This window comes from Dryobates pubescens, chromosome 16 (assembly GCF_014839835.1).
Source record: "Dryobates pubescens isolate bDryPub1 chromosome 16, bDryPub1.pri, whole genome shotgun sequence".
Taxonomy (NCBI): domain Eukaryota; kingdom Metazoa; phylum Chordata; class Aves; order Piciformes; family Picidae; genus Dryobates; species Dryobates pubescens.
In genome coordinates, this window is record NC_071627.1 from 24,952,232 (window position 1) to 25,002,868 (window position 50,637).

The window sequence follows — 50,637 nt, forward strand, 5'->3', positions numbered from 1 at the left end:
TGTTCAGGGGCTTTGAAAGCACAAGGAAGAGAAAGCAGGTGCTGGAGAGCAAGCTGAGCAGTCTGGCTTGCAGCCTCTGGCAGGTGGGAGTTGCCCAGCTGCCCCAGGGGCCCTGGAGAACTGCAGAGAGAGGAAAACACCAAGCTGGAATCCTGCTGGAGTAGAGGGGAAATCCATCCCATTCCCCAGAGAACAATGAGTGGCAGCCATTCCATGGAGCATGCACTTCACCAGTACTCCCAAACTGCTTTCCATGTGCAACAGAGGAAAACTAAGTTAGCAGCTTACTGTTCAGATGTGCACTGCTCCAACTCCTTTCCTCCCCTCTCCTGCTGCTTGAGCGGAAGGGGAACAATTAAGTCAGTGTAGCAGCACTCTCAGGTCGTTACAGCATGAGGAACGCCCCTCTGTATTCAGCTCCCCGTGCAGGCTGTTCCCCTGGCTCCCAGGGACCAGCCTTGCCTGTAACAAGCCACACGCAGCTCAGGCTGGAGTCCAGAAAGCAAAGCACACTAAAAGGGAGTCCTTATTTGATTTCAGGATCACGCAAGGCAGCAACCTCCCAGCTCTCACAATCCCCCCTGCATTGTGAAGTCTGCACAGGCAGGCACACGCTCGGGCTACTGCAGAGGGATTCAGTTACAGCTCGGGGAGGCAGGGGCCAAACACAGCGAGCTGATGGCTCGTCAGTGACATCTGTACCAAAGCACTGCAGACCCGACTCAGGCAGCAAACCGCATTTCCACTGCCCAGAGAGGAGGGCTCAGGCTGTTGCTCTGGGGACGCTGTCAGTGGGCATCTGAAGCCAGCATGCAAAGGATATTAGGCAGAGGAAAAATGCTCAGGTTTTAAAGTAGTAACTTTATTAATAAATATACATCCATATGATGATGTAGATACAGATCATGAACACTACTCCATTCCCATACACATAATTGCACACGAGTAGCTCAAGTTCATGGACATAGAAACATACACAGTATCTAATCAGGCTTTGTACAGCAGAGGACGGGGTGCTGATACTAAGTTAGTTAACAGATTACTGCTTCCCCCAAAGCAAACCTGTGGAAAACAAATGCTGAAAGATTAAATTATCAGAAAGTGGTTCAAATTTTGGAATAGAGATTTTGATATTTGGGGGGGGGGGATCACAAGGAGAAAGATCTAGCCTCTACTAAAGTCATAAATATATTTAAGCAGTGTTAAAATATATGCATTAAAATAGAGAAGAATAAACTTCTTTTGTGGTCAGAAATGAAGTCTGCAGTTCAAAGTGTTGACGATTGCTATCAACTGCTTAACTGTCGACTCTAAGGATAGTGTGAAACATTATCATACACGTAACAAAGACCAGCAGAGTCACAGCACAGGAAACCATCGGGCAAATGGCTTCGCGTTGCTCTGCCTTTTAAAGCTCTTCGAACGCGGGGGAGGGAGTTAAGCTCTCGTCTGAGTCACTCTGGGTGTCGCAGTTCAGACACAGCACTTGTCAGGGACAAGGCTCGGCTTTGTCCTGGCTGAGCTCTAGCATCTTTCAGACCAAATGAAAAGAGATTCACCCAGAAGAGAGATTTTTAATGGCTCTCGAGACATGGTTAGTTTGATCAGGTTAAATCCCAGCTCTAAGAACAGTGGGTTAGAGACACAGCTAACCACTGAGCTCAGAAATGCTCTTCTGTATCAAAGTCAGCCACCTCTGATGCTACCTGATTTTGCTTCTCTCCAAACACGGTGCTAGCATCTTGAGTATGTCCAGTGCAAGACTTGGTAGTAGCAAAATTATTTGGTTTTAAAGTTAAAGTAAATGTAATCAGAAACTGAATAGCAGTTGCCATAGGTGTCTCAAACAGTGCCCTCGTACAGCGTCCTGGAGGAGTCACAGCAAGCTACTACGGTTATGCATAAAGGAGGTGTTAGGAACTCCGTAATTAAAAGAAATTGCTAAAACCCAAACCTGACATGTAGCTCTTCCCAACAGTGTTAACACACAACAGTGATCCTAGCTTATGAGTAGCTGAAGGGTGGGACAGAATATAAAAGAAGCCATTTACCTTACAAGTCATGCTCCCACACTGGGGCAAGGCCAGTTTTCCCGCCGGTACTAATCAAGCTGAGCCACTGCCATGCCGCTCAGGGCTTCTCTCGGGAAGAGAAGTGCTGGAAAACAGCACAATGCACTCTGCAGGTCACACACAGGAGAAGCAGAATTCCATTTCTAGTTCACTTTGAATCTCCTTAGCTTCTTTTCCCTTCCCCTGGCTGCGGGGCACCAGTCAGCTCTCGACTGAAGCAGGCCTGGGGAGCGCCCAGCAGCCAGCACGGCCGGCAGCGCTACGCGGCGTCGACTGGGGCTGCGTTCCCTCTGAGGGACCCAACAAACACTGCAATGGACAGCAATTGCCTAGGCGAGGTCATGATTTCATCAGCATACTTGAATACAGAATTCATTACACGAGCAGAACAGCGACACATCTGCACCAGCTCCTGGCACACGGCACAGCACCACCGGGGAGACGCACAGCTGAGCAACGGGACAGGAGTGGCCGGGAGCAGCAGCAGGAGGTAAGAGGTGGAGGTTCTCCAGGGTACAGCGGTGACATGCAACACGCTCCTTGCGGCGCGGGGTGACCCTCCTGCGGGTACACATTCGGCCAAAGGGGACTGCTGTGCCAGCTGAGCTCGAAGAACTGGGAGCAGTCCGTCGTGGGAAAACCATCTGATTGAGAGCAGCCAACACAACGCAGGTGCCGAGGGTGCAGCGGCTCTCGTCGGCCTCCCGCGCGTGCCGAAGCGACACCGTCGTGAGGGCTGCCCAAGGTCCGGCTGCGGGTTCGCCGAGGAACGGAACGGGCTGGACTTCACGGCTTCAGCACGAAGGAGCTGGTTGTTAGTAGCAGTTTAGCTGCCATTAGCTCATCTAGGGACTAAGGAGCCGTCCAGTACAGCTGAGGTTCACTGTCCTAGTTGCCAGTGCATACAGAGTTCCCCCAAAACAATGCAACACACCTAGTGTAAAGTACAGCACAAAGTCCAGCGCAATATGTGTTAGGCATCACTGGAACACCTGAAGGCTTGCTGCTTTTTTCCTGATAAAAAAGGTATGAGACATGACATCTGTGTCTTAAGTTGTCATCACTGCAAGCAAGAGTTCTCATCAAAACGACAGCAGGCCAGAACAGCATTTATGGTAACAAAGCCTGGCAGCACCACGACTCATTCAGCACCGGCTCAGTTAACCCCCATTTTTATGCTCCCCCCAATCTGCACCGCTCTCTGCTCCCTCCCTTCTCCCCAGATAGCTCAGGCTCCAGATTTATCAGAATGTCACATTATAGGTGAAACAGCTTAAAAATGCAAACTTTCTTCCAGGTGGAAAGAAACCCAAAAGCAAAGCTTTAGTTCCAGCAAAATAAATTCAGCACAAACAGTAGGGCAACACTGAGCACTGCTCCTCCTGAAGCCTAGGTGGAAGTGTTTTACACACACACTCACATGCTCTCTCACACTTAAAGAAACATATTAAACACACCCAGCTGAAAAATGGAACACTTCTTTTGGAAGGAGGGAAGGGTTTAGTTTGAGGCAAGAAAGGTACTTCCAGTCAACCAACAACATTTCTTCCTTCCAGCTTGCATGCATAGATGAACTGCTTTCTAGCTGGGGTCTAGCAGTGGGGTGAACTGCACCCTGTGTGCACCAGCTACACAGTTTGCTTCCATAAATCAAAAAGGTGTCCTTTGGTAGATATCTCAGCTTCCACAACTTAAGTGTCAGACAATGAAATAACTGTGTTCCCGGCAATACCTGCCAAAACCAAGCCTGAAAACTTGGCAACAGTGTCTGTGTAAAAAGCTTAATTTGTAAACATTACAGACTAATACTCTAAAAGCTATTAAACTGTTGCCACCAAAGCACAGATGTGAGAGGCAAAGCCCAGGGTAAATAGCTATTTACAGACTCAAGGACACACAGGTTAGTATCAACCGAGTGTGTGACTAGAGCGAACGGTACTGAACGTCTTAGGAAACCTCTGCAAGGATGAGCTGTGGTTTGGGGTATGTCCTGTGAGGCATTTCAGACTGACCCAGCAGAACTGAAAGCACAGCTCTCACCCGAAGGCGAAGCAGCTCCCGGCAGTAAGGCGCTGGGCAAGCCCTCAGTTTGCTTCCCTGGCTTCAAAAGTGGGTTGGGAGCAGTCCTTGCAATCTGCTCAATTCTACTGCTCCAGAAACAAAAACCAGCACTTCAAAAAAAAAGACTGGGTTGGTCTGTTAAGTTTTTCAGTATCTATTTGAGGTCTGTAGAAGCTCCTGCAGGGGTGGACACTGTAGCTTGCTGCTTGCTTTATTGATTTTCTTTTCAGGTAAGAACTCTTAAGACTAAGCTCCTTATTGTGGGGCAGGCCACATCATAAACCAGCAGCCAGCTTATTCTGTCCTCCTTGATTATTCACTGCATGATCACACAACTGGATTTACCAGACACTGAATGCAAAACTAGGAACATGGACATTACTTAAGTGTCAGCACCAAGGCAAATGCATCACTTCAAACTTTGTTATAGATGGTGATTTAACCCCCCCAAAGCCCTCCTTCGCCAGTGCCTTCCCAACGCTGCTGTAAGTTACTGAGCTGCACCTGCAGGCTATGGCATTATTCAAATAAAACCAAAATCTGGGAACTCAGACTTAGGCAAACACTACAAGAGAATGCAAGAAGCATGCCACAGTTTGGAGAAGAGTGGATTACTGAGGAGTTAATAATTGCCTGCTGTTACTCGTTAGGCTGTTTGATTGTGCTGCTGCTCTCACCAGCAGCGTGTATTCCTCTGTTATGCACCATGGGATAGGGAAAAGCTGCATTGCCACAAGTATAACTTAGATTTGCAAGCCGTGATAGAGCTTTAATGCTACCTGGAGGTCTGCCTGGGCTGACTTTGTATCCTGCTGCTTTAGTTGTACCCAAGGGTCTGCCTGGACTTGTCTTAAATCCAGCTGCTTTGGTGGTCCCCAGGGGTCGGCCTGTGCTGGTGCGGTACCCTGCTGATTTTGTGGTCCCTGACGGCCTTCCACGTTTACCGGAGCGGTTGAGGTTTTTCTTTTTCTTCAGTTCATCTTTTGTCTCTATACTCCTGCCGCTCGTGGCCTGCAGGTGGGGCTCGTTGAGGGCGTCCTGCCGCTGGCAGGCGATGGGTTTGTGGCCGACGGCGTGGCCGTACTTGCTCTGCTGCGCGGCGTACAGGTCGAACTGCTCGGCGGCCCTCACGCTGTCCTCGTTGAGGCAGGAGCTCTTGCCGGTCCCACAGAAAGCTGCATTGCTGCTGGCAACAGGGTGCATCATTTTCTGACAAAAGCAAGAGAGACAGCTGTGCATCAGCACACCGTGATGCTGCAGCGTTCCAGAAGCCAGAGCCTTCCCAACGCTGCACCCCCACCGCTCTGCCCGCTCTTGGCGAGTGCTACCGAGGGCAGCGAGCTGCTCTGTAAAGCAGTTTCATGAGGCTTTCACTCCAGGGTTGGCACAGGAACCTCCACACACAGATAGAAATGGTGATCTAAGCCAGAGGTTAAAATGTCCATTTACATGAATTTTACTATTCAGATAGGTATAATCAGGGAAGAAGTCTGTGAAAGAACTGAAGAGCACCTCAGCAACCACGGCCTGCACCATCCACTCCCCCCACACCACTGCAGAACCTCCCTGGCAGAAGCTCATCTCGGTTCTGGCTGTTCCAGTCGCAGGGCTGATACCGTCACCTGTCAGCCAAGGAAAGAGGCTCACAGAGTCTTTTCAGTTGGAAAAGACCTTTAATATCACTGAGTCCAGCCATTACCTGAGTCTGCCAAGGCTGGGGCTAAACCACAGCGCTGTATCTCTGCCTCTTCTGAACGCCTCCAGGGACAGGAATTCAACCGCCTCCCTGCTGAGTCTTTTGAGAACCTTTCTTCCAACGTCCCATCTAAATATGGTGTCCCTCTCTTGATTGGGCTCCTGAAGACATTTTCTGTTGTTTAACTGCAGCAAACAAAACCCTAACCACTTTTGTAGTTTCTTGTCACAATTAATGTGAAAGCAAGAAGCAAACAGGTAAGGCATTGGGCAAAGACACCGTTGGCAAGGCAGAGGCATCAAATGAATCTACTGCAAGATGCTAGCCTGCAGCAATTCCACCACTGCCCTGGTGAGAAGCAGAGAGACCAATTGCTGGTACTGACAACTCCCAGGGAACAGCTATGGGAAAAGCAACCCCACTGTGCTCCCCCCCTGCAGGTTATCACACATCTACAAATGCTCTGGAGAACAAATGTGGCCCATTGAAGTCAGCAGCTGTTCCATACAACCTGCTCTTTTTGTCAGGCAACCCCAGCCTGAGCTGTGCTGTTCACACAGCCCTGCCTGTTCAAACAAGAGCCAAAGCCCTGCCTTGAGGACACAGAAGGGTGGCTCTCACCTGCATGTCGCTACAGCCTGACCCTGCTTCCAACAGCCAAACAGCTGTCCAGTGCTACACACCACCTCTGGTCACAACACGATTACAAACCACTGCTTCTAACCACATCAGTTGTGCTTATACCCATCACATCCACTGCCTGCAGCAGCTGGGGCAGAATCACAATCCACAAGGCTACTGCTAGTCTAAAACTTCATGACTGCTAATGTTCCTGAACACTAACACAGAGCCTGCCTCTGATTTCTTAAGTGGTGATCCTGTAAGAAACCAGCCAGCCACTCGAGCATCACCACGACATTTTTCACCCATCCAACCACACTGGTCCTACAACTTCAATGAGCTGAAAGTCCTCAGTTTAAGATAATATTTAGCCATGCTGAAGCCAAGATTAAGCCAATCAATACCTGGCATGACAGTTATTTCTGTGCCCTACAGTTGTGCTTAGGACACCAAATATTTCTTCCTGTGGTAGATTTCTCTAGCAGATAAGGTCTGGAGGATTCATTGTATGCTCCCTGCAGTAGCACTGGAGTATCACCTACAGCAACCCAATCTAAACTCCACCACTGATTACTGAGTTTACTTGGCAGCTATGTGTCTCCTCCCAGCCAGAGAGAAGGGATAGAGCAGGGACAGTCTGTTTACTCGGAGTAAAGCCCCATGCCCTGTTCTTCTGATTAGAGCAGATCCCTTCCCTGCTGGGACACCCAATTTACCTTGGCTTGTCAAATGCGCGTTCCAGTGCATTACTCTCGTGCAAACACACCAATGTGGCTTTATGCCAAACAGTCAAATGATGATAGGAATCCAGTTTAAATGTTAGATGGCTCTGGCAGAGATTAGCCAAGTGCCACAGTTCTGGTGTGCTGAACGGGGTGTAGTGGAACAAAGGCGACACCACCCTTACTGCAGGTGCTGACTAGCAAACAGAACAACACGGCACAGAGGCAGTAAGGTGCAGGTCAAGAGCCCAGGCATTCTCCTCTGGGGAGCAATAGAAAGGAGACTCAAGCTTCTCTACAAACAGCAGTTACTGCCTGCAACCCCAGGGGATCAGTGGCAGCACCTGAGACTGTGCACGACACACGAGTGCAGGTGTAAGGCTCTGCTGCCAAGCGAGCGAGCACAGGGGCTGCATCTGGAGACACTGGAGGGCACCTGGGGAGGCTAACAGCATTCTTGTCTCTGTGCTCACTTTAAGCACAGGAGGACTGGCTCTGGCCACAAAAAGCTGCTCCCAGCTCAACTGCCACAAAGAAGGATCAGTTCAGCCGCCCAGTACCTGAGGAACGCTGCAGGGCAGGGAGAAGGCACTGCATAAAGCAGGGCCCCTGGTACGTCTCAACCACTGCTCAGCCTTGTTCCTGTGTTATGATTTCATTCTCTGCTCTTTCCCCTCCTTACGCTCTGGGACATTTTTCCTACAGGCACCACCCATCTTTCCTGGGGAGAACCATGGCAGGTCCTCCTAGACAAGGACTGTATGCTGCTGCAGCTGCCAAAGGCTGCAGCTCCATCCCCATCTGCATGTGGTTTGTGTCTATTTTAATATCCCTGCTCGCTCTCGACACACACCACCTCCAGCACAGACCCCGGCCGGTGCCGGGTTACCTTCCATCTGGCAGCAGCCACTGTCACCCTAATTGAGGAGAGAAGAAAACGCTCAGAGCAGGAACTGGTTAACATTTCTTGCAGGAGGAAGCCTGAAAAAACTCCACCATCTTGGTGGAAGAGTGCCAGGGGGATTTTTCTTTACTGCCTTCTCCCCAGCCCCCCGCTCCCTGCACCGTTTTTCATCAACCCATGAAAATGTCAGGAGGTAGCCAAGGTCTCAATTCTGTGCTTTTGATTCAGGGCTTTTGCTGAGGAGTTTTCAAAAGGAAATCTGTAATCAAGCTTAATTACCCTGAGATGGGCATCTCCAGCATAATTTCCCTGCGTTCACATTACAGCAGGGAATAGAAGAACGCAGTGAGTCTGTCTGTGGCGTGCAGGCAGGTTTCTTGGCAGGGGCTTAGACAGCAGGAATGAAAACTGGTACAAAACACTAATTGAAAAATCCCATTCTAGCTTAATTGTAGGGCCAAACACATCCAACTTTGTATGCAAGCACTCTCAGACAAAGCTGGCCAGAAAAGCTTCCAGCAGTTGCTTTAAACCTGCAGAGAGAGATGCAAAAGATCTCTGCAACTCTAACTGGTTTCTCAACTGACTGGTTGCATTTCTCTGTAAACAGTGAGTTAAGCTGAGGCATTTCAGCAAAACTCACTCCTATTTCAAGAAGACTGTTACTGGAAAGTGTCTGCAGAGGATTTTCTGCACAGAGCCTTCCCTGCATGGCAATTTATTTCCACATAAATGCTGGGGAAGGGAGGAGACAACTGGCTCAGCTCTCCCTGGGAAAAGAGCAGCATTGCAGCTTGCCGTGCAGGGAGGCACAGGAGCTCTGTCGCTGCTGGAAATAGAGAGGAACAGGACCAGGACCATCCACCTGGGACCCACCAAGCTTTGCTGCAGGGAGACTTCTGAGCTCAGGAACAACCCCTCCTTGTCAAGTACAGCTGCACACTGCTGCAAAGTCAACCTGCCTGAGCACCACAGAGGCGAGCCTGAGGGTTTGCTCTGCTCAGACACTGCACAGCTCAGGCTTGCAGCTCCTAAGGCTCCTGTAACTGGCAGGGTCTCTCTCTCTGTAGGCTTGGAACTACACAGAAAATCCCCCATTCCTCTCTTGTTCACTGCACAAAGTGTTAAGGCCAAAGCTACTCAAACCACAATACATAGAAACACTCTCTTGGGCACTGACATGATGCCGTCTTTAGCCTTCAAACATCACCGTGGTCAGCATTCAGTGCAGACAAGAGGAAAACTTTCAGAGCAGAGAAAGTAGGCAGCCCCCAGCCCCTGCCCCAGAACAGACACTTGCTCATGAAGTATTTTATACTGAGTACTTGTGACCCATTACCTGCATTAAGCAGAATGATCAGTTCCAACAGCAGCAGCAGGGAACTGCTCTGGTCTCCCCCAGCCCAGCCTGTTCTCTGTAACTCCAGCCTGCTTAGCACCAGATCAGACCTGACTCTGCAAGTGCTTCTGACTCGTGGTACAGCACGCCTGAAGAGGAGCAAGACTGAGCCAAGCTCTCCAAGGGACAACCACCAGGAGGGGTACAGTCCTATGGCCACCAGGGACCATTCTGCTTTCACTAAAGGTCAGGGAAGCTCTGCTCAGCACGGAGCTGGCAACACTTTCAGCAGTATGGATGGAGCTGCAGGCGGCGGCAGAGCGTTTCCATCCTCACCCGACACACACAGAGGATACAACACACGACTTAAAAGCACAGGCAGCTACCAGCATTATTTCAGTGCTCTCCAAACACTGCTTCTACCAACTGGAACCCTTGGAGTGGAGCACAGGAGCAGCCCTGTTCAAGAGCTGCGCATAAAGGACGCTCTATGCCACGTACCACAGTGCAGGGGCTGAGCCCTGGGGGATACCAACAGGCTCATTTTCCTCTCAGGGAGGGAGCTGCAGCAGCAGCAGAAGTATTTCCCCTTTCAGCACTGCAGCTGAGATACCATTTTGGTTCTGCTCTCTCCTCTCTTAGTGGGTGGGAGCAATACTCTCACCACTGGGTTGAAAGAATGGATTCTATCAGTTCAAATGTTTTAAGTGTCCCTTTTACTGTCAGCTCCTTTTCTACACATTAACTCCTGGTGAAGCAGGGCCTTACCCAGTTTTAGCAGCCAGAAATCACTTGCTTTGATCCCTCTGCACCTCACCTTGAGCATCCCTGTGTGTTTAAGCATTCTAACAACACTGAGGATGAAGCCCTCTCGATGGCACAACACACCTCCTAGGGCCTGAACCCAGATGTGAAACCCAACCTACCTCTGCAGTTAGACAGCCAGTTTCTCCCAAACGTGCTCACCCAGCGCTCCCCACAGCTGCCTGCATGACGTGATTGCTCTCATCATTTGACACCAGGCAAATCCTATTAAACCCAAACGATAAGAAACAAATGTCTTGACAGCAGAGACTTGCTAGAGCTACTACAAGAGACTGCACACTGCAGAGAGAATTCTGAGAACAGTGCTCTCAGTCATCCTCAGTGAACACAGGCTAAGAAATCAGGAGCTCCCCAAGCAGCACAAGAACTTACAAGTACAGCTCTTCCCCTGCTGACCCAGGGTCGTCTGTGCACTTCACAGACCTTAGGGGAGGAGCTGCCTGGAGCCGGGATATCCACCCCCTCCAGATTCCTCTTCCCTAGAGTGCCAGCTGGAGGGGAACCTTCCCTCCCGAAGGGGCTGCCACTCCTGCTCCTCACCAGAGCTGCAAGCTGGGTGTCTCTGTGCCTGCAGGAGTTCAAGTGTTTTGATTCAGACGCCCCTGCAGAAGGCTCTCCAAAGCCTATGCACCAGCTTCACATTACACAGACACCAGCTCTGCTCTGGCACTTAGATCCTGTCCAGCTAGGCTGTGTCAAGTAGACCGGGAGTCCTTAGGGATGGCTCATGATGTGACCACACAACAGGCACACAAGGAATTGTTAGCCTTCTGACCTTGGAGAGCAAGCCTGTCGTACCGAAGGGCCCTTCACTGCGTGCTAACATCAGCGAGCACACAGCTGGCTTCTCCCGACCCCAAAACTAAGATGATGGAACCACGTGATGAGGATCAGGACTCGTGAAAGGGTGAGGAGCCTGCACAGAAAGGAAGGAAGATCATGACTGAATTCACTGTGCACCTCCAGCTAGACTGACACAACTGACAGGTTGGTTTCATAACCTACAGAACCCACTCTGAGTGTTCTCTAAATGGGACAACCTTCCCTGTTCCTCCTTGTGCCAACACCAACTGCTGTGCAAGAGCAGAACAAACCAACACCAAGCACCAGCAGAAAGCAAAAGCTGCAGCTGGCTGGGGTGGGGGCAGGAGAGGATCAGAAACACAGAGTTCCATTAGAAGCACAGGCAGGCTGAAGACTGCCCAAGACACATTAGCCACTGGCTGCCACTGACCCCACTCCCTGCTGGTCCTAGTTATTCAGGAACTAACCAGACCTCAGAGAGGTGGCTTGGGTAACCTGAGGGGCTGGGACTTGGAAGAAGGGTATGACAGTTCCCAAGCACAGCACAGGGAATGCAGGTTGGGGAATGTGGCAGCACAGACAGGAGGCAGCCAGCAGGCCAGCCAGACTGGCTTAGCAGAGCGGGGTTGTGAAACTGCACCCTGACTGTTCTGCGGTTGGGTAACTGCCACACTTCAAGGCAATTCAGACGTGCACATGAATGACAGAGCAGGCAGAGGTAGATCTTTACAAAGCAAGGATTAGTAGTGCTTGTGAAATTGCCCATCCACCTCAAGGAGTTACTCCCAGGTAAGCAGGAGCAGACTTTGCCATAGCCTAGAACAACAGCTTTGAGGAGCTGGAGATGTTTATTCATCTCCGTGGGTGTTCTCACCCACCCCTCCTCTCCCCAGGGAACAGACCTCACCGTAGTCTAGAACAATAGCTCAGAGAGGTGAGAGATGATCCTTCATCTCCGTGGGTGTTCCTCCCTACCCTCTCCTCTTTCCCCAGCCTCCTCCCAACGAAGGATTTTGAAGCTTAGGAGAGGGATCTCCTTCCTGACACGCACTCAGGTGGTGTTTCTCTGCCACAGGACTAAGGTGAGAAGCTCTGAGCACCTGTCAGCACACCCAAACACAGCCACAAAACGCAGCGTGCTCCTGCTGGGCTGAAGAAAGACGAGGCCCACTTGTTGAATCTGTTCAACGATGGACAAACACTGGAGACTGCTCTGGTGTGCTGAATGGGGTGCAGTGGAACAAAGGTGACACCACTGTTACTGCAGGTGCTGACTAGCAGGCTCTAAGCCCTGAAGGATACAGATACACACTGAAAGCTGTACAAGACACTGCCGCGTGTGAAGACTGAAACAGAAACAAATCAATTTCAGAAAGATTAACCAAGTGTTCCTCCTACTCTAAATGTTACAAAAATAAACCCCACGCGGCTGAACGGAACTGCTCTGCCTTCAGACAGACAGCCGGGAAGCAGCTCATGCAACTGTTCCCTGGTTAATCAGCCCGGGAGGGTAAGCACAAACCAGGACGTCCTGAACCGTCTGGAACTGCCCACAACAGGATGCCCCTCACAGACCTTGCGGCAGGACACAAAGACCACAGAAGGGACATGCCAGAGGCCACCCTGAGACGCAGATGAAGGCAGGCTGGCACTGCTCAGCTATGCCAGGGCAATGTCCATGGCCTCTCTGCAGGAGGACCCCACACGCTAACAGAAGTACGTCCCCAGGCACAGGCACCTCACGTCTGCGGTCCCCACGCAGGGGAGCTCTGGGTGCTGAAGGGAATCAACTACTGCTGAGCGGAGCGGCGCGGCCAGGCCGGGACGCAGCAGAAGGCCTCAGCTGCACCTGGAGCAGCCAAGGGCCAGCTGAGGGGACAAAGGGGTAGCGCAGCTCCCCTGCCACGGCCTGCCCCGAGGTCACTCGCGGGGGCTCGCCGCGCCTGTCACCTGTCTGGCGCGGCCGGCAAGAAACAGGGCCCGGCCTAACCCCCGGTGGGCGCAGGGTGCGGCCTCCTCCCGGCGGCCCGAGGCCGGCCCGGCTGCCTGCCGCCCGGGCGGCGCGGACAGCGGGACGGGGCGGCCCCGGCGGGGCAGGGCTCCCGCCGCTGCAGCGGCGCGCAGGCGGGGCCCGGCTGCGGGAGCGCACCGCGGATCCCGCTCGGCGGCGGGGCTGGCCGCGGCCGGCTCCTCTCGCTCCGCTCCCCTCCCCCGCCGGCCGCGTCTCCATCTTGCCCGCCCGCCGCCTCCCACCGCGCGCGGCAGCGGCCGGGGCCCGCGGCCCGTCCCGCACCTACCTGAGCGGATCGGGGCGGCCTGCGGGGCGGCGGACGAGCGGGCGGCAGAGCGGGAGGGACGGCGGGAGCGAGCGGCCGCCTCCTCCACACCCCGCCGGGCGGCTGCAGGGAGCGGCGCTGCGGCGGGCGCGGGCGGGAGGCAGGGCGGGGCGCGCTCCCGGGCGGGGCCGCGCCGCGGGGCCGCGCGCGCGGGGCGGGGCGGAGGCGCGGGGGGCTCCGCCCGCTCCGAGGCGCTCGGGGTCGGGGGCGCGCCGCCATTTTGTCCCGCGGGCGGGAGCGCGGCCGGGCGGCGCCGGGCCGAGGTGCGAGGCCAGCCCGGCTGCGGGCCCGCGGCGGACGGCGGGGCTGTCGCTGGGGCCGTGGGCACAGGGGAGCGATCCCCGTCAGCCCGGGCCGCTGCCGGGGCAGGAGGTGCTCGTACCGAGGCGCCGCTCGCGCTCGGCTTGGCGCCTGGCTCCCAGGGTACATCACCCTGCGGTACCGGGGCAGCGCGAACCACGGAAAGTGTGCCTGAGCCGCTGTTGAGCGGCCCAGCAGATGGGTGACGGCGACTCGGGTGTCGCCGTTCCTTCGCCCGGGACGGAGCAGGGCGATGCCGGCTGCCCCCGGGGCACGCAGGTCACGATCCCCTGGAGCAGGGCTGTAGGACAGCAGTGACCTAGGCGTCGGACTTGTGGCGCTGCTGACTCAGCAGTGCCGATGGCAGCCGCTGCAGCTCGGCCCCTGGGCCGCTGCGGGCTGGCATCCCGCAGCACCACCGGCGCCCTGTCTCATCTGCCTGTGCTCAGAAGGGTTCGGTGCTGGGGTGGCACTTGGCTGTAAGCGAGGCTTTACGGGCCTGCACTTCAAGAACCTGCCCTTGTGTGTAGCAGCCCAAGAGATCCGCGGCTGTTAATGACTGCAAAGGCAGCTGTGCCAAGGGATCGGAACCTGCCTGCCCTCTGGGCACCCCTGGGTGATGGGCAGCCGCCTACACCTCCAGTGCACACCATGTGCACGGGGCCTGAAGGAGCAGCGAGCCCCCAGACGACTGGCCTGAGGGAGCTGAAAGCTGTTCTGAGGGACTCGAAAAACAAAAGCAAGACCGCCTAGGCCAGTCAAAAGAACCTGCAGCTTTTACAAACGGCTAATTGGCTTTGCCCAAGCACTTGCCTCTCCTGCTGTGGTGTGCACAGCTGACTGCTGTCCTCCAGGCCTGGGAGATTCAATGTTTGCAATACTTGGAGCTCTTGGGGCTGAACATTGCCGTGGAGCATCCTGCCAAGACCACACTGCCTTTTTTTTGCCAGTGCTTCCTAATGCATGCAGGAATCCTCCCTTGCAACAGAAGAAAGCAGCAGGGTAAAGCAGCATTTATTTAGCTTCATTTAGCAAATGATTCAGTTTATTTACAAGCCTCATCTTGCTGCTGTTTTCAACCCTTGTTATAAATGCTGCCACACACAAACACCAACAAAGTGGCAGAGTTGATACCTTTGGCATCTTGGTTTTCCTTTCAGTGTCTTAGTCTGGAGGGGCATGGAAGCCAGGCTGGGGGCAGGCTCTGCAGTTATCCAGAGGAAATCATCATCTCAACAGAACACAGAAGTGGTCACTTAGTATAGTGGAGGGAACTTGTCCTGTGAAGCAGTGAAAGGTTCCATCCCAAGCTGTGAAACCCAAATTAGGCTGTTGCCAGCACAGCAAGACCTAAATGTTTGGCCTTGGAGCTCATCGTGCCCCTGTGAGGGTCTGTGTGTCTGCCCTGCGTGGTGCTCCAGGCTGGGTGAGGGTCTCTGTGGGAATCTGGGTGAGGGTCTGTCTGCCCTGCCTGGTGCTCCAGGCAGAACCAGCTCTGCTGCCTGCAGAGCTCAAGTATTGGTCTGGGAGCAACAGGGTCTGGTTTCCTCACCTCATGCTGTGCTAAGGAAGCAGGACCCATACAAATGATGAACTGATGTGTCTGTCTCCTGCTGAGCAGGCTGCCCGCGGCCTGAAGCAGGGCCCTTCCTCAGCTTGGGAATTCGCCTCCTCCTTCCCTTCCTCTGCAGGACTGCTGTCTGCTCTCGCTCGCAGCAGCAGCCAATTGCAGGAATTCTCTGTGAGGCAGAAGATGCAATGAAACGTTGTCCATCCTACAGCCAGACAGCAGGTCCCATTCTCCCCCTCCCTCACAGAGATCTCGCTGGTGGGTTCCAGCTTTCCAAGCAGTTCCTGCTGCTTCTCGGCGGCCCTCAGCTGCACAGGATGCTGAGCACGCCAGGAGAGCTCCGCGCCAGGCTGCCACCAGCTGCCCCCTTTAGCTGTCATGGTTTCTGCACGTTCACTTGCCCAGGCAGAGGCAGGGCAGGTTTCAGCTGAGATTTAAGCATTTTGGTTCAGTGGAAGGCTCTCCAGAGCAGCTGCCCCACGGTTTATTTTTGTTCTGAGAGGCATCTTTGTGAGGATGAACTTCACAGGGAGCGGCCGGAGCATCGACTTCAGATGAAGGTGCTTACTCCACAGTGGGCCAGTAGTAATTTATTAGCTCATTAGAACTGCTTATTTCCGAGACACTAATTAATTCAGCTCCCTTGTGCTGGTCAGCTTGAGGATTTTGTGTCTCTCAGCTTGACTGGAGAGGAATGTTTCACTCTGCTGGAGCTGAGGGGTCTCAGGGCAGCAGTGTCTGGATGGCAGTCCCTCAGACTAATGGGCATTGATTTAACACCAGTTGTTTCCACTGCAGCTACAAGGACAGAAACAGATCTGCCTGCCTGGCCCCGTGTAAACAGCGCACAAAATGTGCATCTGGGGCCAAACCGGAGTCCAGCTGCTCACCTTGCAGCGGCACGTTCTGAGGCTGCTCCCCCATACAGCTACAGCTAGCTGGAAGCCAGAGCTTCTCCTGCAGACGCCTGGGCTCTAGGCACACAAACTTGTTTGAGCTGAGACCATATTTGGCAAAGCTCTGGGTCAAGCAAAATAAGCAAAGGCCCAGTGCATTCCTGGAGCATCACGTGAGGAGGCCGAGCTGCGGCGGGGCTGGCGCCGCGATGCAGGGAAGGGACCGCGCCAGGCCCTGCGAGCGACCCCGAGCGCTGCCGGGGAGCAGGCTCCTGGCAGGGGCCCTGGTGCTGAGCTCCACCTCCCTGGCCTGGCAGAGGGCATTCAGGCACTTCAGAGAAGGCTATCGTAGCAGAGGTGCTCAGCAGCACACCGTGGCTGGGAGGTGTCCACGGCAGATCAGAAGCCTGTGCTGGCCCCCCAGGCTCCCTGCTCACACACTCAGACCTGTCTAACCCTGCCACAAGTGCCCCTCAGCTGCGCTGCAAACGTGTCTGCAGGACTGCAACAGCCCACATGCACACTCTGCCTAGGACTCCAGCATTCCTTATTTTAGGAGATCCCAAGTGCCACCACAGGGGCAGATAGGGTGTCCCTATGAACAGTGACAGTTCCCTCCTACTTCACTGCCACCTACAGTGCCAGTGGCCTGTTCTCTGAGAAAGCAACACCCCCAGTGCCACCCTCACCACCAGGGCATGGGACACTGCTGCACCCCTGTGGCACCCCCAGTCCTTCACCACCCGGTACCAAGCACTCTGAGCCCTCAGCACCCCAACCACCACTGCTCACTCAAGCACTGGGAGTGTATCACCCTGGGCAGGTAACAGCAGCAGCTCTGCTCCGGTGCGCTACACCCCAGAGATCCAGCACCCCTGTGCTCTTCCGGCAGCTGCTGCCAGGAGCCTGACCAGGGCAGATTCCCTGGAAAGCAGCCAAACAGGAATGCTTCAGAAGAGCTTTTCTGTGTCCAGGGGCACACCTGGGAGGCACTGAATAGGACATTTTTCATTACGGGATTGTGCCTGCTGCAGACTTGAACTCTCATCTTGTTTCCACTACTTGGGCCTTGTTTGTTCATCAGGAAGGTTCTGCTCCGGCTTCTGTGCCTTTGCAGCTGGTTTCACCTCTCAACACCCTCACTTGGACTCTGGAGCCCAGCTCACTGCATTTCAAGCAGAGAAACACAAGCACCAATGGCTGCACACATCACCCTGCTGGGGAAAGTGGGAGCTTAACTGTCAGGAGAGAACTGCAGAAGCAATGGAAGCGGCGGAGTCATTCAAAACCTGCCTGGGTGCAGTCCTGTGCAGCCTGCTCTAGGTGAGCCTGCTCTGGCAGGGCCTTGGACTGGTTGATCTCCAGAGGTCCCTTCCAGCCCCTGTCCCTCTGTGGAATGGGAAGGATGAAAAACAGAAAAACACTTGATGAAAAATACACATTGAAATGGTTGTTATTGTTGCTGGAATTTAAAGCCAGGAATATTCCATTGCATTCAACCCCCCTGGAGGGCAAAGGTTATCCATTGTGGCATCTCTGACACCCAGCAGGGGAACCCCACAGGTGCCTCCCCCACACCTTTCTGAAGAGATACCGAAGAGGTATCTGAGCACTCTTGACACAAGGATCCTCAGGAGGTGTCAGGCACCCAGCATCTGCCACCCTTCTGGGGGACACTGCCAGCAAGTCAGACGATCCAAGCACCACGGGGGGTGAACACACCAAACCCCAGAGCCTAGCCGGAGGAAACTGGACGTAAAGGGAGCCACAGGGCTTTGAGATTCTGAGCAGTGTCCCTGCATGTGCTGCTTCCCTGTTTCACTGAGAGGATGAACACTGCAAACATTGGCTGTTCTTACCCTAAATGTGTGCTGCCAGGGTTGGTACAATCTCTCCTCTCCTGCACCGCAGCTACGCTGGCAGCAGAGCCACAGTCACTGAGACCACCTGCAGTTGAGAGCAGAAGCTGTGGATGTCCAGAGCCACGGAGCAGGCTGCAGGACCTGCCCTCTCCAGGGTTGCAGCAGTGCATACACAGCTGGTTCCACAGGACACCTTTCTCCTCAGCATGGCAGGGAGCAAAAACTTTCTCCACAAGTCCTTTTGGCAGCCATCACCTGGGAAGTCTCGCAGCTGCTGGACCGAGAGAGCTCAAACCGCTCCAGGGGAGCAGACACCGAAGTGAAAAGCCCAAGAGAGGTTAAGTGCTCCTTGTGAATGTTACTGGTTAGGGCTGAGACTTCAGAAAGCAAAGGCTTGCCTGGCCCAGCAGCTTACTGACTGCAGTGTCAGTCAGGACCATCATTCACCCATCAGCAGCATTCCTGACTGGGACTCAAAGCCATTCCTGGCAGCGCCGACACAGCCCTGGGAGAAATCACATTCCATGTAGAGAGACGAACACTATCAAAAGTGACCAAGTCAGGTTTTATTACAAAAGAACTTTCTTCTGTGCTGTTTTCCTGGTAATTTCATTTGAAACTAAACAGGCTTTCATCCATTCCTCTGTCAGAGAATGAGGACAACACAATAAATCAAACCCTCACATCCTGGTGTCCAGAAAACAAACAAACAGGAGAACTATTGTCATACTACAAAACATTTCACTTTACAAAACCCCAAAGAGTTGCTCATTGCCTGGAGGAGCAAAGACAAACGAGGACATGAAAGGATAAGACCTTGAAAGTAGACCTCAAGAATTCCTGGGTAAAATTCTCTCCCCTGCTCACTGCGAGAGGCTGTGACCTTCGGGCAGCACTGGCAGAGGACACCAGCCAGTTCCTGCCTTTGTCCAGGGCTCTGCTCACTGCTCCAGTACAAAGTGCCACAGCATGGCCCCCTCCCCCCAGCGTGGAGCAGCTGCACCTTCCCCCCCAGAGCCCAGGGAGCTTTCATTCACTGCATGGGACAGGCTGTCAGAAAAAGTAAAATCTCCTTTATTTTGTGTTCTTGAGGCTGCAAAGTACAGCAACTGCACTTTGAAACGAGATCATGCCCCACCAACCCCAGGCTGCTTTGAGACTGATCACTCCAGTGGAGAGGATTGGGATGTTCCAGCACATTTTCAGTTAAAAAGTGTCCAGGAGAGGAAGCAGAAAGTGGCGAATGTCCAAGCAGCAGTGTAAACAGCACGGGCAGCAGGAGCCACCCAGGGGCACGCCCCGGCCACTGCAGACGGCCAACTCCGCTCTCAGAGCACTTTGTATCTGCCTTTGTTGGTGGGCTGGTAAGAGTTTTGCTGCAAAGAAAGGAGAGGTTGCATCAGTTGCAAGTGGGAATGGAGAGATGAACTGCAACAAACCCTGCCAGCAGCACCGTCACACACGGCAGAGCAGCGGCCGAGCACTGGCCCTGCCTCACGCACCCACACCAAGCCTCACTGGCGTCAGGCTGGGGCCCCTCACGAGGAGAAAGGACATCCAGGGCCTGAAGCAGGTCCAAAGAAGGGCAACAAAGCTGGGGAAGGGTCTGCAGAACAGGGCTGGGGAGCAGCAGAGGGAGCTGGGGGTGCTCAGCCTGGAGAAGAGGAGGCTGAGGGGAGACCTCACTGCTCTCTACAGCTCCCTGAGAGGAGGCTGGAGCCAGGTGGGGTTTGGCCTCTTCTCCCAAGGAAAAAGTGATAGAACAAAAGGAAATGGCCTCAAGTTGTGCCAGGGGAGGATGAATTTGGACCTTAAAACAATTTCTTCCCCAAAAGGGTTGATGCATCCTGGCCCAGGCTGCCCAGGGCAGTGGTGGAGTCCTCACCCCTGGAGGGGTTGAAAAGCTGCCATGGTTTAGAGGTGCCCTGGCAGTGCTGGGTTAGCAGTTGGCCTGGATGATTCAAAGGTCTCTTCCAAGCTAAACAATTCTCTGAAGGTTACCCCAGAGAAAGCCAAGGTTTGTCCAAGCAGGGAACCCAAACCACAGTGTCTCAAGGCAATGCCTTATTTAAAGCAGAGTGTGTGGCTCTGCTGTAGGGCTACAGCCCTCAACACGTATCAAGCATTCAAATGAGTGAAGGATTCTCCTCTTCCCTGATGGTGCTGAAATGAAGGAATTCACTGGGACCTCCCCTCAGAAAGCTCTGCTAATGTGTTATCTCCATCTGCTGGCTGCCAGCAGCCCTGTGTCCGGCTGAGTGAACAGGGAAATGGATTTTCTAGGCTGCTCCATCAGTGTTTTGGAGATCTATAGGTCCCAGTCCCCACTATTAATAAACCCATATGCCAGGGTGTCAGCAGCTGTAGAAATCACTCTCCTCAAGCAGGAAGCAAGGCCCTTTCCCTCTGTCCTGGGGATCTCACTCACCAGTCTGATCAGCTCCTCTTTTATAAGCCGTGTGATTTCTGCCTTTGCTTTCTGTACAGCCAGTTCATTGGCACCTGAGGACAGAAAGACAGCAGCACCTTCAGCACCTTCTGCATGTGAAGCCTACAAACCACCACTGCTGGCTGCTCCCAGCAACAGTGCTGCACATGCTCAGCTGTCTGCTGAAGCACACCCCAGTGCTGCACAGCCAGCCACAGCTGGACTGTGGAAGGGAGGGACTTGAACCAGGCAGTCAGAAATGACTGTTCAGCAGTACTGAGGATCAGAGGGTTCCTGGACAAAAACTCTACCATCCTGAGACTTGCTCAGTTTTTCATGTTGCAGCTGATGTCATCTCTCACACCCACACAGCTCCATGCTCTCCCTTATTTCACACTGCCACAGGCATATTGGTTTGGATGGGTTTTTTCTCTCTTCTTTCCCTCTCCTCCCAGCTGCCTCTCTAGAGGTCTGCTCTGGCAGGCCAGGCTGAGGAGCATCTCTGCTCCCCACGGATCACCTGACAAAGTGCAGCAAGACCAAAGAGTTTCTCTAGTAATTCTGTTAATTTGCAGTGGCTGAAGCATGTCACTTCATGGCCTAGATTGGATACTAGGGAAAAACTTCACTGCAAGAGTGGTGAGGCACTGGCACAGGCTGCCCAGGGAGCTGGTGGAGTCACTGTCCCTGGAGGTGCCCAAGAAAGCTGTGGCCACGGCACTGTGGGACACGGTCTAGTGGCCATGGAGGTGTGGGCTCAGTGACTGTACTCAATCTTAGAGACCTTTTCCTATCAGTACAATTCTGTGGCTGTGTATCTGTGACTGAGCATCCAGACTTGGGACTGCAGGCAGCCCATGGCCAGTGATCATTTCCTGTACAGAGAACTTACTTTCTATAGCCAGGTAAATCTTCCGTTCTCCTTCCTTGGGTTCTTTGCCTGGAGGGAAATAAGTTCCTCTGATTGTAATGGCAGCTTCAGAGTATTCACTGATCCTCTGCAGTGCTTCTTTGGAGGTAACTTTCCATCTGGCAGTCTGCAAGGGAAAGGGTGTGGGAGGATCAGCAAGGAGAAAGGCACCACACAGAATGGCAGTGTCGAGAGTAGGTGATGCTGGAGGCAAAACGAGAACACTGCACTGGGAGAAGTGGGTCCTGGAGTTCTGCTAGGGAACTGCAGCTTGCCATTTGAGCCAGTTCCTGCTGTGCAAACAGCTGCAGCGATGGAAGGAGAGAGCAAAATGGCTGCACAGTGCTCCTGAAGCAAGAACTCCACAGACCTTGCATTCTGCTGCAAGGGAAGTTTAGACCTTGCTTGTACTGAAGCAGCAGCCAAGTCCAGCAGGATTTGTGCAGGCACAGACTTCAAGAGCAAGCACACTGCTCATGGCTGCAAGTACTTCCCTGACCAACAGCAATGCTCTTTACTTCTGCACACTTCATTGGTTACAGACAAAATGAACCTTAAACTCTCCAGTAACAAAGCCTAAGGAACAGCCACTGCCAATTTGTTTTCAGAAGCCTGTAAAAAGCGTCCCAAATCTCCTCGACAGCCTCAAAAATACTTCACTGTGGTATGAGAGCAGCCAGCAGCAAGGGCTGAACAGATCTGTGTGACAGGAATGCTTGCTTTGCTGATAGTCTCTGGAGTCTGCCCAAAGCACTGTGCATCTCTAAGCTGAGCAGTAATCACAGACCCTGCTGCCACTCCAGCTAGCTGAGAAGGAACACAGACAAAATCTTTCATTGGCATGATCCCAGCTGAAGCTGTGCTCAACAGTGGCCACTGACCCTTGGCTAGAGCAAAATGGTTACTTGCCTGTGGGAAGTCATTGATCTCCAGCTCTTCCTCGTATCTCTTAAAGGATTCATTTTGTCCTCCATCCTGCTTCTCTTCCTCCTGCTTCTCTATGGGCACATAATTGAGCTTAGCATTGATTTTTTCAGCCAGCTGCTCTGCAATGGTCTTGGCAGACACAGTAGGAGCTTGGATGGTGCCTCCTCTCAGGATAGCGTTGGTAGCCTGCTGCATCACATCCTGTAAGGCACAGGTCCATGGTGAGAACAAAGGAGTCAAGAGAAGCTCTACACACACCAGCCAGGGTTCCAGCAAAGCTTCCTGTGTAACACCACTGTCCACATCACTACATCCTCCAAACTTCTTTCCTGCCTCTCAGGACCTCCCCTCACCCCTTCAGAGAAAGCATCGTGATGACCTTTTCTATCTTCAGCTCCAAACCACCTCTGGCCATTCCAGACCCTGGCAGCCTCAGGGTGTGTATCACGTGCCTCAGCATGGAGGGATCTCCAGCAGCTCTGCCCAGGCTGGCAAACCCACCTACCAGTAAGGAATGACCCTCTGCCAGGGCAGAGCAAGCACTCCCAGTAAGGTCACATTCACTCAGTCACAGGTCCTGCAGGCTCTCACCGAGGCAGCCCAGCACAAGGCAACCAAGCAATGCAGCCAAGCAATGCAGCCAGCAACGCAGCCAATCAACGCAGCCCAGCAACGCAGCCCAGCACCGCAGCCCAGCACCGCAGCCCAGCACCGCAGCCCGGCACTGCAGCCTGGCACTGCAGCCAAGCACCGCAGCCCAGCACCGCAGCCAAGCAACACAGCCCAGCACTGCAGCCCAGCAACGCAGCCAAGCAACACAGCCCAGCACTGCAGCCCAGCACCGCAGCCAAGCAACACAGCCCAGCACTGCAGCCCAGCAACGCAGCCAAGCACTGCAGCCCAGCACCGCAGCCCAGCACCGCAGCCCAGCAACGCAGCCCAGCACCGCAGCCAAGCACCGCAGCCCAGCACCGCAGCCCAGCGCCGCAGCCCAGCGCCGCAGCCCAGCACCGCAGCGTGGAAACACCGAGTGAACCGGCAGCCACAGAGCCCACCGAACCACCTTCATCAAACAGAACAACTGCCCTGTAGAGTCTGACCTTGAAGTGGAAGGGGACCAAGACTTGTGCCTCTGCTCCGAGGTTCTTCTGGGCGTTGATCCTCAGCGCCAGGCGCTTGGCGATCTCCAGCTTCTCGGCGTTGCCGGCGGAGGGCGTGGGGGCGTTGGACGTGCCCGGCGCCGCCATGTCCTTCACTCTCTTCTTGGAGTTGAACATGCTCTCGATCTGCTCATCAATCTAGGGGCAGCAACAGCTGTTAGACTGCGGCAGCTGCCTGCACGTAACCCCAGCCTAAAGGAAGCTCGCGCTCAAGAGCCCAGGGAAGCAGATCCTGGGCAAATGAGGCAAGGGCTGGCACAGGGTTTACTTTCAAGGGGACAAGAAGGAGACTAAGACACACTGGGAAGGAATCTAATGAAGATGTAGAAATAGAAAGCACTGCTTTGAATCTCTTTAAAGCTCTTCAAGTAGTGCAGTGTTTGTAAGGTGGGCAATGGTTCTGCTTCATTACACCAGAGTAACACTGCACAGAATTTCTGTGGCCTTCCATAACCACAGACAGCAAGTATCCAACACCAGAGTCAGGAGGGGACCTCCAGTGGCTTCAGGGAGCTTTGTCTTCACACACATATGATTCCCATCTAAGAACACACACTGACCCACTCACAGAATGCAACTCCTGCAGGCAGCAGTGCAGGATGAGGGTCACCAAACAATCAAGGCCCATGGAACTGGCTGAGGAGAACCCAAACAGCCTGGGAACTTCAGCAACTTAAGTCTTAACTTTCAGATGCTTACATCAACAGCTGTGTCTTCATCATCTGAATCCTGCAAGCCAAGAGCTGCTTTCTGCAGCTTTTTTCTTTCATTAGCCAAAGCCTGTTCTGTTTCATCAAATTTAAAACCTTTCCCAGAGAATCCACTGCTTTTTTTGATCAGCTTTCCTTCCTGAAATGACAAACATGTATTTGCATACTTAGGGAGTTCAAACCCACAATCCTGACAGCATAAAATAGCTATGAAATTGCACAAATGTGAGATTACTCTTTCAAAAGGCACAACCCAGCAGATTCAGAAAGCTCTCCAAACTGAAACTCTATTTCACAATCAAGTCTCCTAAAGAGAGCAGACAAACAGCAGAGTGTTGGGGTTTCTGTAAGTAAATGCAGGAAAAATAATAATAAAACCCCCAAACAAAACAAAACAACAGAGGCAAAGCCAGCCCACAACATACCCCAAGGAGAGCTCTGCAGTTCTGGTACTGGGGCATCTCCAAAGCCACTCTTGTCAGCACGAGCAAGAGCTCTAGAGATGACAATACAAACCCCGGGGGACAACTGCAGCATCTCTCACACTGAGTTTTGCTGGAAGCCAGAGTGCCCTTCCACAGCAGGCCTCTCTCTCTCTCACATACCAGCTGACACCACTGAAATGCTGAGGGCCAGCCCTGTATAAGCCATCCAGGACACCAGTCCTGGAGACGCTGGCACACAACCTAAGCACAGCCATGTGCCCCCAGGGCAGTCAGTGATGCCTCATGTGCAGGTACCATACACCCAGCCCCCTGTGCCCACCCCTTAAAGCCAGAGCAAGGCCCATGACAGAAGAAAGGATTACTTACAGCCTTCTGCTGGTCTTTGAAGTCAGCCCAGAGCTTCTCCAAATCAGGAGGAATTGGGTTCCCAGACAATTCCAAAGCCTTAATGATATCCCCAGCGTAGCGTGCCTGATCCTCGGTGATGAATGTGTAGGCATAGCCCTGGTCAGGAGGAGTTCAAAAGATAAGAACCAAAGAAAGATCTCTGCAGGCACTTCAGCTCTACATTTCCTGAAGCCCCCTGGCACAGCTGCTGTTGCTGTGCTCCACAGCTGTAACTATGACATTCATGCCCCAGCTTTTTCAGCAGGGATGTCAAAGGAGGAGGTGATGTCCCAGGAAGCCACTGCAGAGGAAACCAAGCACAGATGGTAGGAGCTGACATCTTTTCTATCACTCTTGTCAAAAAGTTTGGGAAATGGAATCACAGAATGGTTTGGGTTAGAAGAGGCCTTCAAGGACATTTAGTTCCAGCCCCCTGCCACAGGCAGGGACAGCTTCTTCCAGACCAGGTTGCTCAAGGCCCCACCTGACCTGGCTTTGAACACTGCCAGAGCTGGGGCCTCCAAAGCTTCTCTGGGCAGCCTGTGTCAGTGCCTCACCTTCCTCATGGGGAAGAGTTTCTTCCTCATGTCTAATCTAAATCCAGCTCCTTGCAGTCTGAAGTGAATAAAATCTTATAAATGTACACATTCCCAACAGTGAAAACCAGGCAGACTTTGAGGTACAGCTGGGCTTTAGGAGATCATTCACCCATCATGTACCTTTCAAGGGTCACAGTGCTGAACTGCAGAGCACCTTTACACCTGATCACTCAGAAGCTGGAGCTGCACTCTAAAGGAAAAGGTTCTTCCCACCACCACCATTAACTGCTCCCTCTGTAGCTATCCCCTGTGAGCCCCTCAGTGAGGCAGAAGCAAGAGCCTTTGGTACCCCCAGCAGGCAGCTGCTCTCACTTTATTGCCTGCTCGTCCTGTCCGGCCTGCTCGGTGCACGTAGTCCTCATAGTGGTTGGGACAGCTGTAGTTGACCACCAGCATCAACTGCTTCACATCCAGGCCCCTGGCTGCTACAGATGTGGCCACCAGAAGTTTGCAAATGCCATTCTTGAAGTCATTGATGATGCTGTCCCTGTCATACTGATCAATGCCTGCAAGACACCAGACAGAACAGCTCCTTAGAGAGCTCTGCTTGGAGCCTGAAGTATTTGTGCCCAGGCCAAGCCAGCCTCCAACTTCAAACAACCCCAAACCTAAGCAAATTACACTTCAGTATATTCACACTTCCACAGGCAAAAGGCATCAGCCAGAGGAACAAACCTCTCGGTCTGTGACCCCAAATAACAACACACTGAGTTTTCCCCTGTAAAGAGATGCTGCTCAGAAGTTTCTTTAACAAGATCTCCTATGGTTTCTTCTATTCAGCTGAGCCTCATCCAAGGCTCTGCCTGCTCTCTCCAGGCAGCAGAGGTCTCAGAAGGACAGGAATAGTCTTCCCTCTTCTGCTGTTGCACTAAATGAACAGTGGAGTTTTCTGCTGATGGGTTACTGTATTTTTAAGAGCATTATGTACAGAAAGTTTAAGGTCCTGTGGGATGAGCAATACTCCAAAGAGATTTCCTCCTCCTGCTACTAACCCACTGCTGTTGTATCACTGCCTGATGCCAGGAAGTGAAACAGCAGCTGCTCTTGTGGAAGATCAAAAGGTGATCTCACGCTCCCTCGATGGCAGGCACTACCCTGCAGCACCAGGCAGTGATACTCCCTGTGGGGTGTCAACTCCAACAGTTCTGCTGACAGAGACAAGGTTTGGCACCCCATGGCATCTCCCAGAGAGCAGTGAGGAGCAGTCCCAGAACACTATCATCTCTCTTGCAAATGAAGAGACAAAGCTCTTTCCCAGTTAGAAAGCAAAACCTGCTCAGAAGAAGTAAGAATGAGAACTCTCCAGGAGCTGACTTCTCTCTGCAACTGCTGAACACCAGCTCCAGTTTGGAGTCGCTAACAGAAATCCTGAGGGCTGCAGCTTACCCCCATGAAGAGACAAGCAGGGGTAAGAGGCTCTCATTAAATCTTTCAACAACCCATCAGCGTGCTCTTGCTTGTCCACAAATATGATCACTGATCCTTTCTCCTGGTAGTGCCCCAGCAGCTCCAGCAGCTTCAGAAACTTGTTCTCCTCTTCTATGACAATCTGGAAGACAGAGAAAGGCAAAGCAGGCAGAGTGTCAGCTGTATTTTGAGTCACCCAACACCTTCAGGATGCATTAAACAAAACTCAGGAACAGATGACTTTCCCAGGCCGTTTCCTGAGGCAGTGGCAAAGCTGCTGTTCAGCTTAGCAGAGCACACCCAGGTTCTCCCCACAGGTGAGCACGCAGCCTTGCAGGTCAGGGCACTGCTTTACCCTGAGATCACATTTCATCGGGTCACTAACCAGCGAGCTTCGAGGGCCCCTCGCCGCCCAGGGCAGGCGTGACACTCACCACGTGCTGCTCCACATCCGAGCACACGACGCTCCTGCCCCCGACCTGCACCTCGATGGGCTTGCTGAGGATCCTGCGAGCCAGGGCCTCCATGGCGCGGGGGAAGGTGGCGGAGAACATGACGGTCTGGCGGTCGGGCCGCACGTTGTCCACGATGCGCATCACCTGCGGGACAGCACGCCGGCTGCAGGGCCGCCGCTGCACGGCCCTGCCTGCTCCCTGCTGCCTGCACCGCCTGCAGCCCGGCAGCCACAGCCCCGCCGCTGCACGGCCCTGCCTGCTGCCTGCACCGCCTGCACCCCGGCAGCCACAGCCCTGCCGCTGCACGGCCCTGCCTGCTCCCTGCTGCCTGCACCCCGGCAGCCACAGCCCCGCCGCTGCACGGCCCTGCCTGCTCCCTGCTGCCTGCACCCCGGCAGCCACAGCCCCGCCGCTGCACGGCCCTGCCTGCTCCCTGCTGCCTGCACCGCCTGCACCCCGGCAGCCACAGCCCCGCTGCTGCACGGCCCTGCCTGCTCCCTGCTGCCTGCACCCCAGCAGCCACAGCCCTGCCGCTGCACGGCCCTGCCTGCTCCCTGCTGCCTGCACCCCGGCAGCCACAGCCCTGCCGCTGCACAGCCCTGCCTGCTCCCTGCTGCCTGCACCGCCTGCAGCCCGGCAGCCACAGCCCCGCCGCTGCACGGCCCTGCCTGCTCCCTGCTGCCTGCACCCCGGCAGCCACAGCCCCGCCGCTGCACGGCCCTGCCTGCTCCCTGCTGCCTGCACCGCCTGCACCCCGGCAGCCACAGCCCCGCTGCTGCACGGCCCTGCCTGCTCCCTGCTGCCTGCACCCCAGCAGCCACAGCCCCGCCGCTGCACGGCCCTGCCTGCTCCCTGCTGCCTGCACCCCGGCAGCCACAGCCCCGCCGCTGCACGGCCCTGCCTGCTCCCTGATGCCTGCACCGCCTGCAGCCCGGCAGCCACAGCCCCGCCGCTGCACGGCCCTGCCTGCTGCCTGCACCGCCTGCACCCCGGCAGCCACAGCCCAGCCGCTGCACGGCCCTGCCTGCTCCCTGCTGCCTGCACCGCCTGCACCCCGGCAGCCACAGCCCCGCCGCTGCACGGCCCTGCCTGCTCCCTGCTCCCTGCTGCCTGCACCCCGGCAGCCACAGCCCCGCCGCTGCACGGCCCTGCCTGCTCCCTGCTCCCTGCTGCCTGCACCCCAGCAGCCACAGCCCCGCCGCTGCACGGCCCTGCCTGCTCCCTGCTGCCTGCACCCCGGCAGCCACAGCCCCGCCGCTGCACGGCCCTGCCTGCTCCCTGATGCCTGCACCGCCTGCAGCCCGGCAGCCACAGCCCCGCCGCTGCACGGCCCTGCCTGCTGCCTGCACCGCCTGCACCCCGGCAGCCACAGCCCTGCCGCTGCACGGCCCTGCCTGCTCCCTGCTGCCTGCACCGCCTGCACCCCGGCAGCCACAGCCCCGCCGCTGCACGGCCCTGCCTGCTCCCTGCTGCCTGCACCCCAGCAGCCACAGCCCTGCCGCTGCACGGCCCTGCCTGCTCCCTGCTGCCTGCACCCCGGCAGCCACAGCCCCGCCGCTGCACGGCCCTGCCTGCTCCCTGCTGCCTGCACCCCGGCAGCCACAGCCCCGCCGCTGCACGGCCCTGCCTGCTCCCTGCTGCCTGCACCCCGGCAGCCACAGCCCCGCCGCTGCACGGCCCTGCCTGCTCCCTGCTGCCTGCACCCCGGCAGCCACAGCCCCGCCGCTGCACGGCCCTGCCTGCTCCCTGCTGCCTGCACCGCCTGCACCCCGGCAGCCACAGCCCTGCCGCTGCACGGCCCTGCCTGCTCCCTGCTGCCTGCACCGCCTGCACCCCAGCAGCCACAGCCCCGCCGCTGCACGGCCCTGCCTGCTCCCTGCTGCCTGCACCCCAGCAGCCACAGCCTCACCGCTGCACGGCCCTGCCTGCTCCCTGCTGCCTGCACCCCAGCAGCCACAGCCCCACCGGCTGCACAGCCCTGCCTGCTCCCCGCTGCCTGCACCGCCTGCACCCCAGCAGAAACCCAGTGGCTCAGAAGATGAAACAAAGGCATTGTCTGCAGTTTGGGGGACAATACACCCTGGTGACTCCTGAGAGGGTCCTGGGTGTCCCCAGCGGCTGGCAAGTAGCCTGTCACCAGCACTGCCAGCGTTTGGTTCCTGTCTCCTGCACACTGCCAGCAGACATTTATAGGCAGGCTACAACTACTGAAGCAATTCCTGCAGCAAGGAGTTACGCTGGCTGCGGTGAAGCACAGCTCCTGGACAGGACAGGCTGTTGAGAACGAAGCCAGCGAGGATAATGAAACATCAGAGAGGCAGCCTGAGGTGCCATCCACATGCAGCACACCCTTCTGAGCACTCACTGGCAGGTAACAGAACCACGGAACCGCACGATTTCCTCAGTGGGAAAATGCCAGTGGTGGCAGCAGCACTGCTGTCACTGCTTACCTGAGGCTCAAAGCCCATGTCAAACATCCGGTCTGCCTCGTCCAGAACGACGTAGGTGACCCTGCGGAGGTTTGTCACCCGGCCTGTGAAGGCAGAGGAGAAAGCACATGGGAAACAAAACCAGATGGAAACTGTTTTCCCTCAGGGACAGCTTTTGTTTTAAGGTTATCTAATCTCACTGGTGTCTAGAGACACTCATTACTTTTACAGGAATTCACTCAAGGGGAATTGGAAAGCTCTGGCTTTAAGCACATCTACAAGATTGTGGGAAATGAGCAAGTATGCACAAGGCCCTTTACTGTGTCAAACTCTTCTCTTGCATACCATCATAGGGCCAGCAGAACCTGTAAAATTCAGAAAACTGCCCTCGCCAAAACACATCATAAAACTAAGACTGAGAGGAAGCAAGGAGCCACATCAGCCATTATCTGACAGCGACACCTAGGAAAAAACATATTAGAGATTACAGCGCATGTGTGGAAGGCAAAGTCCAGTGCTAACTGCTGCAGCCTCAAACTGCTCTCTCACACACAGCCCCTAGCACTGCCCTGCAGCCCGAAACAGCTGGTTGAGGCTGATCGTGCTGACTCTAGCTCACTGCTAATCAGGTGCACACAACAGAGCAGGCACTCTTTGCAGCAGGAAGGTTCCGGCCTACCCACTGACACCAAGCGGACAGTAAGAACCACCCCAAACTCTGGGACAGCTGGAGACAAAGTAAGCAAGTTGTGCATTTGTGAACACTTGGAACTTCAGGTGGACAGGACCATTAGCACCCTTCCCAGACAGCCAGGAGATTACCCTTCAGGAGAAGGACTACCTCAGGGATCTAAGCATCCTATTCTCCACTGGTGTGAAGGTGAACTTGCTCTGCTCCGAGCAGCTGTGCAGCGACGCTGCCAAAGGCTCTCAGAGCGGAGCGGGTTTCCCACATTCTCTACAACTGCCACCCAGGCTTGTGCCTGGAGAACTACAGCAGAATGTGGCCCTTTCAGCTTCAGCAAATTGGAGCTGAATCCTCACACTGTCTTGGAGAGACCTAGAGCTGCACTCTGGAATTCATACTCAAGAACAAAACAAGGACTTCTGAGACTCTACTGATCTACTCAGCATCTTAACAGCGTCATCCCCAAACGATAACTTTGTAAAAGTACTTGGGAACAGCATTAATGTACCTACCTTTGACGAGTTAAGTCTTGGAAGCCCAGTTCTATATGTCTTGAAGGTACTTTTTCCACAGAAGTTAAATAATGTCAACAGTTTAGTAGAGGTTTTGATGTGGAATAATTTAATAATAAAACTTTATCTAATAAGCATGCAATGGTTACACTAGGACAAAACCTCTTCAAGCTGCAGTGGCTCAGTCTCATCCCTCTGAGGATCTGGGGTAAGGTCAGTTCTTTCCAAGTTACTTAGGGAGGGCTTCTTTGTCTGTCTGGTTTTTAAAACCAGCAGACAAAGGCAGAGTCGGAGGCTCTTATGCAAAAGCAGGTAACTGCTGAGCAATAAAGGACCGGTGGGCAGACAAGTCATCTAAGTATCTGAATTAGCTAAATGGCTGGAAGTTAAAGAATTTGGGCCAGCACATTTTAAGTTCAACAATGATATTCTCAGAGACTCTTCAAGAATGTTGCAGAATTCATTCATTCAAACATTCATTCAAGAATGTGGCATTTCCTAGCCTCCCCCAAGCAGTCAAACCAATCTGATTCAACCTTCTCTTAGTGCTGTGTATTCTCAGCAGCTAGAGAGAGTGCAGCCTGAAGAGATCTAAGAAAATTCCATAAGACCATTTATCAAAAGACATGATCTTCTGAATTTGTTAGAATTACACAACAGATAGCAACAAAGGTCTCCCGAGGAAAAGGGCTTCTACTCACCATTGTTAGCTGCTAACATGTCAATCATACGCCCCGGCGTGCAAACAATAATCTCAGCTCCTCTTTTGAGTTCAGCTATCTGGGGGTAAAACACAGGAAACAAACTGCTGCAGTGGTTCACGGCTTTGGAGGTCTTCTTTTCTGAGCACCCAGCATCTTGCCAGAAAGAACACAGCACAGGCTGCAGCAGCTCTACTTGTGTAAAGCTTTGCTTTCAGAGGGTAAGCTCTGGCAAACCTAGCTTGAAGCAGTTACAATGGGGATGACTTCTGCAGTTACAGGCCCAAAAGAAACGTCCCATGCTACACCAAGGACAACTGGCACTGAAGAAGCCAGGTTCCACCACGGGCAGTCAGCCCGCAACCGCATTCAGGGAAAAGAGAACAGAACTCAGTTCCCTGCCAGGGTAACGGCAGCTAATAGTGTTCAAGAGTTAGGTGACCAGTGGTACCTGCTCACTGATTCCTGTCCCTCCATAGACACAGACAACTCGAAGTCCAAGTGTCTTAGAGAATTTCTTGCACTCCTTGGTGATCTGCAGAGCCAGCTCGCGAGTCGGTGTCATAATGACGGCTGGAAAGCAGAGAACTGTCACTGCGCGGTGCCACGCAAGAGGTGCTGCTCAGCTAACAAAAGTCAACAGCCATAACGTGCCACTTGAGGACAAAGAGAATGTAGAGAGGAGGAGGAGGAGGTGGCAATCTGGTCCAAGTCCCAGAATCCAAGGAATATGGTCTCCCTCCCAAGAGCAAGTGCCCTTGGAACAAGGTTAGACAGCGCAGTGATTGTAAACACCACCACACAGCTTGCTCATCATCCACCCAGTGAAACCACTCAGCAAGTAGAGCCTTCTCCCCTAGAATCAAGAGAAGAACTGAAGGCCCTTCTAAAGACCCATCTACCTGAGGCTTTATTCATTCAGACAGCAGTTTGTACCTATGGGACCTTCTCCTTCCTCCAGCGCTCTCTGATCCATGATGTGCCTGAACATGGGCAGCAGGAACGCAATGGTTTTCCCACTTCCTGTCTTAGCAATGCCAATCAGGTCACGGCCGTTCATAATGGCTGGGATAGCCTGGGTCTGAATGGGGGTGGGCTTCTCATAGCCATGTCTGGAAGAGAGGGGAAAAAGCAGGGTTTGGGAGAGCAGCAAAAGCATGACACAAGTGTCAGCAAGAACAGTTGAGGACAATAGCTCGACACCGGGTGATGAACACTCTGTGCCTCCATGGGCAGCACCCACAAACAAGAGCAGGCTGCCCTGTGCAACACAGAAAAGGGTGATCCAACAAACCAATGACACAGCTGAGTGACCAAAATCAGACACAGCACAGTTCCTCAAGTGCTCCCTTACTTTTTGAGGGCAGTGAGAATCTTCATGGAAATCCCACACTGGACCCAGGTTTTTATGGGTTTGGGGCAGCCTTTTCCCTTGACTGTAATTCCCTCCAGCTCCAGCCTGTACACATTAACCTCTGAAACAGAGACAACAGAGTCAAGCCTGAAGTTTCTCTGACACCTTGATCCAAAGGTTCTCCATCTGCCCCTGCATGTCAAAGACTCCAGTTTTTCACCACCACAAAACCAGCTTTTAGCTTGTTACACACAAATGCAGGAGGCAGGTGGAAAGGATTCAGAAGCCTTTTTCTGTCAAAGCCTCACAGATCGTCAAGTGAAGCTCTCAGCTACAGTGATGTACCCAATTCAGTGGCTTTCCACACCAAGGTGCTCCAAATGCTCTCCACATTCCAAAAGAATCTGCTGTGTCTTTAGACATCAAACCCCATCACTCTTCTGTATCAGTACCCAAGGTGTTCTGGCTGTACCTCTCCTTACCTTCCTGAGTCATTTTGGCCAGTTCTGGTACTTCTACATAGAAGTTTTTCCGGAAGGGCTCATACTCTATCTTCCCATGATCCACTGGTTCCAGCAGCTTTCTCTGCTTGGTCTGATAGCCAGTCAGGGCAGTCTGAAGATCAACTTCTTCCTCTTCTGAGGAATACTGCAGAGAGCACAATTTGTGTGTACACCAGTGAGTGGTACTCCAAGAGCTCTGGGCTTTCAGTTACAGAGGAACGTTTTTCAGAAGCAAGAGATACTCCTTACCCTGCTAGACCCTGCTGGGACAGACACTGCAAAGCTGCTCCCTGCTTAAGAGTGCTAAGTTCTGTCAGGTGTCTCTCAACCCTTAACTTTCACTCTGTTCCATGTCACTTTTTAGACTTTCTAACTAGCAGCCCTCATTCAGAAACCATCAGTGCCACAAGACAGGAACAGTAAGACTAGCAAACGAGACCCAGCCAGCACACCGCTGATCTGTGTCCCACGGCAGTCACAGTTCTGACACGCACCCGACTCAGCTTGAAACAGGCTGAGTACTCCTAACAACAGAGCTCAGCATGACCCAGAGGAGCTGCACTGGCAGCAGGGGATCTAGCCCACGACTTGGGCCAGGTTGTTTCTAAGGCCCTCACTCGAGACACCACCACACCCATGGCTGGTTCAGGGCTGTGAGTGCACCTTGCTCCCCGCCAGCACCCCGGGTCCTGCTTTGCAGGGCCGCTCTCAATCTCATGACTCCCCAGCCTGTTTGATACTGGGGATCACCCCTCAGAGCACCCCCATTACCTCCATTGCATCTTGGTCATTCTCCATGAGCTCCCCTTTCTTCTTTTCTGACTCCACAGCTGCCTTTTTGGTCGTCACCACAGTCACTACTTTGGTCACAGTTGGTCCGGTTTTCTACAAGGCAGTCAGGAGAATTACTGCAGCCACAGAGAGCAGAACCCACAGCACACAAACCACACAGAATGTTCCCCTGCTGAGCCAGTGTGCCTGGGGGCTTTCCACTTCCAGTGGAATGTGATCAGAGTGCCTCTCGCTATGACACTGGGACACTGCAGTTCAGGCACACAGGCACTGAGTGCATCTAACTCAGGGCTTTTTTCCCCCAAGCCACAAAGCTGTTGGTACAAGACAGGAAATCTCACTATGGGGTTTTACCTTTTCACTCCCACCTCCACCTTTCACACTCCTCATATTGAACTTCTTCACCTCTTCTTTCACTTCTTCCATATAAGCATCCAGAGGATCTAGCTCTTCATCCTCAACCTCATTGCCTTCCTTTTCTCCTTCTGCAGTTTCCTCTTCATCATCTAATCCGGACAAGAGAGATGGAATAACAGAGGCATTACAACTCTTTCACCCCCTTGCTCTCAGCTGCATCTTAAGGCAGATTAAGGCTTTGTTGTTGAATAGTTCATTAAATGCTTTCAAGATAATGCCATACAAGTACCAGTAGGAACAGAAGTACTTTAGCTGCTCTACATAAACAGTTAAATACCATCATCATCTTCTAAACTCCACTTTTTCCCTTGTTTCATCTCCTCAATCTCTTTTTTCAGCTCTCCTATGTTTTCCATGGCCTTCTTGCGTTGCTCTTCCCTCCATTTCTCCACTCTTTCCTTCCGTTTTCTCATTTCTTCTTCTAGCTTGTTCTGATCAAAATTCTAGGAGGAAAAACAAGCAAGGAGGAAAATGAAATGGCCTCTGCCTGCTGGGGGAGCATGCTAGGCAAACCTGCAGCAGGAGGACAGCAAAAAGCACTGACAGCTGTGCATTGGCAAGTAAGCAGTGCAGCTGCTGCTCTGCTTCTCATAACTGAGACCACAGCAGCTTAAACTCTCCTTTATTTACCTGGGAGAAGTAAGGAACTCACATCAGGGAGCTTCATCTCATTCCAGCCACTGATCCATGAAAGAATTCTGTTACCCTCTACTTCCAAAAGCCCTTCCACTACAAAGGCCTGTGGCTGGGGTATGCCTGGGCAGTGTCACTGGCAGTGCAGCTGCTCAGTCACCTGCAGGCTCCCAGGAGTCAGCCCACCCTGCCACTTCGGGCACTCTCCACCTAGGCAAACCAAGCCTCCCTCTCCCCTTGCTCGTGGATTCCGGCCTGGGTCCAGAGGCCACCAACGTTTTCAGCGCCTCTGGTGACAGCTACCATGTGCAAAACCAGAGACCATTCATCTGTGGTTTGCCCTAAGCAGTTTGCCATCCTGAACTGAGGAGAAGGTTTCTCATGGCAAGAGGTGGAGGCACATCCCATGAGAGGAGTCTGTGGTACTGAGGAGAACACTCTGCCCTGCAGCTCCAAGAGCAGGTTTTCTCTTGGCAAGGCAATAACCTATGGCTAACTTCACCCCTGGGGTAAGTTCTTGTCTTGAATCTCCAAGTGTGGAAAGCTCTACCTCGGTGGCCACAGTATTCGTGGGAGCATCTTTCTCCTTCTCCTCTTCTTTGTCATCTTTGTCCTTTTTCTTTTCTTTGGAAACTTCCACTCCATCTGTCTTTTCTTTAGATCTTGATCTGAAAGGCAAGATCAAAGAGCTCTCAGAGCATGGCAGCTGCTCTCAGGGGAGGACACAGATGTGCTGGGCAGAAACAGCTAGGAACACTCTGCACAGGTTTATGTTTCCAAACACCTTACAAAGTGCTCTGCCTCCCAGAGAACCTTTCCATGCCATGGAACTCTTCCCTTTAACTACCAGAACTGAGGAATCTACTGCAACCCCATGAGTCACGAGCTCTGGCTCTGCTCCTCTCACTTCTTTCCAGGGGAAGTTGCAGACTTCCTTTCAGAACACTTACAACTGATACTCCAGTGGCTCTGCAGCTTATTTTACACCTCCTTAAAGACAGCAGGCAGAAGAGATGCTAAACATTTCCTGTCTGTTGAGCTTCTACAGAAAGGTGCAGTGATCCAGCATCCTGCCAAGGAAGTCTGAACGTCCCCAAGCCTACAGCACTGGCTGGAAAACACAAAACCAGCTCTCCCTGTGGAAAGCTGCTCCTGTAACTCAAATGAAACATGCAGACTTTCACAGCCTGCATTACCCAAAAAGGAACCACCCAAATGCATCCAACCCAAGCATGCACTCCCTCCTGACAATGAAGGCTAAATCCAGCCAATGAAATCTCATGAAGCCATTTTCACTGGGCCTATTCCTGCAGACTTTGTGATTCCAGCTCCTCACAGTGCCTAGCTCGTCAGACCTGCCTGTGCTTTGCACAGCCTGCTGTCCCAGCTGACAGACTCCCCACTCCTACAGCACAGCAAGATTCTCTGCTGCTTGCAACTGCAGCTGAAAACTCCACCAAAATGGGTTAGAAGAACTCTGTTCACAGCTCCAAAGTCAAGATGGAAGAGGTCAAGCATCACTCTCAGTGAAGTCTCTGGTTTGTGGGCACCGTGGCAGCAGCCAGAGAGCACAGGTACCTGTTTTCTGCTTTCCTGTTCTTGCTGGGACTGGAGGAGCGAGACCTCCTGCCTCTGCTGCGGCTCCTGGAGCGCCTCCTCTCGCGGCTGCGGGACCTCCTCCTCTCTCGGCTCCGCTCCCTCTCCCTGCTGCGGGAACGCCTGGCACAGACAGCAGGGTGCTGGCTTAGCAGCTGGGCACAGCTCAGGCGGCCTGCTGCCGGGGAACAGGCTGCGGCACACAGCTGCCAGGAGCAGCAGCCCGGCAGCACGACCCCCAGGGCGCAGCAGGGTCCTCGCCCCGCGGAGCGCCGGGCTCAGGCCTACCTTTGGCGCTTCCTGTCGCGGGACCGAGACCTCCTCTTGTCCCTGCTGCGGGACCTGTCGCGCCGGCGGTCGCGCTCCCTGCTCCTGGAGCGCCGGTCCTCTCGCTTGCCTCTCTTGTCGGACGGCGAGCGGCTGCGAGAGCGGCTGCCCGAGCGGCCCCGCGAGGCTGAGCGCTTCCGGTAGTGCCTGCGGCAGAGGCACGGGGCGCTGAGCACCGGCACCGGCACGGCCGGCAGCTCGGCCGCAGCAGGCCGGCCACGGGCGGGCAGGTCCGAAGGGGTTATTCGCCCGAATGCGCTGCACTCCGCACAGTTGCCAGCACCCTAAGCGCCTCGTCAGCCGAGGGTGCTGAAACCAGAGGCACTGCCTGGCCAGAGCGCTGCTCTGCTTTCACAGCCCTGCTGGGAGCACACCAGCAGCCCACTCTAACAGCAGCAGTCCTGCTCAGCAGCACAGCTGTCAAACTGCAACTGAAGAAACCTCACATCCTAAGGGACAAGGCAGTGGTCACCACTGACACCAGAAGACACTCCCTAACATCATCCAACTCGACAAGAGAAGCTTGGGGGGGTTAGCAATGCTGCAGGGGATGTGTGATGGAGATGGGAGGCTGTTTTTCTCCCCTCATTAATGCCCTCTTAAGCTAATCACACTTTGGGAGAGAGCAGGGCTAGGAATTCCCTAGCACATTTTTCAGCTGTGTACCTCAGTGGGGAACCTCAGCTGTGACCATCTGCTTTTCCTCCTGTTCTGGATTTCCACTCACCACACCAGAACAATTCCCTTGCTCATCCTCCTGCGGCTCACAGCCTGCAGACCCTTTCCTGGCAAGCCCAGCAGCCAGGTCTGAGAAGCAGGAAGCAGACAAGGCAAGACCTCAAGCTATGCCACGACAGCACTGGCAAAGCGGGGAGCTGCTTCAAAGCCCAAGAGGCGTGAGCAGTTCCCAAGCATCTGCCAGCACAGGCGCGACCCCAGGCACACAAAGGACGGGGCCGCATCACTGCCGAGGGGGCTGCAACAGCTCATGGAGCGCTTGCACCAGCTGCGAGGGGGCAGGAGGCGCAAGCCCCCAGCAGCTTCAACCTGACAAGCAAAAATGCCGAGTTCAGGTTAAGAAAAGCCCGTCGCGACACCGCTATTGCTATAGAGCAAGGCGGCAAAGGCCCGCCGGGCTCAGGGAGGCTCGGGGGGTCGTACCCGTTAGCCCCGGCACCCCAAGCCAAGCGCCGCGCCCCCCGCGCCGAGCCTGACCGCGCCTCGGGGCCCGGATTCACGGCGGCTCCGCGGAGCGGCAGAGGGGAGCCGGGCAGCCCCCGCGGGGCGCTCCTCGCCGCGCGGCCCGCCGGGGCCCTAAAGCCCGGCGCTGAGCCCCGAGCCACCCGCTCCTGGGCCGGGCCCGGGCCTGCCGCGGCGGCCCGCCGCTGCCCTTTGTTCTCCTCACACCGCCGCTCGCACCGCTGGCAGAGCCAGCCGCGAGCTCCGCTGCGCGCCAGCCTGCCCACGGCAGCCACGACGTCCCCGCTGCCCTCACCTGGACTCCCGACCCATGGCGGCGGCGGCGGCGGCGCGGTGCCTGCGCTAGACGGCGGCAGCCATTCCGCGCCCCAGCGCCCGGGACGAGCTGCGCGGCGGGAAGCTGCCGCCCCCCGCTTCCGCCTGCCCTCCCGGCACGGCGCCGCCTAGCGGCCGGAGGTCGCAGCGCCAGGACGAGAGCGGAGGCCCCACAAGGGGGAGCCGCACACCACGCCGCCCATCGCTACCCCCGGCAAAGCCCCCGAGCCTGCCCCAGCCCTGCCCCTCCATGAGCCAGGGCAAATCGCGAGGCAGCGAGTAACAGAGAGGCTTTTGCTAGAGCACATGCGCCAGGACGCCAGTTAAAATGGGCAAGAGCAGTCGTTTTTCCAGGGAAGGTGAAGAGTCCTTTCTCTTAAGCCCCTCCTGGCACCGTGCCTGCCCACCCAGGGGCAGGGAGAGCTCCTCCAGCCCATCCTGAGGTCACTGGACAAAACCCAGGCCTTTACAGGCTGAAGAGTTCCAGGAGAGGTCTCTTCAGCTTTCTTCCACCACCTGAGAAGAGCACTCTCTGCAGGACGGTGCGAGGGGCTGAATGGCTGTGTGGCAGCTGGGTCACCTCCCTTCCTGCTATTTAGCTGATTAGCATGAACATTTTTATGCTGAAGATTAAAAAGGTCTCTGATTTTTGCAGGTGTTAGCATACAGTATTTATGTAATTTATTTGTATGACCTTTGGGGATATAAATAGAGTCAGAACAAGTGTAGCTCCCCAGCAAACTGCCCAATACAAACACTCTTGGAGCCAGGGTTGGTGCTGATAGACCTACGTCAGAATCTTCTGCAGCCCAGCCCTGGCCGCCTCTAACACGACAGCTGTTAAAATAACACGAGGAAATAACCACTACAAAGACAAAATCCTGTCAGATGAAAACAAGCTCCCTGCTTCCATGCCACAAACAAGCAGCTACCCAGCCTGGGAGGCAGGAAGGCAGCACTGGAATCGTGGCAGGAAGCTTTCGCAGGAACATTCAGCGTGAAGCTCTTTGAACAGGCATCACTGAACGCTTCTGCTCCCCCTGGCCCTGAAAAAGCCTGCAGACAAACACCAAGAGAAGTTTCTCTCTGCTAATGAGAGGCCTTGGCCTAGATCACCTGACAGTCCAGATTCCAAACAGAAAGCTGCAAGGTGAAGCTAACACCAAATGTAACTTCAGTGGCCACTTCACAGACTAAGGGCATTGAAGCCCTCTGCAATGACAATTCCTCCCTCCCAGGTGCAGAATTCCTAGGAGTCTGACAAGAGCAGTCACAGGCTTGTGACTCCATCCAGCAACAGGATTCATCTGTGCTAGACTGCACCTCCCTGTCTGGGCAGCCATGGGATGCCAAATGTCCTTCTCCCTCCGTACCTAGAGCATGCACTGGGTTGGGTTGGAAGGGACCTTTGAAGCTCATCCAGTCCAAGCCCCTGCACTCAGCAGGGACAGCTGCACCTACAGCAGGTTGCTCAGAGCCCCAACCAACCTGACCTGCTGTTCCAGGGATGGGTCAGCTCCCACCTCTCTGGATGTCTTCAAGCAAGAGTCAACTCCAAGCCACTATGCTCTGTTTCACTGTCACTTGCAGCATAGGAGATGTAAACAGGAATGGCTGCTGTGGTTTACTGGCAGCTCCTGAAGCACACCAAAACACACCAACAGCCCTGCTCAGAGAGTGCTGGAGCACTCCACAGCTCCTCCCTCTGCAGTTAGATCCTGTTTCCATGCAAGTGTCTGGCAATAAGAGACAACTGCAGACATGAACGCCATAGTAGTTTGCTTTGCCACCCAGCATGGAGCTAGAAAAGCTCCTAGTTCCCTTGAAGCTTTACATATGCCAGAGGAAACATTTGATACTGCTGGTTGCCAACACACACAACTCTCCCCCCATGAAATGAGCAGCTACATAACAAAAGGCATCAGAATGGTTGCTGTGTGTAGCTCACATGAGAGCTCCACGGGGCTCAGGCTGCTGGACACTCCCCAGCGGGTGAGATTCACCATGTTGTTTCCTCCTGCTTCCCAGCCAGTGACATCCAGAAGCAACAGGGCTTGTTTGCTGGGCTTTGCTTAGCTGCTTTGCACTATAATCATCACAAGCACAAGTAATGCATGTTTCACCAGCCTTCTCCTGAAGCAGCAGCTTGGTTCCACGCTCTGGATCTGGACAAGAGGATAAAAGGATTTCTTTTATTGAGAGATTTCTTAAGAAAGGGCAACACCACAGAATGAGCAGCTCCTGTCAGCTACAGTCACTCTGGAGCTATGGCCACACACACAGATGGTGCTGCTAAAAGGAATTCTCTTTGTTCTCACTGAAGAGAACAGTTTGAAGAATGTTTATGAAGGAGGCTGAAACAGCATCACCTAACTAAACCAAACAAGTCATCCACTGACACATCTTAGTCTTCACATTTGCAATAGACAGACACAGCATTTAAATAAACAGAACCAACACAGCTGAGCCTGGGACCCTGCTCACCCTTTCCCAGCAGGCCTGGATTTAAGGCTCCTCTCAAGCATTCCACCAGGCAAAGGGTTTTAATGAAGGTTTAAATCTGTCTGCACAGCCAGACATGAAAGGAATATGGTCCAGAAAGCTTTAGTGCAGCTACTGGGTTGAGCTCTACAGCCCTCAGGGTGCTTCAGAACCAAAAACCAGAACCAGTTCATGGCAAAAGATGAAGGTGAAGAAGTAGACACAGAGGTCTGTGAAAACGTCTCCCATTTTGCTGTAGGTGTCCATGGAGCGACTGATCACCTCTGCAGGGATCCCAGACAGCAGCAGAGCAGCAGTCAGCACGGTGGTTTTCACCTTCTTCTCACACTGAGGGACAGAAAAGCCAAACAGCAGCATTAGCTTCACCCTTTGGTACAATCCAGTCCTGCTTTACAGGTCACAGAGGTGCCCACATCACAGAGCCAGGCACACTCTGGACACGTTGGTAGCAGCAGCTTTGGACTGATCCCAGCCATGCTCCAGGATCCACAACACCCCTCCCAGCCACAGATGCAAGCTGTGAAGGATGCAGTGGAGCTGAGGGAGAGGCTGGCCAGCAGCAGATCAAACCCAGCACAGACACTGTGGCCACTTCCTGCAGGCTATAAAGCAGGCTGCACAGTGTTAGTGGGGAGAGACCCAGACAGGGGCAGACTGGGTTTAAGGAGCCAGGCCAGGCCTGTCCCCTGGTGGCACAGGATCCACCTCATCACACTGCTCAGCAAAAAAGCTTCCTAACATGGAAAATGCTTTAGAATTGAAACCCAACTGTTTCTTCTTCTTTTTAGTATGACTCCACCTGGCAATTCTATCCTCTGAAGTGCCCCGAAGCCCTTTTCAAAGCCATTCTCCTGCCCTTAAGATGAGGAATCTCGAGTCAGGTACACAGGAAAAGGTGACAGTGGCTGCAGATGTCAGTGGTTTGACAATACCTGCTGGATAGCTTGATTTAATCCAACCTAAATTAAGCTGTCAAGAACCCTTCTAGGTTTCAGGAGGGAAAACTGAAGGCTGGTGAGGAGGTTGATCTCATCTGGGTGTAACTACAGCACCAGCAAATCACTGAGAGGAGCCAGCTCTTGAAATCCTGAACTGGAGAGCTGATTTAAAGGCAGCAGAAACAAGATCAAAAAGACCTAGTGCCAGTCTAAGGCTAATGCTGCTGTTCTGCACTGTGATACCTCAGTTTAAAATGACTACCATGAAGTTTTGTCTTCCATGGTAGCTACAAAACAACTGCTGATTTATTCTGCTTTGCTACAGGTGATCTATTATTCCTTTTAAAATGCAGATTTCCCCTTTCATCTGTGAATGGAGCATCCCTCAGTTCTGCTTTGCACTGACACAATCACCAGCCAAGCAAGCCCTTCACCACAGTTAGCTGGTGTAAGTCTCCACAGCCAGTGACAGGGCAAATCTTGCTAATAAGAAGCAAGTTTCCCCCAGAAATAAAGGCCTCCTTTCAGCTGCCATTCAGACTGAGACTAGCAATAGGATGCAGAGCCCTTGAAACCCCAAGATCATCTCCTTGTTTAAACACTCTCCCAAATTCCATCCAGGTATCTCATGCAGAACAGCTGCTGAGAGAACAGACAGCAACCACAGAAGGGCAAGCTCTAGGAGGAAAGCAAAAGCTTTCTAAAGACATGAAAGAGCTCTCCTGGGCAGATGCCTTCCACCAGCTAAGCAAGCTGCCAGTTCACACTCTCACAGCAACTTCAGATTTGGACTAAATCTGGGCAGACTGTAAGGCAGTATGAACCATCAGCATTTGGCACCTACAGCTTAAGCCAAGGGGGGGCTACTCCACCTGCACGGGGCCTGAACCAGCACAAGCTTCCAGTTTAGAATACTTCAAATTCATCTGATTTGGGGGAAAAAGAATAAAAATAAGCACTTACCTTTGGAAAGTACTTGGAGAGCCCCATGTAAGCAAGTTGTAGAGTAAGAAAGGGTGCAAATATTGACTGAGGGAAAAGAAAAGAGTGGAAAGTTAGCTTGGCTAAAGGAAGAGCTAACAAAGCCCACACAATGCTTCCCAAGCCACCAGGGCAAACCAGCTGGGCAAGAGAATAATGTATGGACAAGAGCAGCAATGCTCTTGAACAGCACAAACCTCAGCAGGCAAGCCTCACCCACCACCGCTGGAGCCTAACCTGCAGCAGGGGCAGCAGCACCCAGCAGCGTGCACAGAGGAGGCAGTGGTCCAGGAGGCGGCAGCCTGTGCCCACCGCCGCCTCAGTGCCACACACTGGCCGACACTTGAGCAGATCCTACTCATGGCTCAGTCTGCTGAGACAAGCTGTTCCTCATCCTGGGCCAGCTGCTGTGCTCTAGGCTCCAGACCAGAAGGGTGGCTGAGCCGGGAGCACACGGGCCACGTGCCCCTGCTCCTCAGGCGCTGCAGGGCAGAGGCGCTGCTCCCAGCGGCACAGATCCACCCCGGCAGGTTACAGGGACCTCGTTCGGCCTTTGCACAGCTGCTGGAAGCCTCAGGGGTGCCTGAAGCCCAACCTCAGTCGCTTCTGATAGACTTCAGGCCTAGACAAAGGTCCTTCCCCGTCAGCACACGGCCTGTGTGCGTCCCTGAACTCACCAGGTACTTGCAGACGAACGCCCTGACGGCGACGGCCAGCAGGGCGCATCCCACCAGCCGGAAAACGCGGAACGAGTCGAACTCCTCTGCAGCGTTCCCGTTCTCCTGGCTCGGCTTCTCGTGCATCAGCTGGTTCCTCAGCTTCAGGGCTTCATCGAACCTGGACAAGTACTGCTCCAAGCCGTGCCTAGGGGGCCGCGGGGCCGCCTCAGACGGCAGGTCCCCCCTGCCGCGGGGCCGGAGCTCGCCCGGCCCCTCGCTGCCCAGCTCCGGGGCTTTACCGAACAAGTCCTTCTCCCCTCTGAGGTCCAGCACGCCCCCGGCGTGCTCGGCTGCGCCTGCCCCGGGGCAGACAGAATCCCCGAGCACAATTCGCTTGGAAACAGAAGGGATGGGAAGGGAGTTCGATTTCTCCTGTTCCAGCGGCAGCTTGGATTCCGTGTGACTTTCATCACCTGGAGCAGAGAGGAAAATCCAGAGCTGTGCACAGCCGGCGTGGGCAGCAACACTACAGCCACTGCGGGCTGCGCTGCTGGGCTGATGTCTGCCCCCTGCACTCAGCACCGGCGAGGCCACACCTTAAGTACGGGGTTCAGTTTGGGGGCCCTCGCTACAGGACAGACACTGAGGAGCCAGAGGGATACCGAAAGGGACAACGAAGCTGCAGAAAGGTCTGGAGAGCAGGGCTGGTGAGGAGCAGCCGAGGGAACTGGGGCTGTTCAGTCTGGAGAAGTGGGGCTGAGGGGAGACCTCATTCTCTACAGCTCCCTGAAAGGAGGCTGGAGCCAGGTGGGGGTTGGTCTCTTCTCCCTGCTAACAAGCAGCCTCAAGTTACATCAGGGGAGGTTTAGGTTGAATATTACAAGAAACTTCTTCCCTGCAAGGGTTCTCATCTGCCATCCCTGGCTACAGGCTGTCCCTTTGAAAAAGCCAGGAGCTCAGCTGTACTCAACCTGCTGCTGTATCAGAGGAAAGGTCTGCACCCAGACTGAGGTTACACCACAAATGATGACAACACAAAGGGGAGAGGCACAGCATGGACCAGGCTAAAACATTCATCGGCTTCACCTAAACTATGTTTCAATGCAGCTGGGTTCAGCACACTCCTGGCTCCCTTCCACCACTCCACAAAGAACCCTCCCCGAACCGCATCCTTTGCACTGCAGGGCACAACAAACACAGGGCAGCAAGCTGGGCAGTGTGGGTCAGGCAAAGCTGCCCTGCAGCAGCAGAGATGAGAACGTTGGACTTCCCTAAGCAGCTCCACTGCGTGTACAGGAAGCAAGATGCTCAAAATACATGGAGCAACACAAAAACCGGACGATTTACAGCAAGCCACAGAGCAGCATCACAGACTGAGAAGGGAGCTGGCAATAGAAACGTTCTCTGCTGTCAGAGGCAACGCAGCGTTAACCCTCTGTGCTAAACCTGAAGACCCCATCTTACAGCAGGAGGTGACAGCAGGAACGCAAACCTGACCAAGCAGCATGCAGACAGCTCTGGTCCTAGCGAAGAAGAGCCAACCTTTCAGCATTAAAGCAGAACACTCGTGGCTGTGGGCACCCTTGCAAACAGAAATCCCAGAACTGTTTCCTAAGACACTCACGGGGCAGAACTCTAAACGACCTTGCCACTCCGCAAGAGAGCTGCGCGTCCCCCACCACCACCCAGCGACTGCTGCCGTGCGGAGACACAGCTCCGGCAGCCAGCCGCCGCGCAACGGGCGGCGGGGGAGGCTCAGCGCCGCCCCAAAGCCACCGCCGCGCCACGACAGCCTGCCCGCCGATGAGGACAGCCACGGCCGCGACCCGCGCGGGCACGGCCCTGCTGGCAGCGGCATTTCACCCGCGGCTCTCCCGAGGCCCGCGGAAGGTCGCGCCGCCCTCCGCGCATCCCTGAAGCGACTGCCCGCACTCGGGGGCCGACCCCCGGCCCATCAGGGGAATACGGGGAGCGGCGACAGCAGGAGGCCGCAGCCAGACCCCACCGGCAGCCCCGCAGCCGGGAGCCCTCACAGCGCTGCGGCAGCCCCGCCGCCACCCAGCCCGGGGCTCACCCTTGCCCGCCGCGGGGCGGTGGAAGCCCATGATGCGATTGATTCGCTCCTCCGAGTTCATCAGGAGCTTCCTCCGCCGCAGCTCGGCTCGGCGCTGGGAGGCCGAGAGCCCGGCGGGGAGCCCCGAGGGGGCAGAGTTCGCCCCCACGCCGTCGCCGTTCTCCATGGCCGGCAGAAAGGGCCGCGGCGTTACCTCAGCGCCGCACAATGGGGCCGCCCCACCTCGGCGCGCAGGCGCCAGTGCCGCCCGCCGCCAGCCGGCGAAGCGAGCGCCGCCATTTTGAGTAAGGGCAGCAGGCCAGCTGCACAGGGGACACGAAGGGAGCACGGCGCCTCCCGGCGCTACGGCGCCCGCACTAAAGATGGCCGCTCGGGCCTCGGAAGTGACGTCAAGGTGATGGTGGCGCAGCACAGGAAGAGGAAGAGGGGCGATGGCCGCGGGCAGAGCTACCTGTGGAGGCCCGAGGCGGCAGCGGGAACACCCGCCCGACAGCTTCAGGGGAAGGGGCTTGGCATGGCTGCAGGAATAGCAAACCAGCAGCGACGTGACCGCCCGCTCCGCCTGGGACCAGCTCGGGTGAGCCTGGCGAAGCCACCCTGCGCTCGGTGCGGGGATGGCTCGGGCTGGCATTAGGCACAGTACTGCAAAGGCTTCCCCGGGAGGGTGGCGAGGCACTGGAGCAGGTTGCTCCTGGAAGCTGTGGAGGCTCCAAGCCTGGCAGCGTTCCAAGCCAGGCTGGATGGGGCCTTCAGCAGCCTGGCCTAGGAGGAGTTCCACCCCAGGGAGGGTGGAACTAGAAGTCTTTAAATTTTCCCAACCCACATGGCTCTGTGATTCTATGGTGACAGTTCGCTTCCTGTACAGAGAGATGAAAGCAGTGTTCTGTGTGGAAGCATAAGCACTGGAACGCAAGAACATTCACACCTGTAACCATAACACAGCATTTACCCCACGCTGTAGCTGCAAAGGTCAAACTGTCATCAGAGATACTCACAGGGCTCAGCTGACAAAGCTGTTCGACTTCCAGCAATGTTTAAAGGACAAAGCACAAGCCCTGCTGTGCTCCTCAGGCAGGATGGATCCATGCTGAGGGAGAGCACAGGGCTAAGCTTTGAGGTTTTTAGCTGGAAGAGCTTTGAGTGGTGCATCGAGGAAGTCCCTTGGTCAGCTCTGGACACACTCCAAATGAGGGAGGAGACTGTGCCAATGAGTGGGGTGCCAGCAAACATGTTCATGTTTTAATGCATGCATGAAAGGGATACACAACACAGGGAAATGCTCCTAGGGGACTGCTGGGCAGTTCAGGCCAGCTTCCCAAATGGTATTCCCAGTGTAGTGTCCTGACACTGCTGTTCATGCAGCAAGCAGCTGCAGGAGTGACTGTGCACAGAGGACAAGCCCCAGGGGAAGAAGGTGCTCCAAAGGAGTCCAGACCTACTGTAGCACTGTTAAACAGGGAGCATCTCTGGTTCTCTCTAGCCAGATAAAATTGAGCTAATATTCGTATTTCTGTGCAATGAAAGGTCTATTATATTTCTTGTGTGGAAAAAAAAAGGGGTAAAACTGGACCACAGTGTTCTTCCCTTAGCTAAACATTCACAGAGCTAACAGAGCAAAAGCACCTGAAGGTCGCTGCAGCTGCAGACGGTGATGTGGATACTCTCCATCAACACTTCCACAGCCTCAACAATGAGCCACTCACAGACTGTGCCACAGGAGCTTCATTGACCCTGAATGGCTTCAAGAGCCTGAATGTGGAGTTCAAAGACCAGTAAACAAGTTTTCAAACCAGTCCTAGGATGGCTGCCCACTGCCACAGCCAGAAAGGTGCAATCAGCAACAGCAGGGCAAAACCTTTGTGCTGACAAGCCCAGTTCCTGCCTCTGTGAAGCAGCTGAGAAATTCTGTATTAAGCCCCCTAAAGCCAGAGCTCAAAGTGATGAGCTTCTGGAGTACCTCGGGGGTGATGAGCCAGCAGCAGCACTGGGGGCAGCTCATAAGAAATCTGCCAGGCCTAGGATGGAATGGCTTCTACAGAAGGGCACTGAAGGAACAGGGTGTGAAATGAAGACACAGGATCAGCTACAATAAACCTGATCACCAGCCTGGGAGCACTGCTGAAGGCTGAATCCCTGCCAGTGGCAGCTGGCTCTGGAGAGCACCTGGCACGTGGCTGGGAAGCACACGCTGGGTGCAGCACTGCTGTGGGCTCACTGGAAGAGCAAAGCCCAGGGCAGGAGTGAGTAACGATGCTGAGTGCCAGAGATGCTCTGGAGGGACAGAAAATGCCAGTGACAGAGGCCTGAGTCAGCTGGAGCTGCTTAGTTCAACTTCTCTCAGGCTGTATCACCTGAGAACTGTTCTGGCTAAAAGGAGAACTTCTCCCTGGCAATATTTCCCTGGACTCAAAGACATGGTTCTGGTTTTGCAGGGAAGGACTGAGGGACTTGCTTGAGTTCTTTCAATTGATTTTATTGAGTAGCCAAATCTGATAAATTAGCACAGATAAAATAAGCCTTTGCATGTGTTACAAATGACTCTTTACAGGAATAAAACAGCAGAAGTTACAAACTGTAAAAAGGACCTCAAGGAAATCCTGCCTCAGACTCAGGAGGGGCAAGATTTGTAACCTCCTCCTAAAGATCAAATGGTTTGAGCTCAGAAAATCAAGAGATTTCATATTACAATATCATACACTACTTTACAAAATCAAATTGACTGCAAGGATTACATCCAGAACAGTAAACAAAGCCTTACAGATCACATTTCATGGTCCCTTACTGAACAGCCACTCTGCATCTCTGCTGGGAAATCAATTCTGGAGGAAAGGGAATCCTTCTAGTTAGTGCAGCACAGTCTGTCTGGGCTTGGGCTCAAATACAGTCAGTTAAAAATGGTAATGAAAGCAAAGTAAAGCAGGTGGTGACAATGCTGGCTGACCACTAACATGCCAAGTGCAGGAACAGCTGGAAACCCAAGAAAGTCTTTAACTAGAAAAACAGAGAACATCTGCAGTGGCAGAGACCCGAGCACCAGAGCCACTCCAGCCTGGGTTTGCAGCTCCCCTTTCTTCAGGGCCCTGGTTTCTCAGTTGTAGCTAAAAGTGACACAGGGTGGGAAGCTTCTGTGTTGAGCTCTCCTGTTCTGCCCTCACAGCAGCAATCCAAGAGGCTCCAGCAGGCCCTTCCCCTCCGAGAGGGAACAAACTACCAACACCCAGTGGAGAGCTTCTTCCCCAGGGAAGAGAACTCCGAAGGGTTCATCTGATTCTAGTGTAATGGTTTGCTCTGTAAACCTTGGGGGCTAATTCCACAGAGAGTGAGATCTTCAGCCACTGTCCTGGGGCACATAAAGCAGTGAAGCCACCTCCCATGTTTCTGTTTTTCAAGGGCACTGAGGGGCAGAACAGCAAAACAGTAAGCAAGAGGCTTTGGGAGGGCTGCCAGGTAGGAGGGTGATTCTCAGCATCTGAGCAACAACAGACCCCGAACACAAGTTCTAAGTCATGCTCTGAGCATGTGCACAGCTCCCACTCAAGAGTCCCCTTTCCCTGGAAGCAAGCTTCAAACCTCCCTCCACTCTGAGCAGAAAGAGCAACTCTCTGCAAAGCTGTTCCAGGAGCTACCACACTCCTGCCTGCCCAGGACACAGCAGACAGGGAAGCTGCAGCTGCTTCTCCAACAGCCTTCGGATGCTATTTTGGACATTGTTCTGAGCTCCAGCTTCTTGTGCTGCAGCAGCAAGAGCAACTTCCTCAGAGAAACTCCTCCTCTGCAGCAAGGCAGCTCCTGCAACCCCATGCAGCTGCAGTCTGAAAGGGTAGCAGATGATGACCCCCGAGGCCCTTTGAGTTGTATCCTAACTACCCCAGCCCAGGAGGCAGGCTCCACAAGACCAAGAAGCACTTCCATGGGCACAGGGATGCAGCAATTCAAATACTCTTTACATTGGTAACAATCTCCGAAGCAGAACAATGACCAAAACACTTCCACAAAATGATTTAAATGCCTGTCACAGAATGCATTGGGTGGGAAGGGACCTTGGAAGCCCATCCAGTCCAGCTCCCCTGCAGTCAGCAGGGACAGCTGCACCTAGAGCAGGTTGCTCAGAGCCCCAAAGAGCCTGAGCTGCAGTGGTGCCAGGGGTGGGAAGCATGCACACATCTAGGAATTCCACCTGTAGCTCTGGGAAGGATCTGAGAAGATATTTAAAGCTTGCACTGGGTGCACACTGGTCTGGACCTAAGGCTCATTACACAGCTGCAGTAAAGCCAAAATCAACTCTGAAAGCTTCAAGCATGTCTCACAAACCAACAACCAAGCCTCAGACACAGGAGGAGTTTTGTCCTTTCTTTTCCAATTTTAGCTGCAGCTGAGTCAGTGCTGCCTCCAGACAAGAGGTCTGAAGTGCTGCCACATGAATGCACTTCAGAAACACCCTGGATGTTAGGGGCCTGACATCCAGTTGATGTAAACAAGAGCCCAAAGCCTGCTAGACACAGCCCCAAACATCTGAGAGAAGCCTTGCCTGGCTTCCCCTCCCACAGCACTCTGGTATTAAACCTGTTCCTTTCACTGA

At 54.2% G+C, this 50,637-nt stretch overlaps 3 protein-coding genes across 4 annotated transcripts; all 3 read right to left on the minus strand.

The window, feature by feature from the left end:
• Positions 1-1,479: 1,479 nt before the first annotated feature.
• C16H5orf24 (chromosome 16 C5orf24 homolog) lies at positions 1,480-13,520 on the minus strand. Of its 2 annotated transcripts, XM_054168497.1 has the most exons (3): positions 13,342-13,516; positions 4,913-5,342; positions 1,480-3,086 (listed from the first exon to the last, which is right to left on the minus strand). In XM_054168497.1, exons 2-3 carry the CDS (start codon positions 5,337-5,339, stop codon positions 3,046-3,048), a joined length of 468 nt encoding a protein of 155 aa, XP_054024472.1. In that variant the 5' UTR covers positions 5,340-5,342; positions 13,342-13,516; the 3' UTR covers positions 1,480-3,045. The 2 variants fall into 2 exon arrangements, with proteins under 2 accessions (XP_054024472.1, XP_054024471.1); XM_054168496.1 differs by lacking the exon at positions 1,480-3,086 and having other exon boundaries at positions 4,248-5,342; positions 13,342-13,520.
• A 5,468-nt stretch (positions 13,521-18,988) lies between these two features.
• Positions 18,989-38,994, minus strand: DDX46 (DEAD-box helicase 46). Its single transcript, XM_054168321.1, has 23 exons — positions 38,885-38,994; positions 37,351-37,536; positions 37,045-37,185; positions 36,017-36,134; positions 35,111-35,276; positions 34,771-34,922; positions 34,396-34,509; positions 33,604-33,769; positions 33,122-33,242; positions 32,704-32,879; positions 32,219-32,340; positions 31,768-31,846; positions 29,888-29,970; positions 27,417-27,581; positions 26,962-27,124; positions 25,888-26,081; positions 24,956-25,093; positions 24,133-24,282; positions 23,374-23,571; positions 22,256-22,474; positions 21,329-21,473; positions 20,437-20,510; positions 18,989-19,384 (listed from the first exon to the last, which is right to left on the minus strand). Exons 1-23 carry the CDS (start codon positions 38,899-38,901, stop codon positions 19,337-19,339), a joined length of 3,135 nt encoding a protein of 1,044 aa, XP_054024296.1. The 5' UTR covers positions 38,902-38,994; the 3' UTR covers positions 18,989-19,336.
• Positions 38,995-39,664: 670 nt separating this feature from the next.
• On the minus strand, positions 39,665-46,292 carry CAMLG (calcium modulating ligand). Its single transcript, XM_054168540.1, has 4 exons — positions 46,059-46,292; positions 44,003-44,457; positions 43,308-43,373; positions 39,665-41,733 (listed from the first exon to the last, which is right to left on the minus strand). The coding sequence occupies exons 1-4, from the start codon at positions 46,222-46,224 to the stop codon at positions 41,542-41,544; spliced, it is 879 nt and encodes a 292-aa protein (XP_054024515.1). The 5' UTR covers positions 46,225-46,292; the 3' UTR covers positions 39,665-41,541.
• Positions 46,293-50,637: the final 4,345 nt, after the last annotated feature.

Coding starts and splice junctions, on each gene's coding strand:
- C16H5orf24 (XM_054168496.1), bottom strand. CDS start 5,339: ATGATGCACCCTGTTGCCAGCAGCAATGCAGCTTTCTGTGGGACCGGC.
- DDX46 (XM_054168321.1), bottom strand. Junction 33,243..33,603: donor GGCCAAAATGACTCAGGAAG/GTAAGGAGAGGT, acceptor TCTCTGTTTCAG/AGGTTAATGTGTACAGGCTG. Junction 21,474..22,255: donor AGATCAATGACTTCCCACAG/GCAAGTAACCAT, acceptor TTTCCCTTGCAG/ACTGCCAGATGGAAAGTTAC.
- CAMLG (XM_054168540.1), bottom strand. CDS start 46,224: ATGGAGAACGGCGACGGCGTGGGGGCGAACTCTGCCCCCTCGGGGCTC. Junction 44,458..46,058: donor CCGCCCCGCGGCGGGCAAGG/GTGAGCCCCGGG, acceptor TCTCTGCTCCAG/GTGATGAAAGTCACACGGAA. Junction 43,374..44,002: donor CGTTCGTCTGCAAGTACCTG/GTGAGTTCAGGG, acceptor CTTTTCCCTCAG/TCAATATTTGCACCCTTTCT.